At 36.0% G+C, this 72,089-nt stretch overlaps 4 protein-coding genes across 8 annotated transcripts in view; 2 read left to right on the top strand and 2 right to left on the bottom strand.

Moving 5' to 3' along the window:
* The first annotated feature begins 27,723 nt into the window (after window positions 1–27,723).
* LOC104907859 (FT-interacting protein 3) lies at window positions 27,724–33,029 on the top strand. Of its 2 annotated transcripts, XM_048645290.2 has the most exons (3): window positions 27,724–27,958; window positions 29,759–32,321; window positions 32,423–32,583. In XM_048645290.2, exons 2-3 carry the CDS (start codon window positions 29,820–29,822, stop codon window positions 32,432–32,434), a joined length of 2,514 nt encoding a protein of 837 aa, XP_048501247.1. In that variant the 5' UTR covers window positions 27,724–27,958; window positions 29,759–29,819; the 3' UTR covers window positions 32,435–32,583. The 2 variants fall into 2 exon arrangements, with proteins under 2 accessions (XP_048501247.1, XP_010695175.1); XM_010696873.3 differs by having other exon boundaries at window positions 29,759–33,029.
* Window positions 33,030–33,416: 387 nt separating this feature from the next.
* On the top strand, window positions 33,417–37,175 carry LOC104907858 (probable phospholipid hydroperoxide glutathione peroxidase). The gene is made up of 6 exons (XM_010696872.4): window positions 33,417–33,686; window positions 34,751–34,827; window positions 35,876–35,937; window positions 36,017–36,135; window positions 36,383–36,550; window positions 36,641–37,175. Exons 1-6 carry the CDS (start codon window positions 33,432–33,434, stop codon window positions 36,671–36,673), a joined length of 714 nt encoding a protein of 237 aa, XP_010695174.3. The 5' UTR covers window positions 33,417–33,431; the 3' UTR covers window positions 36,674–37,175.
* A 2,726-nt stretch (window positions 37,176–39,901) lies between these two features.
* On the bottom strand, window positions 39,902–52,249 carry LOC104907857 (AT-hook motif nuclear-localized protein 5). Its single transcript, XM_010696871.4, has 5 exons — window positions 50,858–52,249; window positions 49,567–49,634; window positions 44,852–44,983; window positions 43,966–44,127; window positions 39,902–40,479 (listed from the first exon to the last, which is right to left on the bottom strand). The coding sequence occupies exons 1-5, from the start codon at window positions 51,306–51,308 to the stop codon at window positions 40,267–40,269; spliced, it is 1,026 nt and encodes a 341-aa protein (XP_010695173.1). The 5' UTR covers window positions 51,309–52,249; the 3' UTR covers window positions 39,902–40,266.
* A 10,103-nt stretch (window positions 52,250–62,352) lies between these two features.
* LOC104907855 (serine/threonine-protein kinase BSK7) overlaps window positions 62,353–72,089 on the bottom strand; it is a 9,942-nt gene continuing 205 nt past the window's right edge. Inside the window, exons 1-11 of one of the 4 annotated variants that reach the window (XM_010696870.3) lie at window positions 71,924–72,089; window positions 71,179–71,429; window positions 70,853–71,073; window positions 70,179–70,314; window positions 69,605–69,738; window positions 68,796–68,901; window positions 67,995–68,080; window positions 66,669–66,857; window positions 65,154–65,306; window positions 63,911–64,012; window positions 62,353–62,910 (exon numbers count right to left, since the gene is read on the bottom strand). The exon at window positions 71,924–72,089 is cut by the window's right edge and continues 46 nt beyond it. In XM_010696870.3, coding sequence (XP_010695172.1) covers window positions 62,668–62,910; window positions 63,911–64,012; window positions 65,154–65,306; window positions 66,669–66,857; window positions 67,995–68,080; window positions 68,796–68,901; window positions 69,605–69,738; window positions 70,179–70,314; window positions 70,853–71,073; window positions 71,179–71,257 — 1,449 coding nt within the window. In that variant the 5' untranslated portion in view covers window positions 71,258–71,429; window positions 71,924–72,089 and the 3' untranslated portion in view covers window positions 62,353–62,667. Of the gene's footprint in view, window positions 62,911–63,910; window positions 64,025–65,153; window positions 65,307–66,668; window positions 66,858–67,994; window positions 68,081–68,791; window positions 68,902–69,604; window positions 69,739–70,178; window positions 70,315–70,852; window positions 71,074–71,178; window positions 71,430–71,923 lie in introns of all 4 variants that reach the window. The other 3 variants (XM_010696867.3, XM_057394843.1, XM_010696868.4) reach the window with 3 other exon arrangements.

The following is a 72,089-nucleotide window of genomic DNA, read 5'->3' on the forward strand; positions in this document are numbered from 1 at the left end:
ATCAAACATATTTTCAAAAATCCTCCGAGTTAGTGAACCGGGGTACACGCCTGAGTGTTATTTCAGAGATTTCATAAAATCAACTAAGAATGGCTCTTCTGGTAACCGAGTAGACTTAGGGTTCCTGTGTATTGATTTCTAGACGGTCGAAGTTCCTTCTGATGCCATTTTTCTAAAGATTTCAGCAATTCTTTAAAATCTCTATGTTCGATGACCCCCGGTACACGCCTGGAGGCATTTTTCGTTATTACTTAAAACTATCCTAAAAAGGCATCACGAAACCTTTGGAAGACTTTGGCTTTCACTATTTGGGGCCCTTTTGGTCAAATGTGCTTTACAGTGCCATTTTATGAGAAATCAAACATATTTTCAAAAATCCTCCGAGTTAGTGAACCGGGGTACACGCCTGAGTGTTATTTCAGAGATTTCATAAAATCAAACTAAGAATGGTCTTCTGGTAACCGAGTAGACTTAGGGTTCCTGTGTATTGATTTCTAGACGGTCGAAGTTCCTTCTGATGCCATTTTTCTAAAGATTTCAGCAATTCTTTAAAATCTCTATGTTCGATGACCCCCGGTACACGCATGTGAGGCATTTTTCGTTATTACTTAAAACTATCCTAAAAAGGGATCACGAAACCTTTGGCTTTCACTATTTGGGGCCCTTTTGGTCAAATGTGCTTTACAGTGCCATTTTATGAGAAATAAATATTTTCAAAAATCCTTCGAGTTAGTGAACCGGGGTACACGCCTGAGTGTTATTTCAGAGATTTCATAAAATCAAACTAAGAATGGCTCTTCTGGTAACCGAGTAGACTTAGGGTTCCTGTGTATTGATTTCTAGACGGTCGAAGTTCCTTCTGATGCCATTTTTCTAAAGATTTCACAATTCTTTAAAATCTCTATGTTCGATGACCCCGGTACACGCCTGTGAGGCATTTTTCGTTATTACTTAAAACTATCCTAAAAAGGCATCACGAAACCTTTGGAAGACTTTGGCTTTCACTATTTGGGGCCCTTTTGGTCAAATGTGCTTTACAGTGCCATTTTATGAGAAATCAAACATATTTTCAAAAATCCTCCGAGTTAGTGAACCGGGGTACACGCATGAGTGTTATTTCAGAGATTTCATAAAATCAAACTAAGAATGGCTCTCTGTAACCGAGTAGACTTAGGGTTCCTGTGTATTGATTTCTAGACGGTCGAAGTTCCTTCTGATGCCATTTTTCTAAAGATTTCACAATTCTTTAAAATCTCTATGTTCGATGACCCCGGTACACGCCTGTGAGGCATTTTTCGTTATTACTTAAAACTATCCTAAAAAGGCATCACGAAACCTTTGGAAGACTTTGGCTTTCACTATTTGGGGCCTTTTGGTCAAATGTGCTTTACAGTGCCATTTTATGAGAAATCAAACATATTTTAAAAATCCTCCGAGTTAGTGAATCGGGGTACACGCCTGAGTGTTATTTCAGAGATTTCATAAAATCAAACTAAGAATGGCTGTTCTGGTAAACGAGTAGACTTAGGGTTCCTGTGTATTGATTTCTAGACGGTCGAAGTTCCTTCTGATGCCATTTTTCTAAAGATTTCAGCAATTCTTTAAAATCTCTATGTTCGATGACCCCCGGTACACGCCTGTGAGGCATTTTTCGTTATTACTTAAAACTATCCTAAAAAGGCACGAAACCTTTGGCTTTCACTATTTGGGGCCCTTTTGGTCAAATGTGCTTTACAGTGCCATTTTATGAGAATCAAAACTATTTTCAAAACTTCGAGTTAGTGAACCGGGGTACACGCCTGAGTGTTATTTCAGAGATTTCATAAAATCAATCTAAGAATGGCTCTTCTGGTAACCGAGTAGACTTAGGGTTCCTGTGATTGATTTCTAGACGTCGAAGTTCCTTCTGATGCCATTTTCTAAAGATTTCACAATTCTTTAAAATCTCTATGTTCGATGACCCCGGTACACGCCTTTGAGGCATTTTTCGTTATTACTTAAAACTATCCTAAAAAGGCATCACGAAACCTTTGGAAGACTTTGGCTTTCACTATTTGGGGCCCTTTTGGTCAAATGTGCTTTACAGTGCCATTTTATGAGAAATCAAACATATTTTCAAAAATCCTCCGAGTTAGTGAACCGGGGTACACGCCTGAGTGTTATTTCAGAGGTTTCATAAAATCAAACTAAGATCTCTTCTTGTCATCGAGTAGACTTAAGGTTCCTGTGTATTGATTTCTAGACGGTCGAAGTTCCTTCTGCTGCCATTTTTCTAAAGATTTCAACAATTCTTTTTAATTTCTATGTTTGGTGACTCCCGGTACGTGCCTGTGAGGCATTTTTCGTGATAACTTAAAACTATTGTCAAAAGGCAACACGAAACCTTTGGAAGACTTTGGCTTTCACTATTTAGGGCTCTTTTGGTCAAATGTGCTTTACAGTGCCATTTTATGAGAAATCAAACATATTTTCAAAAATCCTCCGAGTTAGTGAACCGGGGTACACGCCTGAGTGTTATTTCAGAGATTTCATAAAATCAAACTAAGGATTCCTCTTCTGGTCACTCAGTAGACTTAGGGTTCCTGTGTATTGATTTCTAGACGGTCGAAGTTCCTTCTGATGCCATTTTTTCTAAAGATTTCACTAATTCTTTAAAATCTCTATGTTCGATGACCCCCGGTACACGCATGTGAGGCATTTTTCGTTATTACTTAAACTATCCTAAAAAGGGATCACGAAACCTTTGACTTTCACTATTTGGGGCCCTTTTGGTCAAATGTGCTTTACAGTGCCATTTTCTGAGAAATCAAACATATTTTAAAAATCCTCCGAGTTAGTGAACCGGGGTACACGCCTGAGTGTTATTTCAGAGATTTCATAAAATCAAACTAAAAATGGCTCTTCTGGTAACCGAGTAGACTTAGGGTTCCTGTGTATTGATTTCTAGACGGTCGAAGTTCCTTCTGATGCCATTTTTCTAAAGATTTCAGCAATTCTTTAAAATCTCTATGTTCGATGACCCCCGGTACACGCCTGTGAGGCATTTTTCGTTATTACTTAAAACTATCCTAAAAAGGCATCACGAAACCTTTGGAAGACTTTGGCTTTCACTATTTGGGGCCCTTTTGGTCAAATGTGCTTTAAGTGCCATTTTATGAGAAATCAAACATATTTTCAAAAATCCTCCGAGTTAGTGAACCGGGGTACACGCCTGAGTGTTATTTCAGAGATTTCATAAAATCAAACTAAGAATGGCTCTTCTGGTAACCGAGTAGACTTAGGGTTCCTGTGTATTTATTTCTAGACGGTCGAAGTTCCTTCTGATGCCATTTTTCTAAAGATTTCAGCAATTCTTTAAAATCTCTATGTTCGATGACCCCGTGTCACGCCTGTGAGGCATTTTTCGTTATTACTTAAAACTATCCTAAAAAGGCATCACGAAACCTTTGGAAGACTTTGGCTTTCACTATTTGGGGCCCTTTTGGTCAAATGTGCTTATAGTGCCATTTTATGAGAAATCAAACATATTTTCAAAATCCTCCGAGTTAGTGAACCGGGGTAACGCCTGAGTGTTATTTCAGAGATTTCATAAAATCAAACTAAGAATGGGTCTTCTGGTAACCGAGTAGACTTAGGGTTCCTGTGTATTGATTTCTAGACGGTCGAAGTTCCTTCTGATGCCATTTTTCTAAAGATTTCAGCAATTCTTTAAAATCTATATGTTCGATGACCCCCGGTACACGCATGTGAGGCATTTTTCGTTATTACTTAAAACTATCCTAAAAAGGGATCACGAAACCTTTGGCTTTCACTATTTTCGGTCAAATTTTCTCTACAGTGCCATTTTCTCATAAATCAAACATATTTCCAAAAATCCTCCGAGTTAGTATATGCTTGAGTGGTACTTCGAAGATTTTCTTAAAACCTAACCAAGGACGCCTCTTCTAGTCCCCTTGTAGACTTGGGGTTCCTGTGCATTGATTTCTAGACGGCAGATATTCATTCTAACGCCATTTTTCTAAAGATTTCAACAATTCTTTAAAATCTATATGTTCAGTGACCCTGGTACACGCCTGTGAGACATTTTTAGTGATTAATTAAAACCATTCTAAAAAGGAACAAAAAAAAGAAACTTTAGAAGGCTTTCGCATCCACTCTTAGGGCCCTTGCGGTCAAATGTTCTTTACAGTGCTATTTTGTAAGTAAATTAAAAAATCCACCGAGTTAGTGAACCGGGGTACACGTCCGATTGTTCTTTCGGAGATTTCATAAAATCAAACTAAGGATGCCTCTTTTGGTCCCTAAGTAGACTTTGGGTTCCTCTGCATTGATTTCTAGACGGTCAAAGTTCATTCCAACGCCATTTTTCTAAAGATTTCAACAATTTTTAAAATTTCTATGTTCGGTGACCCCCTGTACACACACTTGTGAGGCATTTTTCGTGATTACTTAAAACCATCCTGAAAAGGCAACACGAAACCTTTGGAAGAATTTGGCTTTCACTAATTTGGGGCCATTTTGGTCAAATTTTCTTTACAGTGCCATTTTCCGAAAAATTAAATATATTTTCAAATATATCCTTAAAGTTAGTGAATCAGGGTATATGCCTGAGTAGTATTTAGAAGATTTCTTAAAATATAACTAAGGACACCTCCTCGAGTAGACTTAGGATTTCTCTGCATTGATTTCTAGACGATAGAAGTTCATTCTAACGTCATTTTTCTAAAGATTTCAACAATTCTTTAATTTCTATTTGTTTAGTGACCCCCGGTACACGCGTGTGAGACATTTTTAGTGATTATTTGAAACCATTCTAAAAAGGAAAAAACATAAATTTTAGAAGGCTTTCGCATCCACTATTGGGGGCACTAGTGAAAAAAATTGCTTTTGCTACTTATCAAATGCTTTGGTTGATTAATCAACCCGAGTATTTGTGAAAATTTTAATAAAAAAAATTCACAAATGCTCGTGTTAATTAGTCAACCGGAGCATTTGATGTCAAATGCTCCGATTGACTAACCAACACAAGCATTTGTGAATAAGTGCTTCTTGCCTCTAGTCAATCAATCCAAGCATATTGTTCTCCTTTTTTTATTAGTATTAATTCCCCCACCTCCCTCCCTCTTCAAATGAAATTACTGCTCCCCCTATATCTGTCTTTCTCTTCTCTCCCTCCCTTAACTGGTTTCTCTTTCTCTCTACTCATCCCCATCTCCTTCCATACTCAACCAACGAAACCCTAACTTCTCCATTTCTACCCTCCTCAGGCATTTGATAATTAGCAGCCCAGAAACTCTGAATTCGACATTGGATTTAGATAATCCCTAGATTGCTTTCTCTGTATTACTTAATTCTGTAACCTCCATCAATTTCTTCTCCAACTCAACTAAATCTCTGTAATTTTTCCCTCAAGCTGCTTCCCAAACAAAGCAATGGTATATTTTTCTTTCTCTCTTAATTTCAGTTTGATCTGGGTTGTTTCTTGGTTTTTTTTCCCTCACTAGATTTCATCGAATTGCAAGTTCGTTTTACTTCTTCGCGTCTTTTTATAGATCTATTTATCAATTTTGCTCTAATATTGATTTATGTATTTCTATATAATATCATAATTGAACTGGATTTTTGTTGGGGCATTTTATTGTCAAGGTTTGGCTAATATTCCTGCTTCGTTCTAATCTTCTTTTAGGATTATGTTTGACCCAATCTTTAGTGTAGTTAGGACTTAGGAACAAAAAAATTAGATATATTTGTTGCAACCCAGTTTAACCTTTTCTTTTCAAGTACTTTGTAGTAAAGATCAATTGACATTTTGAAAGCCATTAAGTGTCATATAAAGAGTTTCATATTGCTAATTTCTTATGGGAACTACCATCATGAAGTATATTTTAAATGTCCTTAATTCACTTTGTTTTTCTCACAAAATAGCATTGTAAAACACATTTAACCGTAAGGGCTCTTGATTGTAAAATAACACTCAAGCCTTTTTATGAGAAATCAAACATATTTTCAAAAATCCTCCGAGTTAGTGAATCGGGGTACACGCCTGAGTGTTATTTCGGAGATTTAATAAAATCAAACTAAGGATGCCTTTTCTGGTCCCTAAGTAGACTTAGAGTTCCTGTGCATTAATTCCTATACGGTAACCTTTGCTAGAGTTGTGCCTTTGGGTGTAAAGCAGTGTTGGAGAACCATCGTCCGAGGAAAATTTCTCCTTATGTGCTGATGGACTTTTTGTCCCTTGATTAATGCACATCTCTTTCCTATCAAAAAAATATAAGCGAAGGGGGAGAAAGATGGTGCCCCCTTACAAAAAGTTTGATGTAACCTTAATAAATTTAAATGAAACAAGTTAACAATGGAATTGAATTTGAAATTTGAAATAAATATTAAGGTAAGGAGAATTTTTTTTGAAATTAAAATTAATTCATTAATTTAATGCCATTCAACAATTCTATAAAATCTCTATGTTCGGTGACCCCTGTTACACGCATGTGAGGCATTTTTCGTGATTACTTAAAACTATCCTTAAAAAGCAACACGAAATCTTTGGAAGACTTTGGCTTTCACTAATTGCGGCCCCTTCGGTAAAATTTACTTTACAGTGCCTTTTTATGAGAAATCAAACATATTTTCAAAAATCCTCCGAGTTACTGAACGGCACGCCTGAGTGTTATTTCGGAGATTTAATCAAATCACACTAAGGATGCATCTGCTGGTGCCCGAGTAGACTTACGAATCCTGTGCATTGATTTCTAGACAGTTAAAGTTCCTTCCGATGTAATTTTTCTAAGGATTTCAACAATTGTTTAAAATCTCTATGTTCGGTGACCCCCGGTACACGTTTGTGAGGCATCTTTCGTGATTGCTTAAAAGTATCCTAAAAAGGCAACATGAAACCTTTGGAAGACTTTGGCTTTCACTATTTGGGGCCCTTTCGGTGAAATGTACCTTACAGTGCCTTTTGATGAGAAATCAAACATATTTTCAAAAATCATCCGAGTTAGTGAACCCCCTGAGTGTACCTTACACGCCTGAGTGTTATTACGGAGATTTAATAAAATCAAACTAAGGATGCCTCTTTTGCTCCCCGAGTAGACTTGGGGGTTCCTGTGCATTGATTCTAGATGGTCGAAGTTCCTTCCGATGCCATTTTTCTAAAGATTTAAATAATTCTTTAAAATCTCAATGTTCAGTGACCCCCGGTACACCACTGTGAGGCATTTTTCGTGATTACGTAAAACAATCTTAAAAAGGTACCACAAAATCTTTGGAAGACTTTAGCTTTCACTATTTTGGGTCCTTTCGGTCAAATATACTTTACAGTTCCTTTTTATGTGAAATCAATCATACATATTTTCAAAAATCCTCCGAGTTAGTACATGCGTGAGTGTTATTTCGGAGATTTTATAAAATCAAACTAAGGATGCCTCTTCTAGTACCCACGTAGACTTAGGGTTCCTGTGCATTGAATTCTAGACGGTCGAAGTTCGTTCCGATGCCATTTTTCTAAAGATTTAAACAATTCTTTAAAATCTCTATGTTCGGTGACCCCCAGTACATTACTGTGAGGCATTTTTCATGATTACTTAACACTATCCTAAAAAGGTACCACGAAATCTTTTGAAGACTTTGGCTTTCACTATTTGGGGTCCTTTGGGTCAAATGTACTTTACAATGCCTTAATATGCGAAATCAAACATATTTTCAAGAATCCTCCGAGTTAGTGAACCGGGGTACACGCCTGAGTGTTATTTCGAAGATTTCATAAAATCAAACTAAGGATGCATCTTCTAGTCCTTTAGTAGACTTATGGTTCCTGTGCATTGATTTTTAGATAATCGAAGTTCCTTCCGATGCCACTTTTCTAAAGTTTTCAACAATTCTTTGAAATCTCTCTTTTCGGTGACCCCCGGTACATGCCTGTGAGACATTTTCGTGACTGCTTAAAACTATCCTAAAAAGGCAACACAAAACCTTTGAAAGACTTTGGTTTTCACTATTTGGGGCCCTTTCGGTCAAATGTGATTTACAGTGCCATTTTATGAGAAATCAAACATATCTTCAAAAATTCTCCGAGTTTGTAAACCGGGGTACACGCCTGAGTGTTATTTCGAAGATTTCATAAAATCAAACTAAGGATGCATCTTCTAGTCCCTTAGTAGACTTAGGGTTCCTGTGCATTGATTTTCAGATAATCGAAGTTCCTTCCGATGCCACTTTTCTAAAGTTTTCAACAATTCTTTGAAATCTCTCTTTTCGGTGACCCCCGGTACATGCCTGTGAGACATTTTCGTGATTGCTTAAAACTATCCTAAAAAGGCAACACAAAACCTTTGAAAGACTTTGGTTTTCACTATTTGGGGCACTTTCGGTCAAATGTGCTTTACAGTGCCATTTTATGAGAAATCAAACATATTTTCAAAAATTCTACGAGTTTGTGAACAAGGGTACACGCCTGAGTGTTATTTCGGAGATTTCATAAAATAAAACTAAGGATGCATTTTTTGCTCCCAAAGTAGACTTAGGGTTCCTATGCATTGATTTTTAGACGATCGATATTTTTTCCGATACCATTTTTCGAGTGATTTAAACAATTCTTTAAAATCTCTATGTTCAGTGACCCCCGGTACACTCCTGTGAGGTATTTTTCATGATTGCTTAAAACTATCCTAAAAAGGCAACATGAAACCTTTGGAAGACTTTGGCTTTTTCTAGTTGGGGCTCTTTCAGTCAAATGTGCTTTACAGTGCCATTTTATGAGAAATCAAACATATTTTCAAAAATTCTCCGAGTTAGTGAACCGGGGTACACGCGTGAGTGTTATTTCGAATATTTCATAAAATCAAATTAAGGATGCATCTTTTGATCCTTGAGTAGACTTAGGGTTCCTGTGCATTGATTTTTAGACGGTCGAAGTTCATTCCGATGCCATTTTTCTAAAGATTTCAATTATTCTTTAGAATCTCTATGTTCGGTGACCCCCGGTACACACCTGTGAGGCATTTTTCGTGATTGCTTAAAACTATCTTTAGAAGGCAACACAAAACCTTTCGAAGACATTTACTTCCACTATTTGTGGCGCTTTGGGTTAAATGTACTTTACAATGCCATATTCTGGGAAGTGAAACACATTTTACAAAATTCTCCGAGTTAGTGAACCGGGGTACACAACTCAGTGTTATTTTGGAGATTTCGTAAAATCAAACTAAGGATGCATCTTATGGTCCATGAATAGACTTAGGGTTCTGTGCATTGATTTTTAGATAGTCGAAGTTCATTCCGATGCCATTTTTCCATAGATTTCAAGAATTCTTTAAAATATCTATGTTCGGTGACCCCCGGTACACGCATGTGAGGCATTTTTCGTGACTGCTTAAAATATCCTAAAAAGGCAACACAAAACCTTTGAAAGACTTTAAGTTTCACCATTTGGGCCCCTTTTGGTCAAATGTGTTTTACTGTACCATTTTATGAGAAATCAAACATATTTTAAAAAATTCTCCGAGTTTGTGAACCGGGGTACACGTTGAGTGTTATTTCGGAGATTTCATAAAATCAAACTAAGGATGCATCTTCTACTCCTTGAGTAGACTTAAGGTTTATGTGCATTGACTTTTAGATAGTCGAAATTCATTCCGAAGCCATTTTTCTAATGATTTAAATAATTCATTAAAATCTCTATGTTCGGTGACCCCCTGGTACACGCCTGTGAGGCATTTTTCGTGATTGCTTAAAACTATCATAAAAAGGTAACAAACAACCCTTGGAAAGCTTTGGCTTTCACTATTTGGGGCCTTTCGGTCAAATGTGCTTTACAGTGCCATTTTATGAGAAATCAAACATATTTTCAAAAATTCTTCAAATTAGTGAACCTCGGTACACACCTTAGTGTTATTTTGGAGATTTCATAAAATCAAACTAAGGATGCCTCTTCTAGTCCCTGAGTAGACTTAAGATTCCTGTGCAATGATTTTTAGACAGTCTAAGTTCATTCCGATGCCATTTTTCTGAAGATTTCAACAATTCTTTAAAATCCCTATGTTCGGTGACCCCCGTACACGCCTGTGAGGCATTTTTCGTGACCGCTTAAAACTATCCTAAAAAGGCAACACAAAACCTTTCGAAGACTTTGGTTTTCACTATTTGGGCCCCTTTCGGTCAAATGTGCTTTACAGTGCCATTTTATGAGAAATCAAACATAATTTCAAAAATACTCCAAGTTAGTGAACCGGGGTACACAACTGAGTGTTATTTTGGAGATTTCATAAAATCAAACTAAGGATGCATCTTCTAGTCCCTGAGTGGACTTAGGGTTCCAGTGCATTTATTTTTAGACGGTCGAAGTTCTTTTCGATGTCATTTTTCTAATGTTTTCAACAATTCTTTAAAATCACTATGTTCGGTGACCCCCGGTACACGCCTGTGAATCATTTTTCGTGACTACTTAAAACTATCTTAAAAAGGCAACACAAAACCTTTGAAAGACCTTGGTTTTCACTATTTGGGGCCCTTTTGGTCAAATGTGGTTTACAGTGCCATTTTTTGAGAAATCAAACATATTTTCAAAAATTCTCCGAGTTTGTGAACCGGGGTACACCGCCTGAGTGTTATTTCGGAGATTTCATAAAATCAAACTAAGGATGTCTCTAGCCCTGAGTAGACTTAGGGTTCCGTGATTGATTTTTAGACGGTCGAAGTTCATTGCGATACCATTTTTCTAAAGATTTCAACAATTCTTTAAAATCTCTATGTTCGGTGACCCCCAGTACACGCCTGAGAGACATTTTTCGTTACTGCTTAAAACTATCTTAAAAAGGCAACACAAAACCTTTGAAAGACTTTAGTTTCACTATTTGGGGCCCTTTGGTCAAATGTGCTTTACAGTGCCATTTTATGAGAAATCAAACATATTTTAAAAAAAATCTCCGAGTTTGTGAACCGGGGTACACGCCTGAGTGTTATTTCGGAGATTTCATAAAATCAAACTAAGGATGCATCTTCTAGTACCTGAGTATACTTAGGGTTCTGTGCATTTATTTTTAAACGGTCGAAGTTCTTTCCAATGCCATTTTTCTAACTTTTCAACAATTCTTTAAAATCACTATGTTCGGTGAGCCCCGGTACACGCCTGTGAGACATTTTTCGTGACTGCTTAAAACTATCCTAAAAAGGCAACACAAAACCTTTGAAAGACCTTGGTTTTCACTATTTGGGGCCTTTTTGGTCAAATGTACTTTACAATGCCTTTTTATGAGAAATCAAACATATTTTCAAAAATCCTCCGAGTTAGTGAACCGGGGTACACGCTTGAGTGATATTTGGGAGATTTAATAAAATCAAACTAAGGATGATTCTTCTGGTCCCTGAGTAGACTTAGGGTTCCTATGCGATGATATTTAGACGGTCGAAGTTCTTTCCGATGCCATTTTTCTAAAGATTTAAACAATTGTTTAAAATCTCTATGTTCGGTGAACCCGATACACGCCTATGAGGCAATTTTCGTGATTACCTAAAACTATCCTAGAAGGAAAACACTAAACCTTTGGAAGACTTTGGCTTTCACTATTTGGGGCCCTTTTGGTCAAATTTACTCTACAATTCCTTTTTATGAGAAATCAAACATAGTTTCGAAAATCCTCCGAGTTAGTGAACCGGGGTACACGCTTGAGTGTTATATTCGGAGATTTAATAAAATCAAACTAAGGATGCCTCTTCTGGTCCCCGAGTAGACATAGAGTTCGTGTGCATTGATTTTTAGACGGCCGAAGTTCCTTCCGATGCCATTTTTCTAAAGATTTAAACAATTGTTTAAAATCTCTAAGTTCGGTGACCCCCGATACACGCCTGTGAGACAATTTTCGTGATTACCTAAAATTATCCTAAAAGGGCAACACGAAACCTTTGGGCCCTTTTGGTCAAATGTAATTTACAATGCCTTATAATGAGAAATCAAACATATTTTTCGAAAATCCTCCGAGTTAGTGAACCGGGGTACACGCGTGAGTGTTATTTCGAAGATTTCATAAAATCAAACTAAGGATGCCTCTTATTGTCCCCGAGTAGACTTAGGGTTCCTGTGCATTGAATTCTAGACGGTCAAAGTTCCTTCCGATGCTATTTTTCTAAAGATTTAAACAATTCTTTAAATTCTCTATGTTCGGTGACCCCCGATACACTACTGTGAGGCATTTTTCGTGATTACTTAAAACTATCCTAAAAAGGTACCACGAAATCTTTGGAAGACTTTGGCTTTCATTATTTGGAGCCCTTTCGGTCAAATGTAATTTAAAATGCCTTATAATGAGAAATCAAACATATTTCAAAATCCTCCGAGTTAGTGAACCGGGGTACATGCTTGAGTGTTATTTCGGAGATTTCATAAAATCAAACTAAGGATGCCTCTTCTGGTCCCCGAGTAGATTTAGGGTTCCTGTGCATTGAATTCTAGACGGTCAAAGTTCCTTCCGATGCCATTATTCTAAAGATTTAAAAAAAATTTAAAATCTATATGTCCGGTGACACCCGGTACACGACTGTTAGGCATTTTGCGTGATTACTTAAAACAATCCTAAAAAGGTACCACGAAATCTTTGGAAGACTTTGGCTTTCACTATTTGAGTCCCTTTCGGTCAAATGTACTTTACAATGCCTTTTTATGAGAAAGCAAACATATTTTCAAAAATCCTCTGAGTTAGTGAACCGGGGTACACGACTAGGTGTTATTTCGGAGATTTAATAAAATCAAACTAAGGATGCCACTACTAGTCTCCGAGTAGACTTAGGGTTCCTGTGCATTGATTTCTAGATGGTTGGAATTCCTTTCGATGCTATTTTTCTAAAGATTTCAACAATTGTTTAAAATCTCTATGTTCAGTGACCCCCGGTACACGCCTGTGAGGCATTTTTCATTATTACTTCAAACTATCCTAAAAAGGCAACACGAAACCTTTGGAAAACTTTGGCTTTCACTATTTGGGGCCGTTTCGGTCAACTATACTTTACAGTGCCTTTTTACGAGAAATCAAACATATTTTCAAAAATCCTCCGAATTAGTGAACCGGGATACACGCCTGAGTGTTATTTCGTAGATTTAGTAAAATCAAACTAAGGATGCCTCTTCTGGTCCCCGAGTAGACTTAGGTTCCTGTGCATTGAATTCTAGACGGTTGATGTTCCTTCCGATGCTAGTTTTCAAAACATTTCAACAATTCATTAAAATCTCTATGTTCGGTGACCCCCGCTACACGCCTGTGAGGCAATTTTCGTGATTACTTAAAACTATCCTAAAAAAGCAACACAAAACCTTTGGAAGACTTTGGCTTTCACTATTTGGGTCCCGTTCGGTCAAATATACTTTATAGTGCCTTTTTATGAGAAATCAAATATATTTTTCGAAAATCCTCCGAGTTAGTGAATCGGGGTACACGCCTGAGTGTTATTTCGCAGATTTCATAAAATCAAACTAAGGACACCTCTTCTGGTCCCCGAGTATATTTAGGGTTCCCGTGCATTGAATTCTAGACAATCAAAGTTCCTTCCGTTGCCATTTTTATAAAGATTTAAACAATCTTTAAAATCTCTATCTTCGGTGACCCCCGGTACACGACTGTGAGGCAATTTTCGTGATTACCTAAAACTATCCTAAAAAGGGAACACGAAACCTTTGGAAGACTTTGGCTTTCACTATTTGGGGCCCTTTCGGTCAAATATAATTTACTGTGCCTTTTTATGAGAAATCATACATAATTTCAAAAATCCTCCGAGTTAGTGAACCGGCGTACACGCGTGAGTGTTATTTCGGAGATTTCATAAAATCAAACTAAGGATGCCTCTTCTTGTTCTCGAGTAGACTAAGGGTTCCTGTGCATTGAATTTTAGACGGTCGAAGTTCCTTCCGATGCCATTTTTCTAAAGTTTAAACAATTCGTTAAGATATCAATGTTCGGTCACCCCGGTACACTACTGTGAGGCATTTTTTGTGATTACGTAAAACAATCCTAAAAAGGTACCACAAAATCTTTGGAAAACTTTTGCTTTCATTATTTGGGGTCCCTTCGGTCAAATGTAATTTACAATGCCTTATAATGAGAAATCAAACATATTTCAAAATCCTCCGAGTTAGTGAAGCAGGGTACACGCGTGAGTGTTATTTCGGATATTTAATAAAATCAAACTAAGGATGCATTTTCTGGTCCCCGAGTAGACTTTGGGTTCCTGTGCATTGAATTTTATACGGTCGAAGTTTTTTCCGATGCCTTTTTTCTAAAGATTTCAACAATTCATTAAAATCTCTATGTTCGGTGACCTCCGGTACACGCTTGTGAGGCAATTTTCATGATTGCTTAAAACTATCCTAAAAAAACAACACAAAACCTTTGGAAGACTTTAGCTTTCACTAGTTGGGCCTTTCAGTCAAATGTGCTTTACAGTGCCATTTTATGAGAAATCAAACATATTTTCAAAAAATCTCCGAGTTAGTGAACCAGGGTACACGCTTGAGTGTTGTTTCGGAGATTTCGTAAAATCAAACTTAGATTGCATCTTTTGGTCCTTGAGTAGACTTAGGGTTCCTGTGTATTGATTTTTAGACGGTTGAAATTTCTTCCGATGCCATTTTTCTAAAGATTTCATTCTCTAAAATCTCTATGTTCGGTGACCCCCGGTACACACCTGTGAGGTGTTTTTCTTGATTACTTAAAACTATCCTAAAAAGACAACATGAAACCTTTGGAAGACGTTGGCTTTCAGTATTGAAGGCCCTTTCAGTCAAATGTGCTTGACAGTGACATTTTGTGAGAAATCAAACTTATTTTTAAAAATTCTTCGTGTTTGTGAACCGGGTTACACGCCTGAGTGTTATTTCGGAGATTTCATAAAATAAAACTAAGGATGCATCTTTTGGTCCCTAAGTAGACTTAATTAGGGTTCCTATGCATTGATTTTTAGACGGTCGAAGTTTATTCCGATACCATTTTTCTAGATATTTAAATAATTCTTTAAAATCTCTATATTCGGTGACCCCCGGTAAACGCCTGAGAGACATTTTTAGTGATTGCTTAAAACTATCCTAAAAAGGCAACACAAAACCTTTGGAAGACTTTGGCTTTCACTATTTGGGGTCCTTTCAGTCAAATGTGCTTTACAGTGCCATTTTATGAGAAATCAAACATATTTTCAAAAATTCTCCGAGTTTGTGAACCGGGGTACACGCCTAAGTGTTATTTCGGAGATTTCATAAAATCAAACTAAGGATGCATCTTTTGGTCCCTAAGTAGACTTAGGGTTCCTATGCATTGATTTTTAGACGGTCGAAGTTCATTCCGATACTTTTTCTAGAGATTTAAACAATTCTTTAAAATCTTTATGTTCGGTGACCTCCGGTACACGCCTGTGAGGCATTTTTCATGATTGCTTAAAACTATCCAAAAAAGGCAACACGAAACCTTTGGAAGAGTTTGGCTTTCACTAGTTGGGGCCCTTTTGGTAAAATGTGTTTAACAGTGCCATTTTATGAGGAATCAAACATATTTTCAAAAATTCTCCGAGTTAGTGAACCGGGGTACACGCGTGAGTGTTATTTCGGAGATTTCATAAAATCAATCTAAGGATGCAACCTCTGGTCCCTGAGTAGACTTAGGGTTCCGATGCGTTGATTTTTAGACGATCGAAGTTCATTGCGATACCATTTTTCTAAAGATTTCAACAATTCTTCAAAATCTCTATGTTCGGTGACCCCCGGTACACGCATGTGCGGCATTTTTCGTGATTGCTTAAAACTATCTATAGAACGCAACACAAAACCTTTCAAAGACATTTACTTCCTCTATTTGTGGTGCTTTGGGTTAAATGTACTTTACAATGCCATATTTTGAGAAATGAAACAAATTTTACAAAATTCTCCGAGTTTGTGAATCGGGGTACACACCTGAGTGTTATTTTGGAGATTTCATAAAATCAAACTAAGGATGCATCTTATGATCCCTGAGTAGACTTAGGGATCCTGTGCATTAATTTTTAGACGGTAGAAGTTCATTCCGATGACATTTTTCTAAAGTTTTCAACAATTCTTTAAAATCACTATGTTCGGTGACCCCCGGTACACGCCTCTGAGACATTTTTCGTGATCGCTTAAAACTATCCTAAAAAGACAACACGAAACCTTTGAAAGACCTTGGTTTTCACTATTTGGGGCCCTTTCAGTCAAATGTACTTTACATTGCCTTTTTATGAGAAATCAAACATATTTTCAAAAATCTTCCGCGTTAGTGTACCGCGTACACGAGTGAGTGTTATTTCGGAGATTTCATAAAACTATCCTAGAAGGGCAACACGAAACCTTTGGAAGACTTTGCCTTTCACTATTTAGGGCCCTTTTGGTCAAATATACTTTACAGTGCCTTTTTATGAGAAATCAAACATAGTTTCGAAAATCCTCCGAGTTAGTGAACCGGGGTACACGCTTGAGTGTTATTTTGGAGATTTCATAAAATCAAACTAAGGATGCATCTTCTGGTCTCGGAGTAGAATTGGGGTTCCTATGCATTGATTTTTAGACGGTCGAAGTTCATTCCGATACCATTTTTCTAGAGATTTAAACAATGCTTTAAAATCTCTATGTTCGGTGACCCCCGGTACACGCTTGTGAAGCATTTTTCATGATTGCTTAAAACTATCCTAAAAAGGCAACACAAAACCTCTGGAAGACTTTGGCTTTCACTAGTTGGGGCCATTTCAGTCAAATGTGCTTTACAGTACCATTTTATGAGAAATCAAACATATTTTCAAAAATTCTCCGAGTTAGTGAACCGCGTACACGAGTGAGTGTTATTTCGGAGATTTCATAAAATCAAACTAAGGATGAATCTTTTGGTCCCTGAGTAGACTTAGGGTTCCTATGCATTGATTTTTAGATTGTCGAAGTTCATTCCGATACCATTTTTGTAAAGATTTAAACAATTCTTTAAAATCTCTATGTTCGGTGACCCCCGGTACACGCCTGTGAGGCATTTTTCATGATTGCTTAAAACTATCCTGAAAAGGCAACACGAAACCTTTGGAAGACTTTGGATTTCCCTATTTGGGGCCCTTTCAGTCAAATGTGCTTTACAGTGCCATTTTATGAGAAATCCAACATATTATCAAAAATTCTCCAAGTTAGTGAACCGGGGTACACGCATGAGTGTTGTTTCGGAGATTTCATAAAATCAAACTAAGGATGCATCTTTTTGTCCCTCAGTAAACTTAGGATTCCTATGCATTGATTTTTAGACGGTCTAAGTTTATTGCGATACCATTTTTCTAAAGATGTCAACAATTCTTCAAAATCTCTATGTACGGTGACCCCCGGTACACGCCTGTGAGGCATTTTCGTGATTGCTTAAAGTATCTTTAGAAGGCAACACAAAACCTTTCGAAGACTTTTACTTCCACTATTTGTGGCGCTTTAGGTTAAATTTACTTTACAATGCCATATTCTGAGAAATGAAACAAATTTTACAAAATTCTCCGAGTTAGTGAACCGGGGTACACACTTGAGTGTTATTTTGGAGATTTCGTAAAATCAAACTAAGGATCCATCTTATGGTCCCTGAGTAGACATAGGGCTCCTGCGCATTGAGTTTTAGACGGTCGAAGTTTTTTCTGATGCCATTTTTCTAAAGCTTTCAACAATTCTTTAAAATCTCTATGTTCGGTGACCACCGGTACACGCCTGTGAGGCATTTTTCATGACTGCTTAAAACTATCCTATAAAGGCAACACAAAACCTTTGGAAGACATTGGCTTTCACTATTTGGGGCCCTTTCGATCAAATGTGCTTTTTAGTGCCATTTTATGAGAAATCAAACATATTTTAAAAAAATTCTCCAAGTTAGTGAACCGGGGTACACACCAGAGTGTTATTTTGGAGATTTCATAAGATCAAACTAAGGATGCATCTTTTGGTCCTTGAGTGGACTTAGGGTTCCTGTGCATTGAGATTTAGACGGTCGAAGTTCATTCCGATGCCATTTTTCTAAAGATTTCAATAATTCTTTAAAATCTCTATGTTCGGTGACCCCAGGTACACGCCTGTGAGGCATTTTTCGTGATTACTTAAAACTATCCTAAAAAGGCAACACAAAACCTTTGGAAGACTTTCGCTTTCACTATTTGGGGCCCTTTCGGTCAAATGTGCTTTACAGTCCCATTTTAGAATAAATCAAACATATTTTTAAAAATTCTCTGAGTTTGTGAACCGGGGTACACGCCTTACTGTTATTTTGGAGATTTCATAAAATCAAACTAAGGATGCATCTTTGGTCCCTGAGTAGACTTAGGGTTCCTGTGCATTGATTTTTAGACGGTCGAAGTTCCTTCCGATGCAAATTTTGTAAAGATTTCAACAATTCTTTAAAATCTCTCTGTTCGGTGACCCCCCGTACAAGCCTATGAGTCGTTTTTCGTGATTACTTAAAACTATCCTAAAAAGGCAACACGAAACCTTTAGAAGATGTTGTAGTATTTAAGGCCATTTCAGTCAAATTTGCTTTACAGTGCCATTTTGTGCGAAATCAAACATATTTTCAAAAAAATTTCGAGTTAGTGAACTAGGGTACACGCCTGAGTGTTATATCCGAGATTTCATAAAATCAAACTAAGGATGTATCTTTTGGTCCCTGAGTAGGCTTAGGGTTCCTATGCATTGATTTTTAGACGGTCGGAGTTCATTCCGATACCATTTTTCTAGAGATTTAAACAATTATTTAAAATCTCTATGTTCGGTGACCCCCAGTACACGCTTGTGAGGCATTTTTCATGATTGCTTAAAACTATCCAAAAAAGGCAACACGAAACCTTTGGAAGACTTTGGCTTTCACTAGTTGGAGCCCTTTCAGTAAAATCTGCTTTACAGTGCCATTTTTTGAGAAAATCAAACATATTTTCAAAAATTCTCCGAGTTAGTGAACCGGGGTACACGCGTGAGTGTTATTTCGGAGATTTCATAAAATCAAACTAAGGATGCCACCTCTGGTCCCTGAGTAGACTTAGGGTTTCTGTGCGTTGATTTTTAGACGGTCGAAGTTCATTGCGATACCATTTTTTTAAAGATTTCAACAATTTTTCAAAATCTCTATGTTCGGTGGCCCGCGGTACACGCCTGTGAGGCATTTTTCGTGATCGCTTTAAACTATCTATAGAAGGCAACACAAAACCTTTCAAAGACTTTTAGTTCCTCTATTTGTGGTGCTATGGGTTAAATGTACTTTACAATGCCATATTTTGAGAAATGAAACAAATTTTACAAAATTCTCCGAGTTAGTGAATCGGGGTATACACCTGAGTGTTATTTTGGAGATTTCGTAAAATCAAACTAAGGATGAATCTTATGGTCCCTTAGTAGACTTAGGGCTCCTATGCATTGATTTTTAGACGGTGGAAGTTCATTCCGATGCCATTTTTCTAAAGATTTTAATAATTCTATAAAATCGCTATGTTCGGTGACCCCCGGTACACGCCTGTGAGTCATTTTTCCTGGTTGCTTAACACTATCCTAAAAAGGCAACACAAAACCTTTGGAAGACTTTGGCTTTCACTATTTGGGGCCCTTTCGATCAAATGTGCTTTATAGTGCCATTTTATGAGAAATCCAACATATTTTTAAAAATTCTCCGAGTTTGTGAACCGGGGTACACGCCTGAGTGTTATTTCGAAGATTTAATAAAATCAAACTAAGGATGTATGTTCTGGTCCCTAACTAGACTTACGGTTCCTCTGCATTGATTTTTAGACGGTCGAAGTTCCTTCCGATGCTATCTTTCTAAAGATTGCAACAATTCTTTAAAATCTCTATGTTCGGTGACCCCAGATACACGCCTGTGAGGCGTTTTTCGTGATTACTTAAACTATCCTAAAAAGGCAACACGAAACCTTTGGAAGACGTTGGCTTTCACTATTGACGGCCCTTTCAATCAAATGTGCTTGACAGTGCCATTTTATGAGAAATAGAACTTATTTTTGAAAATTCTCCGAGTTTGTGAACCGGGGTACACGCCTGAGTGTTATTTCGAAGATTTAATAAAATCAAACTAAGGATGCATCTTCTGGTCTCTGACTAGACTTGGGGTTCCTATGCATTGATTTTTAGACGGTCGAAGTTCATTCCGATACCATTTTTCTAGAGATTTAAACAATTCTTTAAAATCTCTATGTTCGGTGACCCCCGGTACACGCCTGTGAGGCATTTTTCATGATTGCTTAAAACTATCCTGAAAAGACAACACGAAACCTTTGGAAGACTTTGGCTTTCCCTATTGGGGGCCCTTTCAGTCAAATGTGTTTTACAGTGCCGTTTTATGAGCAATCAAACATATTATCAAAAATTTTCCAAGTTAGTGAACCGGGGTACACGTGTGAGTGTTTTTCCAGAGATTTCATAAAATCAAACTAAGGATGCATCTTCTGGTCCCTGAGTAAACTTAGGGTTCCTATGCATTGATTTTTAGACGATCGAAATTCATTCCGATACCATTTTTCTACAGATTTAAACAATTCTTTAAAATCTCTATGTTCGGTGACCCCCGGTACACGCCTGTGAGGCATTTTTCATGATTGCTTAAAACTATCCTGAAAAGGCATCACGAAACCTTTGGAAGACTTTGGCTTTCCCTATTGGGGGCCCTTTCAGTCAAATGTGTTTTAGAGTGCCGTTTTATGAGCAATCAAACATATTATCAAAAATTCTCCAAGTTAGTGAACCGGGGTACACGCGTGAGTTTTTTTCCAGAGATTTCATAAAATCAAACTACGGATGCATCTTCTGGTCCCTGAGTAAACTTAGGGTTCCTATGCATTGATTTTTAGACGGTCGATGTTCATTGCGATACCAATTTTCTAGAGATTTAAACAATTGTTTAAAATCTCTATGTTCGGTGACCCCCGGTACACGCCTGTGAGGCATTTTTCATGATTGCTTAAAACTATCCAAAAAAGGCAACACGAAACCTTTGGAAGACTTTGGCTTTCACTAGTTGGGGCCCTTTCAGTAAAATGTGCTTTACATTGCCATTTTATGAGAAATCAAACATATTTTCAAAAATTCTCCGAGTTAGTGAACCGGGGTACACGCGTGAGTGTTATTTAGGAGATTTCATAAAACCAAACAAAGGATACAACCTCTTGTCTCTGAGTAGACTTAGGGTTCCTATGCATTGATTTTTAAACGGTCGAAGTTCATTCCGATACCATTTTTTCTAAAGATTTCAATAATTTTTTAAAATCTCTATGTTCGGTGACCCCCGGTACACGCCTGTGAATCATTTTTCATGATTGCTTAAAACTATCCTAAAAAGGCAACATGAAACCTTTGGAAGACTTTGGCTTTCACTATTTGGGGCCCTTTCAGTACAATGTGCTGTATAGTGCCATTTTCTGAGAAATCAAACATACTTTCAAAAATTCTCGGAGTTAGTGAACCGGGGTACACGCGTGAGTGTTATTTCGGAGATTTCAAAAAATCAAACTAAGGATGCAACCTCTGGACCCTGAGTAGACTTAGCGTTCCTATGCATTGATTTTTAGATGGTCGAAGTTCATTCCGGTACCATTTTTCTAAAGATTTCAACAATTCTTTAAAATCTCTATGTTCGGTGACCCCCGGTACATGCATGTGAATCATTTTTCATGATTGCTTAAAACTATCCTAAAAAGGCAACATGAAACCTTTGGAAGACTATGGATTTCACTATTTGGGACCCTTTCAGTAAAATGTGCTTTACAATGCCATATTCTGAAAAATAAAACAAATTTTACAAAATTCTGCAAGTTAGTGAACCGGGGTACACACCTGAGTGTTATTTTGGAGATTTCATAAAATCAAACTAAGGATGCATCTTATGGTCCCTGAATAGACTTAGAGCTCCGGTGCATTCATTTTTAGACGGTCGAAGCTCATTCTGATGCCATTTTTCTAAAGATTTCAACAATTCTTTAAAATATCTATGTTCGGTGACCCCTGGTGCACGCCTGTGAGGCATTTTCCGTGATTACTTAAAACTATCCTAAAAAGGCAACACGAAAACTTTGGAAGACTTTGGCTTTCACTATTTGGGGTCGTTTCGGTCAAATGTGCTTTAGAGTGCCATTTTATGAGAAATCAAACAAATTTTCAAAAATTCTCCGAGTTTGTAAGCCGGGGTACACGCATGAGTGTTCTTTCGGAGATTTCATAAAATCAAACTAAGGATGCATTTTCTGGTCTTCGAGTAGACTTTGGGTTCCTGTGCATTGAATTTTATACGGTCGAAGTTTTTTCCGATGCCTTTTTTCTAAAGATTTCAACAATTCATTAAAATCTCTATGTTCGGTGACCCCCGGTACACGCCTGTGACGCATTTTTCATGATTTCTTAAAACTATCCTATAAAGGCAACACGAAACCTTTGGAAGACTTTGACTTTCACTATTTGGGACCCTTTCAGTTAAATGTGCTTTACCGTGCCATTTTATGAGAAATCAAACGTATAGGACTTGCATGAGGCATTAAAACTTGAAATAGGCGTAGAGGTTGGATTATAGGAACATTAAACCCAAAAAAGGGCTCGAAATGGCTTACTTTCACTCATTTTCATTGGTTAAGTGTCTTAAACTTGCTAAATCCATTCTTGCAGGAAAGTTATGACAAAACTCTTGCTAAATTTTAAGAAAGAGGCGAAGACAAGACCCCGAACCAGATTTTCTTAGAGACTGTCGGCGGCAGAAAGAAAGGGCGGGTTCATGGTTTGGGGACGAGTGCAGACCTCTAATTTGAGAGGTCTTCGAGAGGGGGAGGTAGTTCGTCCTCCAGTTGCACTCCTTCCATGTTTTCTTAGTTGTCCGCGAGGTTCGAGGAAGAGAGACTCGAGTTACAAAGAGAACGTAAACAGATACAGAAGGAGAGAGAAGAGGAACGACTTGCCACACAAAGGGAATGAGAGGAGGAGCGCCTTGCAAGGCAAAAGGAGAGAGAAGAGGAACACCTCGCCAGGCAAATGGAGAGAGAGGAGGAGCGCAAAGTGCATAAGGAGTACCTGGCGCAAATGAGGAAGACTATGGAGAGCTACAGCCAGATGATGAGCCAATGTGGTGGTTCCTTCCCCTTTACAGGGCCTCGAGACCCCCCCACCGGCGGTGGTGATGCGTTTGCGACTTAGGCTCCTACTATTGTTTACAATATCTATCTTGTATATTTTTCGGGACGTGAGAACATATAATTTAGTTAAGACTGTTAGCTTATGTTTGTGTATGTATGAATTTATGTTACTTATGTTAGTGTATGTATGAATTTCTAATTAATGCAAAGAGGTCATTAGTGCAGAATTCGGTGCATTAGCGGACGACTTGAGTATATTTTGTTGGAAAATGAAACAGGTTAAAAAATATTCAAATACTACAACTCGGGTTTATTTTCCAAAAAAAAAACATATTAGCGTCTGCCGTAGTGCAATTAGCGTCCGCTCTAAGCAAAAAAGGAAGAAAATTACTTACAAAAATATGATCAATTAGCGTCTGGTAAACTCACCTTAGCGTCCGTTTTGCCGGATGCTAATTAGCGTCTGCTACAAGTGGTGTAATATCCTGAAAACTTAAGCATATTAAAGTGAATAATTAATTTTAATAAGTAGTTAAAATATATTTTATTCTATCGTTTCACTAACTAAGCAACGTATAATAAAACGAATATTAAAATTACCAACTTAAAAATGTTAACAACTAAGTGACAATATTTTATATTTCATGATCTCATGAGCTAAACAAAAAGGTTAACTTTGGTTGTTAATCCACTAAGGTACAAAGATGTCCATTATTTCACTAAAATTCTACAAAGCCACGTGAAGATTGGTGTAGAGTAAAGTAATTTCTGATTTTTGGTTTACAAAATAAAAAGGAAAAAGAGAAAAATTCCATGGTCAATACTCCATTAATGTTGCCTTCTTCTTCACCGGTGAAGAAGAAGGCAACATTAATCTGTCACCATGTCATCACCCTCCATCCTTCTTCCTCTACCAAAAATCTGTCACCAATCCCTCTCCTTAGCTTCTACAAGCTAAAAATTCAGAACATTTACTTCAATTATCTCCCTCCCATCCACTGATTTTGTGTTCCCATTTTCACTATAAATAGCCATGGAAATCCATCACCAAGAACACCATCAACAAAAATTTCATCCTCTTTTCTCTTACTTCACCACCACCTACGAACCACCTTTTAAACACCACAAAATTCAGTCACAAACTCGCCGGAAAATGTAACCCAAAGGAGCCCTAAAATAAAACCCCAATTTTCTCTCTCTTTCTCTCCTCTATTTTTGGTTTTAAACACCACCACCACAGGTTGCCACCGGTCACGCGACGCTAATCTCTTTAGCCAATAGAGATTTTGGACATTTATTCTACTAGTGTTGCATCAGCCATTTAGCGTCCGCCGGCGGACGCTAATCTCTTTAGCGTCTGATCCTGCGTTTTTAGCGTCTGATGTTGGCGGACGGAAAGGAGTGACATTCTTGTTGTGTCAAATAACAATTAACATGCATAAACAAATCATAAAAGAATTAAGAAACTTAGAGAATATTCATTTTTTCATTTTTTCATTTTTTGGAGCTTACAATCAACACAATATGTTGCTAACTTTTTTTGGCTGAAGATTCTAATTGATTTCGTGAATTGATTGTGTCAATCTAGTTTGTCAAGTTATTAATGGTATTGCATATTCCATTTTTGACCTACTCATATGGTAAATTTCGTTGATTCTCCTTTAATTTTTCATTTTTTTATAAAAAAAATATTATTTTAAATTATTAAAAGGTATTTTAGTCACTTCAAAAGAGGACACCACACCTCCTCCTTGGCTTATATAATAGAGATTTGGACGAAAATGATGGATGTTAGTAAGGATCAAACTCTATTTGCCATTTGTTAAAAAAAATGTCTTAGGTTATGCATACATGACAAAAAAACCAATTTTAATTTATATGTGAACAAAAGGTCACCTACATAATACCTAATCAAAATTTTCTAGCTTTATCTTTATACTATGAGAAAAGGGAGGTGCAATGGTGTCCACTTTTAAAATTACAATTCACGATCAATGCAAATCGACGTAAATTTGACAAAAGAGTTTAAAGAAGGAAGTTCCCGAATATCCTAAACAATTCAAAGTCAACACAATTATATCAATGTAAATTTGTCAAAATATTTTTAAAGAAAGTGTACTATAAATTTAAAACGACATATTGAAAAACACATTGAATAAAACAAAATTAGAAGTGTGTTATCAAAATATATTAAAGGTAATATTGTATGTAAAAGTATGAGGAATGATTTATAATGTATTTAAAAATATATATTCTTTATCAATAAAATAAGACTCTTTAATCTTATCAAACATCGAATCATCAAATAGTTTTGATTTCAACTATATTGTTAGAAACTACAAAAGGTTAATTAGTAATATATTTATATAAAAAGTCTTCCTACATTATGTATGCTTGGTTGATTACTTGATTCAAGTTATTTACGGAGTACCTTTAAGATAGCACAATAAAAACAATGGAAGTTTCTAGGATGTTATAAACAATATAATTACTTGGAGAAAAATAATTAAAGAGTTTACTACAAAAGAATAACAAAAAATAATCTAATGCAATAAGTAAATAATTATTTTATCAAAAACAGTTCTAGCTTTATTCTAAAAAAAACAAACTAAAACACGGATAGTGTATATAGATTGCATTTGCAATCCCTGTTTGGCAAATAGAGTTTAGAGTTTGCCGTTAGAGTTTTAACTTTTTGCTCTGCATATTTGATTGTTGATTTGATAAATTTTTTTATACATGTTTTTGGTAACAATTAACTAATTGCTAAAAGTTTATTGCCATTTGTTTGTGTGAAATGACATTTATAGACATTTTAATATTTATGTATAATATCGTTATTAGATGCAAAAAAAATATTGAACATATTTTTACCTAATCTTCTAAAAAAAAACTCATATTAAGAGTCTTTTTTTTTTTCTTTTTGAGAGTCTTTATTCCAAAACTCTTTCTAAAACTCTATTTTATCAAACACCCCTTTTATAATTTTTGACTAGCCAACACTTTAAAAGTTGTCTGAAACTCTCTTTTTACTCTAAGGCTATGTTCGATTCACCTTATTTTTACTTATTTTAGATCTAATAAGATCAAATCAGATAAGTTTATATCAGATCAGATAAGTTCATATCATATCAAGCTTATATTTAAAAACTTATTATTGCTATTAATACTATTATTTACTAGTACATTTGTTCAAAAGGATTATTATTGTTGTTGTTGTACTTATTAATTATTAATATTGACAATTATTATTAATCTCGTTGTTATTATTATAAATGTCATTGTTATTATTATTTTAAGTTATTTTTTTGTTATTTAATAATAGAAAATTAAAAGCCACGTGTTAAGAACATAAGATTGGCACCAAAATAAGAAATATATAAAATATGGTAGCTCAAATTCATGACAACGAAACTACTAAGTTCAAAATTACATTTCAAAATAAGCTAAGTGCGAGATACTAATTATAAATTTAGATCTAGTATGCCTCTTCCTACCGAATTCCAAATCTCTCTAGCTATTTGAAGTTGCACACTATCCATTTCTTTCTTGCGCAAGTTATAGTTGTTTGTATATCTTATTTTATTTTATATGAAACAAAAGAGTTGAGTCTGCCGACTTCTCAAGTGTGAAACATTTTTCTTTAAGGAAAAGTGTGAAATATTTTATAAGTTCTCTTATAAAATAATGGCTTGGGTTATATAATTATTTTTAGTAATAATTATTATTATGATTATAATTATTATTAATAAAAGTTGTGTAGAAGTTGTGATAGAAATAAAATGATAATAATAATACTATAAATAAAATCTTATAATGTATTGTATAATGATGAATTACAAAGTAATAATATAATGTTAATAATATATTTTATAAAAGATAAGATCTTGTAAATCAAATCAAATTAGATCAGATTAGTTTAGAACTTCAGATCATATCAGTTTAGATCAAATCAGATAAAAAAAATAGGTTCAAATCAGATAAGATAAATTCAGATCCAAAAATTTCAGGTCAACTAAACATACCTAAGACTCTAATTGTCAAATACTAATATGATAGATTAGAGATGATGAGGACACATGTACTAATTCCCCCTCATCGCCTCACGTGATTTCGTAGAATAAACTAGTTATTAGGCCCGGGCTATGCCACAGGTAAGAAAAAATTTCATTTATTAATATTGTACTTTGGTAACACTGAATACAACTTGATCTAGTGGTTAAAATTTTAGTGCATGAACTTGAGGTCACATGATCAAAACCACATGGCACCGTTCCTCGTTTATGCACGTCTTTTAATACTTCCTCCGTTCCATTTTAAATGAAACGTTTGCTTTTTCACGCAACCCGATGCGCTTCTTTAGTCATTAATATCTTTAGTTTTGTATGCGTAAAAAATATAAAAAAGTTATAATTTGATAGTATGCATCGAGACGAATCTAACAAGATCCCACTTGACTATGTTTTTCTTTATATAATAACGATAAATTGGAGTCAAAATTGATCAATGAATAGTGTTATTTTACCCAATGTTTCATTTAAAACAGAACAGATGAAGTATATTAGTATAGATATCATGGCAAGGCCTCCCTCTTAATTGCACATTTTTGATGGCCTACCGTTATAGTAGACGGTCTACACCTCGAAAATAGAGAGTGGATTCGTAGAACCAATCTATACTCCACAAGTCCACACTCCACTACTCCAGCAGTAAAAGCATTCCGTATTTTCTCCATTTTCCTCAACATTATATCTTCTCTCATCACTGCCTACCATTTGCTTCAAGTGTCTCTCTCTCCTAAAAGTCAGCAACTGTGCAAAAATGGCAAATTAGAAATCAACCCAGAAAAGAGGTATTGTTAAATGACTTAAATCATATGCATTTCTATTTGTTTCCTTTTTGCCTCCCCTTTTTTTCTTCTTTCAAATGTGTGATTAATTAGATTTAAAAGTTTGAATTTGTGTTTTGTTTATGCTTATTAACCTGTTAAGTATATTTTTTTGCTTTTCCTGTGGTTTGTTTATTGTTTGTGTTTAGAATTTCTGGGATTTCAACATATTGCATTACTAAGTTACTGCCTGCTCAATGCAAATATTGGCATAAATGGGTTTGTGAGTTGTAATTTAAGCAAACAAGGAAAAGAGTTTTAAGTTGGGTGAACAATTTAAAATTTTGTTTTCGAAAATTGCTGATTGATCAAGATTCACTAGCTTTTGTTCAGATCCACTTCGAATAGACAACCAAGGACGAAAAGAATGGATTTCAATTGAGATACCGACAGAAAAAAGAACTTTTCTTTGCGCATAGAATTATCTTGGATAATGACATCTCTACCCTCGCTATGAAAGGTGGGGCTTGACAATCCACAGAGAGTAGTCAACGGTTTGATTTTTGGCTCAGTGTAATTAGCTCAAGAGTTACATCTTACATGTGTTCTTAGCGAGCTTTTAGGAACCTTAAAACTTAAATCTGCTTTTTACTTTTTCCGGTATATTTTATTACAACTTTGAGATCCTTTAGAAATGAGACAATGCACATGCTTCAGAAAGTGTTGACTTGCTTATATCCTAAATCTCACCTTTTTGGGCTTTTGTTAAAGTTCCCATCATTCCAAGAGTTGTTAAAGTTCATGTAATTAATACCAAGAAAAATAATCATATTATCAGATAACCTGGACTAGTACTCCGACTCTTATTTGTTCCTTATTGTATGACAAGAAATTAAGCCCATGGAAGAAAAGGATCCCATATAACTTTTTGGCTTACCTAAACGTACATATCTTGAATTTGTAGCTTCTGTAGTAAGTACTTTTCCGGTTAAATCTTGTCTTCAAGTTGAAAGTTTGTGAACGTTCTTGAAAAGGAAATACAAGTTTTTTTTTGATATGGCAAAGTCTTCCTCAGTCAGATATAATCAGGTTATTTCTAAGTTCTTTGAAGATTTACAACTGTATCTTCATCTGCTGTTATTTATAAGTTCTTTGAAGATTTTGGGATTCTTTTGTTTATTCTTAAGTGTAGTATGAAAGCAGGCATACTACATTATTCACTTGTCCTGATCTGTGCGTCTTGTAAAAAGTCTTTTGCTGTTTCCTTTCACCTTCAATTAGAACACAGATGCAGTATTCCATTTGTTTTCTTGTGCTTTTTATTTCCTGCTTCATTAGAAAGTAGAACCTTCTTTTGGTATGAAGTTTCTGCGTTTGATTGTCATTTGATATTGTAATAATTGATGAGGACTCTTACTTCTTGTTGTAACTTGTAAGCTGGCTACATAACCCTGGAAGATCATTTAGAAGCAAGTTTCCACTCTTCTAATCTCATAGTTCAGATCTCAACCACCTGCATCCAGCTCTTGAAGACTTTCTTGTGGCTTGATACTTTTGTGTGATTCATATTATGTTTAGACTGACATTCGATTCAATTCCTCCAAAGTAACTTAGTCCAACCCTTACATACTCGCATCCTGAGTCTAAGTAATATGGGCTCCTGCTATTCATGTGTTTTATCTGCCTTTTACTTTATGCTTGTTGTTATGTCAGTGATGAGTTTAAAATCTTCAATTCTTCATCTTTGTGCTTTTGGAAGTCATACAACATTATTGTCATAGGAGTACACACTAATCGTCCTATAACTTTTTTCCTTGTTCACAGGTATCTTTAGCCAATTTGTCTTCCAGAGCTTGCTAGCAGTGTTAACTTTTTGTCTGCCAAAATGACCGTGAACAATCTAAAACTGGGAGTACATGTGGTTGGTGCACATGATCTTATGCCAAAAGATGGGCTAGGATCATCCAGTGCATTTGTGGAGCTGCAATTCGATGGACAAAAATTTCGGACCACAATTAAAGAGAAGGATCTCAATCCAGTCTGGGATGAGAGCTTTTATTTCAATATATCGGATCCATCACTTCTCCCCCATCTTGTTCTTGACGTCTATGTTCACAATCACAACAGAGCCACAAATTCTAAGTCATTTCTTGGAAAGGTCTCCCTGAATGGGACTTCATTTGTTCCACATTGTGATGCAGTTGTCTTGCATTACCCCCTGGAAAAGCGTGGTATCTTCTCTCGCATTAGAGGAGAGCTTGGTCTCAAAGTTTATATCACTGATGATCCTGCCATTAAGTCGTCCAGCTCAATTTCTGCTGCTGAAAATAATGTAAGTGTAAATCACGCGCAGACTCCAAAACCCGAAGTGAGACATACCTTCCGTCATCTACCTAACACCAATCATTCACATTCGCATTCCCAATCTCATACCCATCCTCGTCATGATCATCATCATGGTTCTTCTGCAAAAGTTACTCATGAGGCAACTTATCAACAAGTTGAAGAGATGAAAATGAAAGCTGAAGCACCGCTACCCAAGATTGTTAGGATGCACTCTGCTTCCGCTGCACAACCAGTCGATTTTGCTCTCAAAGAGACTAGTCCATACCTCGGAGGGGGACGAGTTGTTGGGGGACGCATTGTTCATGCAGACAAAACTGCAAGCACATATGATCTTGTTGAACGGATGCAGTTCCTTTATGTCAGAGTTGTGAAAGCCCGTGACCTTCCTAATATGGATCTTACTGGTAGTGTTGACCCTTTTGTGGAGGTGAGAGTTGGAAATTATAAAGGGGTGACCAAGCATCTCGACAAAAATGATCATCCAGAATGGAATGTGGTGTTTGCCTTTTCAAAGGATCGGCTGCAGACCTCGGTTCTTGAAGTTAAAGTCAAGGACAAGGATTTAATTAAAGATGATTTTGTTGGCATTGTAAGGTTTGATTTGCATGAGGTTCCAACCAGGGTTCCCCCAGATAGCCCATTGGCCCCTCAATGGTACCGTCTTGAGGATAAGAAGAGTGAAAAGGTAAAAGGGGAGTTGATGCTAGCTGTTTGGCTCGGCACTCAAGCTGATGAAGCATATTCAGAAGCATGGCATTCTGATACAGCTGGTATTGATATTCAATCCTCTGCTGCTTCTGCACTTTTGCGCTCAAAGGTCTATCACGCTCCAAGGCTATGGTATGTTCGTGTAAACGTTATTGAGGCACAGGATTTGATACCTACTGAAAAGAACAGATTTCCAGAAGTTTTCTGCAAGGCACACATAGGTCATCAGATCATGAAGACTAAATCTGTTCAAGCTCGTACGCTGAACTCCCTTTGGAATGAGGATCTAGTATTCGTCGCTGCAGAGCCGTTTGATGACCATCTGATTATCACTGTTGAGGATCGTGTGGCTCCTGGAAAAGACGAGATCATTGGGAGAGTCATCATTCCCTTGACTCAGATTGATAGGCGAGCAGATGACCGACTCATTCCTTCCCGCTGGTTTCACCTTGAGAAGCCGGTTGCTGTGGATATTGACCAGCTGAAGAAAGAGAAATTTGCTAGTCGGCTTCATATTCGAGTGTGTCTTGATGGAGGTTACCATGTTCTTGATGAGTCCACTCATTACAGCAGTGATCTACGCCCCACAGCGAAACAGCTCTGGAAGCCCACAATAGGTGTCTTAGAACTGGGTATCTTAAACGCCGAAGGACTCCATCCAATGAAAACAAGAGACGGGAGAGGTACATCAGATACATATTGTGTTGCAAAGTACGGCCATAAGTGGGTTCGGACAAGAACTCTCGTTGACAGCCTCTCTCCAAAATACAATGAGCAATACACATGGGAAGTTTTCGACCCAGCAACAGTTCTAACAGTGGGTGTATTTGACAATTGTCAAATTGGAGGGAAGGAATCAAATGCAGGAAACAAGGATGTAAAGATAGGGAAGGTGCGGCTACGTATTTCTACCCTTGAAACAGGTCGTATTTATACACATTCTTATCCTTTGCTCGTTCTTCAACCAAATGGGGTCAAGAAAATGGGGGAGTTGCATTTAGCTATAAGGTTTTCCTGCACTTCATTTGCTAACATGATGTATCAATATTCTCGACCCCTTCTACCAAAAATGCACTATGTTAGACCCTTCCCAGTAATGCAGCAGGATATGCTGCGTTTCCAGGCCATGAATATAGTTGCTATGAGGCTTGGCCGAGCTGAACCTCCCCTTCGGAAGGAGGTGGTTGAATACATGTCTGATGTGGACGCTCATCTCTGGAGTATGCGGAGAAGCAAGGCAAATTTCTTCCGTCTCATGTCAGTTTTCTCAGGATTGTTTGCTGTGGGGAAATGGTCTGGTGATATATGCATGTGGAGGAATCCAATTACCACGGTCCTTGTCCACATTCTCTTTCTTATGCTTGTTTGTTTCCCTGAGCTAATCTTGCCAACTGTCTTCCTCTATATGTTTTTGATCGGGGTTTGGAACTATAGGTACCGTCCTAGGTACCCTCCACATATGAACATTAAGATCTCACAAGCCGATACTTCCCTTCCTGATGAGTTAGATGAGGAGTTTGACACATTTCCCACAAGCAAGAGCTCGGAGCTTGTGAGAATGAGATATGACAGGCTGAGAAGTGTAGCTGGAAGGATTCAAACCGTGGTGGGTGACATTGCAACACAAGGTGAGCGGTTCCAGGCTCTCTTGAGCTGGCGGGATCCACGTGCTACTGCCATCTTTGTGACATTTTGCCTTGTATCTGCTATTGTGTTGTATGTTACGCCATTTCAAGTGATTGCTGCTTTGACTGGGTTCTATGCCATGAGGCATCCTAGGTTTCGTTATCGCTTGCCTTCTGTGCCTATCAACTTTTTCCGTCGTCTTCCTGCTAGGACAGACAGTATGTTGTAAATTAATGGTCAGATATTTCAGGCCTATCATCCTATATCTTTAATTTTTGAACCGTTACGTTGGTCGAAGTTATTGTAGTATTTTACCTATAAAGCGGACAATCATTGTTTTATAATACTGTATTGTTGTCTCTGAGATAACAACAAAAGATCTAAGCAATATAAGGAATTTGTCAATTTGATACTACTATGTAGTTGCAATTTCTTCATGTAGATGTCGTGTACACTAGAGAAAATGATTGGAAATGGTTCGTGCTACTATTGGGCGTTAAAAATATTACATTAGGTCCTGTTCTTTCGGACTTATTTTCAGTTCAGTTAATTTCAGTTCAATTATTATTATTATTATTATTATTATTATTATTATTATTATTATTGTTATTATTATTGTCCCAAATTATTGCCCACCTAATAAATAATCGGACATGAGTGGCAGGCAGGCAGGTAATAACAATTAACATCCTTTCCCAAAGTGTCTTCAAACTTGATTTGATTTCTGTCCATGCGTTCACACGGTAAAGACGTATTATTTTTTAGGGGATATTATATTACTTCGTAGTATAAATATCTGCCTCATAACTTCAAATCCATGCTTCATTCATTATCTTCCGTTTTCTCTCTTTTCAGACACAGATCCATAGCCATTTATCTCCTTCCGTTTGCTTCAAGTAATCACTTATCATCACTTCCAGAGCCAACCCATTTGAGATCTTTCATAAATTTCCATAATTTGTCTTCTGGGTATCTGGGTCAATACCCCCTTTATCAACGATTTACGCTACAACACTCGATGGCAAGTCAATCTTCTGCTCAATCCAAATCAGTGTACGACTTCGTTGTCAAGGTTCGTTATACTTATCTGAGAATCACTTTTTTCCGCCTAATTCACTCTTCTATTTGTAATTGCTTCTAATATCATATGGAGTAGCTTTTACAACTTACAAGCTCCAGTTTTGCAGCAACTACAAGTAATACTTCTTTTAGGTTGGAAATTAATTTTTGTGCGATAAGCTTCTAATTTTCTCAAAGTTAGTCGCAGTTTTTATGATGTTGGCTTTCTGTTTGTAATCGGTTTCCAATCTCATGTTTACTGGGTTGTTAGTGGAATTTTTTCCTTTTTTTAGGTTTTGATAATTTTGTTTCATGAAACTTCAATTGGAGAGTTATTATTGTGTAGTACTGTAGTTGATGGGGTTCTGGGTGTAAAATTGAGGAGATTGGTGATGATTTTTTCTCCCATCTTCCTTTACTATTCTTTCTTATTTGTTGATTTATTAAATACATTATTTTTTTTCATTTAGGTAATGCTAAGAACTTGTTTGGTTCAAGCCATGGAATGAAATTAAAAATTAAAGGAGGGGAATTGTAATAAATAATAATTGTAATTTGTATCGGGTGTTTGGTTCAAGCCATGGATTTGAATAGGAACGGTAACTGTTACCACTAAGAAATGGATTTTATTTTTTGAGAGGAAAGGAAGGTAACAATTAAAGGGGGTCTACTACTACCAAGTTATGGTAATGGATTTAGGAGGGGTTGAACCAAACAAGAGGAAATTTGGAAAGGTAATTGGTTCCGTTTGTTGGAGTCCAAAAATGTTGAACCAATGCTCTCTAATTGTTAGGTTTCATCCTGGCGAATTAGTCTGTCCTTCTTTAATTAGAATGGTGCCATGATAAATTACATGTTGGCATTGTTGATAAAAAGATACCGTTCTTGTTACATTGCATGTTTAGGTTAATAGATACACCGCAAGCTTGTGTTCCTTTAATTTTTTTAAAAAAATTTGTTTTATACTTCACTATATGTCATGAATTTGCCATTATTTTCAAAAGGGAAGAAAGAATGGTTATTTGCAGTAATTTCTTATAAATTTCTGGAGTTGACATGCTCAGTGACAATTTGCAGGATGCGCGTGGAAATGATGTTGATCTTAGCACTTACAAAGGGAAGGTGCTGTTAATCGTCAATGTTGCATCACAATGGTATGATATGGATTATGGCTTGAACTGTCATTTTAGGTATTACTGTATATTGTAATTTCCTACTATAAGTGGCTTAGATAACTAAGGTAATGGTTCACCATTACATATATTTGTATTTTTCTACTATGAATGGTCCAGCTCCAGGACTACTATTTTTCATGTCGCATGGCATTCATAGTCATGTTATTCCAAAAATCCAACCACTTAAATTGACGGCCAAGAATCTCTAGCAATCTTTAGCAAGTCTAAATAGATAATTGATTTGACCAAAACAACCCTCATTCAGTCATTCTTAGTGAAATTGTGGAATTTTATGTCAAGTTATGGGAGAGCAGTTGATGGACACCAAGGATCTTATAGCATTCACCTTTCGTCTTGCAAGTCGAAAGAGTAACAGAAGTACGCCACTTCACTTTAGATACCTATTTTGCAAATCCGTGGTCAAAATTATATCCTGTCCCTGCTTCTAGTTGCACCCAACTGACTTGTCAATTCATGTCGTGCATTTGCATGGGTGCAGACATCTGTGAAACCGAATGTCTGAGATATAGGAATTGCAAATTTGCAATGAGCCTTCAACCATTTATTGGGCAGCCCTTGTCTTCTTCCTCCCCCTTATGTCCTCTTTCTTTTCCAAGGACTACATTTCCAAAAGCTCTGCTTTCTCTCCTCACCTTGTTCCAAAAGCAGATGATCTTTGCTTCTGCAGCTTTTATAACCAAAGTCCAGATCTTGCTTGTGGACTGTAACTTTGGTGTTGCCTTTGAATTTGAATTGGATGTGTTGCAAAGTGTTGCATTGTTGGCAACATTTGTTATTCATATATGTTACCTGGTAACTTCTTTTGAACATTTCAAAACAGCGAGCAACATTTCAAGAGAGTTTCAGCGCACGAGAGCATGGAACTTAACTAGTTGTCACTTGGATTATGCTTCTTATATGATACATGCTGCTTTGTTTGCCATCGTGCTTGCTGCTCTTCATTGATGGAAATCGCCAGAAATATATGTGCTTCATTCAATTGACTCATTTTCTCATTTGAGTGCAGTGGTCTTACCAATTCAAACTACCCGGAGTTGACTGCACTGTATGGAAAGTACAAGGACAAAGGTAGCTTGTTGTACTTGCTTTTTTTTTCTGCTGGTATTGTTATATAGAAGGTTAACCTTATGATTGTGCTAACTTGCAGGTTTTGAGGTCTTGGCATTTCCATGTAACCAGTTTGGCAACCAAGAGCCAGGGAGCAATGAGGAGATCGTGGAATTTGCATGCACTCGTTTCAAGGCTGAATACCCCATTTTTAACAAGGTTTTGTTCTCAATCATGCGTGAAAACCATTATAATCCATCAGTTAATATCTAAGATAAGCTGGGCTGGGTCTTCTTCATGCAATGAGAAGTGTGGTCCAATAACATGTCATAATGTACAATGTTGTTAAAGAGGGTGTTAAATTTTCTTCCGTTTTGCTGGTCTTCTTCATGCAATTTGTGAATTCTCTGATTTTTGTTAAAAATGTATGACCCCTTCTAAATATCTGATCTTTAACCAATCACAGGTCGAAGTGAATGGTAGTAATGCCGCTCCACTCTACAAGTTCTTGAAATCAAGCAAAGGCGGGCTTTTGGGAGATGGAATAAAATGGAATTTTACCAAGTTTCTCGTTGACAAAGAGGGAAATGTTGTTGATCGCTATGCACCAACTACGTCCCCATCGAGCATCGAGGTAAAACTTAAAATCTAGCTTCACTACTTGAATTACAATGTTGTGGTTTGCAGTGCTGGTGATAACCATGTATTATTACTGCTTTTGCAGAAGGACATAAAGAAACTGCTGGGCATCTCATAAAGGGCTGGCTTAGCAGGCATGTTGGCTAAGATATGATTCCATATGAATAAGGGTGGTGATCATGAACATCATCCTCTGTATTTCATCCGCTTCTTTACATGCAGTCAGCGGTATTATAGTTTTTTATGTATACTTGTCTGGTATTGTGCTTTGTTTGTCAGATTTGTGTCATGTTATACTGTAAACTTTGCTTGATGTTTATTACGCTACACAGTTAAAAAAAAAAGGGTTTATGATTACCCCAATAAATCCTCACTCCAGGTAGTGCTGTATAGCACATTAGCTACCCCACCTTCCTTTTCAATACTCATTTTGTCTCTGGTTGTATTTGGCTACTTAACTCCTCTTTATCATGTTGGTGTATAAGTTGTCAATTTTAACAAATGAGTATAAAAATTAGGTTCATGTAACAAATTTTACATATAAACTTAGCTTCGTTTGTTCATTAATCTCTTCTTTCTTGTAGGAGGGATGTATATGGCAAAATGTGGCTTTTTCTCCATTTGTTGGTTGTATCTCGTTATATTATATCTAGGTTTTTTACTCGTGTATGATGCACGTGGGTTTTTTTTTTTTTTTTGCTCAAATAGATTGTTTACAAGATATAAATACGTTAAATCATTAAAAAACTTAAATTTTGAACAGATTGTTTATAGATAAGCAACCGGTAATACGTGGATCGAAATTGATGCTGATTTTTTTTTTGTTGTCATTGTAAAACAAATAACAATGGGGTTAGTGTCATACGTGGTATGAACACCTTATCACCTATGTACATTTTACTTTCAATTATAATGATTGCTTCGATGATTTGCAACCCTAAGTGTTTTTTCGGTAAACATGGCGTTTCCTTCATTACCTAATAGTGTTAAACATATTACAATCCGAAAGTAATTGTTCCGAACAAAACTAGGGGGAAGGGGGAAATCCTAGTTACAATGATATCTCCATCTATGGTCCTACACGTTTTTGCCATGTTATCCGCCACCTGATTGAACTGCCTGCTACAATGTTTAATCTGAATATTCGGCCTCTTGCTAAGCCACAGCCTGCACATGTTGATCAAATTGGAATATAAGTTAGAATGCCCCCTGCAAGGAGCTCAGTTGCGTCCTTACAATTGGAGTATATGATAGCCTTGAGGAGGCTATACTTCACCGCAAGTCCAAGGGCTTCCAAAATTGCTAAAAGTTCCGCTGCAAGAGAATTATTAGTGTAAATATTTTTCCCAAAACCCCATACCCAATGACCATAACCATTCCGAATCAAAACCCCCCCCCCAAATCCCAGCTCCCTGAAATGTATCAACAAAAGACGCATCCACATGGATCATTAAAAACTCGTGAGGATGGACAAATACTGGAGGATCATAAGTTGCGGTACTCGTACCTGTGGCGAGGATAAATTCCCTCACTCTTCCAAGAGCCCTAAGACAAATAACCTGAAAGGTGGAGGGCTTCAGGTTTTTGAAGACGCATTCATTTCTATCCTTCCAAATCTCATGGCAGAGGTATGGGAACACACAGTCCCAAGGTAACTCCCGAAACGTATCTGTGGAGTGCATATTCTCCCTAAACCAAAGTCTAAAGTATGCGTGTGAACCTAGAGTCATCCCCATATATTCCCAAACTTCTCTACTTTTGGTACAATCCCGAGTAATATGAGCACTATGTTTGAGGTGGCCTTGACCTAGGACAAGAAGCATCGAGGGTCATACCCCTAATTGCTAGTAAGTGCCTATGAGGAATTCTATCATGTCAAACTAACCACATAAAGAATTTGATTTTAGGTTCACATTTTCCCTTCCAGATCCACGAAAGATCTTCCTCAGCAAGGGCTCCGGGGATTTGGGCCATGTAGGCTCTTTGCAATACGAACCCTTTATGGTTGACAAAGCTTGGAATAAGGAGGTCCGCAAGCGAGTTATGAGTAGGGGTAATGGTACTAAAGATACGATTTTCGAGGCAGCTGGAGAGAGAAAGAGTTAAGGAAGAGAGGTCCCATCGTCCTTGACGAACCAGGCTGTGAACTTATCTAGCACTTTCCTCCAGACTAAGGGGACCCTGGATCCACCTGCACAGAGGACCTATTGCAAGCCAATCATCATGCCAGAAGTCAATGCTTCTCCCATCCCCAAGGTTCCAGGAGCTATTCTCCTGTAAAAGGTCCCAGCCTTGTCCAGTGTTTTTCCAAATTACCGATCCATTCCGGAACTCAGTTACCCGATTTTTATACATGTATTTAAAGCGGATACATTGTTGGGCTAGATTAGGTTGAGCTTGCGCTAACTTCCATCCAAGTTTGGCCATATATGCTCTATTCATGAGTATTTGGCTTCTAATACCCAAACCCCCCCTGGTGCTTACGCAACCCTAAGTGTTTGATTACCAACCTTGTGTCATTTGCATAATTCCCAAGTTTGGTCAATATACCTCAAGAGCATAACTGACGCTCCAACCTTTAGTCTTATATTACAATTTGGTAAGCCTGAGTACTTTATTGATTCTATTTCTCACTCGTACCAAAGATTAGAACTAAAAAAGAGCACTTCACAGTGATTATGAAAACCTAGATCTTCATTCCTAACTCAACGAATAATCAACGAAATTAATCTTCCATGCAAACTACATTTACCAAATTGAAAAAAAGAAAAGTCATACTCCAAACTCCCACTAAGGAAATAACGAACCTAAAAATTTGGAAGAAAATTCCCATAAAGAGAGAAAAAGAAGAATTATTAAAAACTAAACAATTAAAATCTAAGGAACTAAAAAAATCTAGAGCTTACCACCATCAAAGAGACAATAATGGCAGACCCTTGCAGCTGGAAAAAAAGGTAGGGTTTTCTGGGTATTTTTAGAGAGAATAAGGTTTTACAACTGTCAACAATAACCTGAATTGAAAAACAAGGTTTGAAATCAATCCAAACTTGTTAAACCAGACCAATTATTTAAGGTGAAAATACTGCGTCCTCATCAAACATATGAATCAACATAAACAAGTGCATCAAGCCATCAACCTACTACACTGACATTTATGTTGAATCCACATCCAGAAAAATTAAGCAAAAAAAAGTATGTCTACCCATCCTAAGCCCTAAAAAAAAAAGTGAACCTAACAATATAGTAATCTTCTTTTTACTAAATAAAATCACTAAATTCCAAAACCTTCAATAGCAACATGAAATAACCTAAAAGAGATGAACAAGAGACAATCACAAAAGAGAGAGACAACATTAAAATCGTTTTTATCAGAAACTAAGAATGATCAACAAGAGTTACAACAGAATCTGAAGCACTCAAACACTCATCATAAACTCTTCTTAACTATAAAAATATCCCTACCAATGCTACCTAAACTGGGTTATCTCAAATCTGGCTACCCCATATTCAGCCAATATATGATTCCAAAGTCGGGGCTTGAAGATCATGTCACAGCGTCAGGAAACGTCCATTATCTTTTTGCCCCTATCTCAATCGGGCACTGATGATCATGTCTTTCCGAAAACTCATGCATCTAAAAGGCTTTAAATACACAACACAATGTATTTACAAATCGCCCAAACTAGCAACATGATGTGTTTTTATGAGTCATCATCCACTCGCCAAGTCAATGTCAGTGTTAGGATTCTTTTGATCCAGTCCTTTAGAACCCGCCCATGAGCCAGCAACATTTTGGCTAGAAGAAGCATTAATCTGTACTGATGATTTATCACTCAACGGTTGTTCCGAACTCTTCTCGTCTTTTGAATCAGACTCCTTGCTTTTTCCCTTTATATTCCCGTAAACAAAACTGCACACTACCACCTGATAAAAACGATGATAAGCAAAAAAATATCATAGGAAAGACCCACAAAAAAAAAAAGACATTTGTACAACAAAATACTGAAGTATAAGAATAAATAATTGTGTAAAAACAAAAAGTACATTTACAATAGTGCAACAGTAGCAGCAGGTATAACAAATTCTAAAATATGAAGCAGGACAACCAGGGGGTGGCTGCGCACTTGTGCCTGCACTTGTCTAAAAAAAGAACACAAGTTAAAAACATCCAAGTCATGCACATAGAGAAAGCAGAAGCGGGGCTGGGCTATCTATGAAATGAACCCAAGCAATTGATCTGAAGATTGGGCAAATTAAAGAATGAAGGATATACGGTCTATCAAGATATGTATTTACGCACAGAAGTGAGCGAGACATCCCCTACAACTAGAGGGAACATAATTGTGTACCAATCACACAATTCACATTATACTTTAAAAAGCAATAAACCTCGATAGCCTCCAAGGACTAAGGACTGTCAAAAGCTATACCAAGAAAATCAACTCTGACCCTAGAAAAATTCAATGATAGGCCCTAATGGGAAATAGATGAACTGTAGCAAACTCCAAAAGACAATAGGTACTATTACTATTTTGGCAGGTCATTTTACTAATGACAAAACGGTAGTATTAACACAATAAAGGAAGATCATATAATTGTCTTAAGGCATCCAATACCCAAAGTAGAACTTTTTCGAGCTTCCCCGGCATGAACCACTCTTATGGTAGTATTAACACAATAAAGAACTTTTTAGAACTCTGATGGGAATATATATCTAGCCAATATTCCCATCTAGCCAATAACAAATGGTTTTACGGTGCAGTTCCAGAAGCTTAATAACAGGCCAGTTACAAATCATAATGCCAGGTTAGATATCCATATAAGTTATAACCTTCCAGAGTTCCAGTGTGATTTACGAAAGATACCAGGAGCATCCGAAATGGGAGATTCTTAGTCTCTCTCCTCTTCCACCTCATCTCCCTTTAAAATTAAGTCTCACTCACCTACTACGAATAAAAAAAAACGCACTCTTATGAACTATCACTTAATTGGTATTCCTTCATAAATAAGCATGAGTAGTCAACATTTTTCTTCCTCCATCTACAGTGTGTAGTGCTAACGAGTCAGGACGGCTCGCAAATTATTCGGATTCGACTCGGAGGAACTCGATTCGAGTTTGGGATCGGCTCCTCGACCGAGCCTGAGCCCAATGGAATTATGCTCGAAAGCTCGTAAACACGTTCGATTAAACTTATATTACTATTTTATATTTTAATTTGTAATCCAGCTTGACTCTACTCCACTAGGCACTAAAGTCCCGCATTGGTTTGGAAACACGCACCAACCTTATTCTTTATAAATAGCTACTGCTCATTGCCTCAACTTAGAGTTTGATTTTGTACCTCCTTGGTAAGAAAACAAAATTTATACTCTATTTTCTTCACAAAAGGAATGAAGTATACTTTCATATATTTAATTATTTAATAATTAAATAATAATTGATTATTCAAATGCACTTAGTCTTATCGCTATAAAGTTGGAATTTTTTTATAAAGCACGAAGTCTCACATTGAAATTTTAGTGAGTTAAGAGGAAAACCAAGTTATAAAAGCATATGTAGTGTCCCTACACGGTTAGGCCTAATTGTAGCTTTAGTATTGACTTAGGCCTACACGGTTGGACCTAAGCCCAACTTTTTCAAATTAAGTTTTGAGTCAAGCCTCAAGCCGAGCTTGGACTTTGTCCTCTCGAGCTCAAGCCGAGCCCAAACATTTGAGGCTCATCGAGCTAAAAGCTCGAGCCGAGCCCAAAAATTTGAGGCTCGCCGAGCTTGATTTTCACTAGGGGTGTTAATGAGCCAGGGTGGCTCGCAAACTGTTCGAGCTCGGCTCGGTCAAAGCTCGGCTCGGGAGGGCTCGATTCGAGTTCGAGATCGGCTCGTGACCTTAGCGAGCCGAGCCTGAGCCTAGTAGAGTTCGGCTCGAAAGTTCGCAAACATGTTCGTAAAATGTTTTAAGATAGGCTTTATGTAAAAAATATTGTCCCACATCGATAGAAAAAGTAAACACCAACTTTGTTTTCCCTATATAATCTTATTACCCTTTAAGTTCATTATAATTCTTGTTTGATTTGTCTTATTTTATAATGTTGGACAATCAATAAATATGCAAAGCCTAGAAACTTGGATTAGCATAAAATTAATTCTTTTATTATATATATATTCTATCACCTTTCTTCTACCCATATTGGGAATATGAGGAATAATGCACAGTGTTTGTGAATTATTTAGTTAAGTTTTATAAGTCCCACATCGGTGAGACAAAAGCAAAATTTTACATCTCCAAATATAAAATGTGCATGATATGGAAAACAACTACACCCATCTCTTCTTGGTGCCCGTTGTAAAGCCTAAGTGGGTTCCTTTGTTGAGATTTTGAAAGTCCCACATTGGGGAGGAAGCAAGAGTAACAAGGGACCTTTTGTATTATATGGGCATGCATAGATAGGAGTACAATGGATTGTTGTTGGGCTTGTCATATTTAATGAAAATTAGCCTAACATCCATAATTATAAAGAGTTTGACAAAACATAATGTTGAACTTATTTAGCTATGGTTTATAAGTCCCACATCGGTGAGGCAAAACCAAAACTTCATATCTCCAACGTAAAAGGCGCATGATAGAAAAATCTAAAGCACCCATTTTTTCTTTTTCTCGCTGCTCACTATAGAGCCTAAGTGAGTTCCTTTGTTGGGATTTTAAAAGTCCCACATCGGGGAGAAAGCAAGAGTAATAAGGGACCTCTTACCCCTAATTTTCACCATTTCGAGCCGAGTTGAGCCTGAACTTGTTCTTCGGTTCGTTAACACGACTAGTGGTTCAATAGGTTCTTATTAAGAGCACCTAGCTCTTATTTCAGAAAAATTGACACCTATCTCTTATTAAGAGCCGCCCATTACACACCTAAGAGCTAGCTCTTAAAATTAAGAGTCACCTAAGAGCCCCTCATTACTGATGCTCCAAGGCCAAACTAATTGTGTTGTACAGAAGGCATATCTTTAAAACTTAAAAGTACTCCTTCCGTCTCATTTTACTTACTGATCCTCATATGGTAACCATGACCAAGTACCAACATTCCCCTTAGTTTTGTCCTCTTCCTATCTTTAACTCCCATATATTTATCAAATTCCCAAAAAGTTATGGTCCCACCCATCCTTTTTCTCCTTTCCCAAATTTTTATGCAGAAGTAAATGGAGTCGGGGTAACTAGGTAACATCACATATGAAGCTAATCATGGCTTGTTCTTGACTTGGGTAGTTTAGATCAATAAGATAATTGACATCGTATTAAAGGTATACTAATTACTACCTGGTGGGGTTCATTTTCAAATGTGAAGTTGAGTAAAAGGAAGGACCAACATTCGTTACATAGAAATGTAAAGCTGTGTTTCAAATATTAAATATGGTAATACCTGAACTGGCTTTGAAGCAACTAGTCTTCCTCCAACTGCACCACCAATCACATGCCCATCAGGACTAGAAAGAGAAACATTAACACCACCAGTCCGATTGCGCGATCCACCAGTTTCAGCAACCAAGTAGGAACCAGATAAGCATAATATCTCAAAACGGCCCTACAAAAAGTTATCAACTCCATGACTCAGCTGTGAGCGCCTTACAACACATAATCCACAACACGTGTAAAAGCCAATTATAGCAACTAGAAGAAAACAAACCAGACATAAGCTAGGACAAAATAGCGAAATATTCATCACATGATCAGCACTGCAATATGACAATCAGTGTCTCCGTCGTTCAGACAATCAAGAGATTCAGAACACAGAATATACATTATACAATCACATGAAATGCAAGGAAACTTTCTCTAACTCAATTGTTTCAGCACTTCACCATATATGAGTACAACTTTCATTGTGAACACAGAACACGCAAAAGGCATGTGAATTACCCAAACAACTGCCAGCTTTTCCATATTTCCTTATGATTCTGTAACTTTTTCTAGTGTGGAAAGGATAGAACCCACACCATGTACAGGAACTCAGACAAGGTGCAGGAGAACCATACACAAAAATTCATTAGAAGCAAAACCTATTAGGAAAGGGATTAAAATCCCAGTACAGCAATTGCTTCTGATAAGGAACGGAGCAAATGCATAAATATGTTTACAACCAGAATGTAGACAACAAAAAAGTAGTACAGAGAGAATATGTTGATCATATATAAACAGATGACGAAGTGAATAATGAAATTTCCAACTTCTAATTAGTCTGTGATTAATCAAAAGTGAGACGATATGTTTGCAAAACAGATACATATAAAATTCTCAAGAATCTTTACCTCAAATGTGACAGTTCCAGCTGATGATGCAGGTTGACGCAGTGTGACAGCAGAAACACCACCACTGCCTGACATAATGCATAGAGCTCTTGGCCTCTGTTGTGAAAATGAGAGTATTTTGGCAGCAATGTCCTGAATTTACAAAAATCAGGAGATTAGGTTTTAAGCAATGCCCCCTCAAAAAAAAAAAAGGTTTTAAGCAATGAATAATCAATGCCAACTAGAATATCAACACAACAGACCAAGCTTTCACCTAAGGAGACAATATTAAGGGTCCCATTTTCTAGTACTTCACTCTGACTTTCCATATTCAACAGTAAGTTACTTTCAGATCCTGAATGTTCAAACTCTTACTCCATAGCCCATGCGCTTCAAGCGCAATAAGTACTAAAAAAAGAGGGGAGTAACAAGGGTGCATGCATACTGAACACTAACTTAATGATCACAACACCTTCCACGATCCTATCCTTTTCCATGTTATCATATGTTAGAAATGTTCTCATCTGACTGCTTATAGATACGCCCTTCATTCGGAAAGGAAGGAATTTTAGACAGTTCTTGTTTCAAAATTCAAAATGCAACATTAGTTGTCGCTGTATATACAAAATTTACGATTAGGTAACTTGTACTACAATACAACATTATACTCCTTCCCATCCTTTTCAATCTACCACACTTTAACTTTAGCACTATGCACTTACTTTGGTTAACCATAACGAGTGATCTATATGTAGGGAAAATAACAGTCATATGACATATGGAACCTTGTTAGATTCGTCTCTAACATATATTATCAATATATCAACTTTTTACAATTTTCAAATATTGACAAATAAATATTAATGGTCAAACTACTGCATTGAAAAACATGAACGTCGAACCATATAGATTAAAAAGAAAAGGATACCCGATATAGTATGTAACTTAATTTTCGACGTAAAATTGACTATAGTCAACCAAATACTTAAGATGTACTCCCTCTGTTTTTTTTTTCTATCATTCTCACTTTCCGTTTTAGTGTGTTTTTTTTAATCTTCTCACTTTGAATCTATCTATTTTGGGCTATCAAATCTTCCAACAATACCCTCGTATGTTTCTAATATTTACACTAAATGCCTAACCAAAATAATAAAATACTCCCTTGTGGTCCCCAAATGACCCATTTAGATTCCAACTCCCCCCCCCCCCTCTCTCTCCTTTCTTTGATCACCCCAACCACCCATTAATTCTTACATTCAATTCACTGTTCTTCATTACTCTTCTTCGCAACGACTCTCTCTCCCTATCTTATAAATTCCTTCGGAAAACCTAGATATGAAATGAACATCTCTCTCTCGTTTTCTCTATTTGAGAACCCTAAATCTAAAATCAACCACTATCTCTCCTTGAATATCTCTCTATCTCACAAACCTCTGAGATTTTCGCAAGTTAATTTCTGGCTTATAAGTTGTGAAACATAGCCGATTTCTGGGTTACGGTTTTCAATAGCTTTGGAAATTTTCTGGGTAATGAATTTTCGCAAGTCTCTGTTTACTGGGTAACAAATTTTCTGGGTTCTCAAATTTTTTGGATAACAAATTTTCAGGGTTCTTGATATTTTCTGGGTGAAGAATTTTCTGGGTTCTCGATTCATTATCATCATTTACTCTGTTTACTCTCAATCATGGCTGAAACACCAACTTCAGAGATTTTTGAGAAGAATCTCAGTTTGTTCCAGACTATGAGATGTCACTTGTATGGTACCATTCTCTTTTTTTATTTGCTTCTAATATATGAGATTCAACCGATGTGCAAGAATCTTCCCTCTCCTTAGTATTTGTGCAAGATTCTAAGTAGGAAGGATAAAAAAAAGAGGGAGTATAAAAGTAATTAACTTATACATCCTCCTTTTTTTTTTTTTACTTTCAACGCTTCCCACTTTTGGGTGGTTCTATATTACTTGCAACGATTCAATTTTTAGCAATATGTTCTTTCTCTTATCGCATGTAGTCTCTTTTTATCTCTCTATCTTTCCCCTCTCCTTGGTCTTTAGCAAACAAAACCCAAACGAAGTAGAAAAAAAAAGGAGGAAATATATTGGAAGCGGAAAGGGGAGTATTCTTTCAGACACCAAAACTAAGGCCTTATAAAGATTTTTAAACCAAATGACAATTAGCTCATTTCATCCTAGATTATTGTCACTCTACATGCAAAACATTGATAAGTAATTCACGAATGATAATCCAATGACTCGTCATGAAAAACACATTATATTCGCACAAAAAATTCATTACCAAACTTAATACTTTTTACAATGGCTTTGTTTGGCAACTAATAGCTCATAACTAATTGTATTAGCCGTTTGTATACAAGTGTATGGTAACTAGTTGATAATTGATTGCTACTTGATTAAGTAAAATGACCAATGAAGACATGGACATAATTTATTATTGCACTTTTTATTGTTTAAAGTTTTTTGTCAAAAACCTTTTATAGTCACTTTTTAAAATTTCCTCTTTTCCGTTGTTGACCGTTACTTTCTTTAATTTACAATTCTTTATTTCATTTTTCCCTCCCTTTTTAACTCCGATTAGACATAAACCCACATCCTCTCTCTCCCTCACTCTCTCTTTCATCTCTCTCTTCCATAAACATGGTTCATTCTTTAATAGCTTGCCATTACAGCTACGACACACTGCTACTTCTTTGCATTTACTCACTTTTTAAACACCAATTAAGTTAGGGTTTTCATTAGACAATTAAATTGAGTAAAGGTTGAAACTTTAATTGATTACTTGATACTTGACAATGAACTAATTGACTATCCTCCATTTTCCCAAACACATACCAAGTACCAAGCATAATCCAAATTACCAAATCTCACAAACATACTCAACAATGCATTTTCGAGTTGTATGTCAAAACTTGTCATCTTCATCTTCTTAGAGTCACAAATATGTGAATAAACATGTAACCTTCCTCTCCTCCATTGCCAAAGCTTGAGGAAAACAATATAGGCATCATCTTCAACGGGTGCATCGAGGTCTCTCACTCAATTTAGAAGCTTTAAAGAGCTTCAAGTAAGCTTTCATTGATGCATAGTTGGGTTATACGTAAACTAAAGTTTGTTGTGTTACCGGAATTGGGATTGAGGAGAGAGAATTGAGAAAATATTTTAAGAGAAAAATGGTGGTTTTAGAGCGAAGAGAGAGGAAAAAGGGTTTTGGATTTGTGGGTTTTGTTGTTGTTGTTGTTGAGAGTGTTTAAGGAGCCCGGTGTACGAGGAAGTGGGAGGGTTTCAGAGGAGATTGTCATTGTTTTGGAAATTCAGAACATATAGTCTAATGTTTGGATGGTGTTGTAATGTAATGGGTTTTTTTCTTCAATTTCTCCAGCGGTAAAAGGGATTGAGAGACAAACTACGGGTTTATGTTTATGAAAGAGAAGAATGAAGCTGAGACAGAGAATGTGGGTTTATGTTTGATTAGAGTTAAAAAGGAGGAAAAGTAAAATAAAAGAATTGTAATCCAGAGAAAGTGACGGTCAACGCTGGAAAAGAGAAATTCAACGTCGGATAATTGGGTTAGGTTTCACCTCGAAAAAAATTTAGTTGCAAAAAAATTTAACAGATTGTTTGTCGCAAAAAAGTGACTATAAAAGGTTGTTTTGGACAAAAAAAAACTCTACTGTTTATAAACATACTCCTTCCGGAAAATCTGAACACTTGCTGGAGATGCAGTTTAAGGAGATAAGTTACAGTAATTTTTTTTCCTGTTTTCCAAATACTTCGTACAGTATTAAGTAACTTATTAGGCGTTCTTTTAAGGGTTTCAATCCCTGCGAGATTATTAACCGTTCCTTTTCTAGAGAATGTTAATAAATTCCAAAATCCATTTTGTCGTAGGGTTTGGTGGCCGGGAACTAACTTGGCTTCGCCAAAAGGTCGTACGGTTATCAAATTTTTTTTGTTGGAAAAAAAATGTTCAATCATGTTGGAGTATTTTTTATATTTGAAAAGTAGATGTGAGTGGGGTTCGTGGGGAAAAAAAAGTGTTGAAAAAACTAATACTTCCTCTATTTCAAAATAGATGATTCGATTTGACTTTTGCACTATTCGCACACACTCCTTTGACCGTGATTTGTGATATTGGAAACATATAGTCACGTGGGATCTTGTTAGATTAATCTCAAAATATAGATTCTAAATATCAACTTTACAATTTTTACATGTAAGATATTAGAAATATTAATAGTTAAAATTCCCTAATATGAGTACAAATCTCTAATTAGGGCCAATATGCTTTAAGAAATATTTTGGAAAACAAAACTGGCGAATGATTGGAGGAGACAGAGCGTAGAACAAACACTGTGACATTTAGGCACAATAAAATTGTTTCGAAGCTTTGGTGGTCCAAAACATAATACTTTCAATATCAAGTATTAAACAAAGCATCCATGAATAAGTAGTGTTTTCTTGGCTTCTTGTATGCATGATAATCTAAGATGTCTTTAGACAAAAATCCACCCAAAAAACAATAAATTTCAAAATCTCTTGTAGAATGTATTTAATCTCTAACTTGACAACTTCTAACATTAATGTATTCCCTACAAGTTAAAGAAACAAATTTGCACCTACATACTTCAATAAAACACAATAATCTCCTCCCCTCAAAAAAAAAAACACAAATAATCTCCTAAGTAAAGTCAAAAAGTAGCTTCAAAGTTTATTAGCATACCTCTCCAGGTGCAACATGAATGACATGAGGAGTAAATGCAAGACCGGCGGAGTTATTCATCCAATCACCTGAAATTAATGGTATAACAATTTAGCTATTTGTTCATAGTTTTGTTCTTGTAATAAATGATGCTATTCTAGAGCGAGTCATACTATTTTACCAAAAAGTGTATTAAGTGAAAATCCATGACTGGGTACACCGTACATTGTCCTTTATAACGTGGGAAAGGACTTAGAGTAAGAAATTAATCGGTGTGAATACATGATCTACACAATCTAACATGCAAAATTAGAAAACAATAGCTAGCATAAACAGCATATTCACAGCACATTCACTTAGGCCCACAGGGATGTCTTTAACACTTCAAACTTTCCTGAATTATCTAGAACATGTTGCCAAAATTTGCAAGAAATGAAAGAACAGAAACTGGCATGGTTCCAAGGGAAGGGCACTATCATCAGATAGGAGGAGGACATGGACATAAAGTGTCACAGAATTCAACAAAGAACGACAAGCTGAAGTTAAGGTATGAACATCATCAGTCAACAATTTCTACAAACTGATTTAAATTGCTAGCTCAGGATCAATGACCATGTCTGGTAAGGAGAGTAGGGCCAAAAATCAATGACTCAGGAAGGCTAACTCAAATTTCCGACTCGAGATGGTTGAGAGGCTTTAAATCATTCTTCTAAATACCGAAAAAGAAGCTACGGTTAGGAGCTTTTCACTGGAGAACAGGGGTGATAAGTATTCTGGAGCTTTAAAACCAAGCTTGTCCAAAGTTTTGCCATAAATTACTTGCTTATGAGGGCCACTAGAATGGAAACATCTAACAAATCGACATCCGTATATGCCATCTTACACAGCAACAGCTGGCCCCAACCACTTAGATTTCTGAAAATGGATCTCTGTTACCAACAGGAAACTAATATAGTTATCCACCTAGGTTTAAAAAATGCAGCAAGAAAAAAGCAAATTATTTCCTAACAGTAGTGGACTTTGTAACAATCTTCCAACAGTGAAAAAAGGAGCATTAAATTCAATCTCTGGTCCTAAACACAATACTCACATAAGTAGTGACAAGAAAAACAATATATAGGATCCAGCAATAATCAAAGATCACATTGACAAATTACAACAAGCTCACAGTGTCTCATGGTGAGGAATGACCAGGGATAATTCACATGCAACAAAAATGAAAGATCACAGTGATCTAGTTCATTATATTATCATCGTTCTACAACAAAAGGCAAGTAAATAAAATAAAAGCAAGAGAAACTATAGAACTTACCAACAGAGGCCAATCTCTGCTTTCTCCCAGACCCAGGTGGCCTTCCTCTCTTCTTCCTCTCGGCCGGGGTACCCGAATTTGGGGTAGACGGCGAGAGGCCCAACGAGACAGTACCAGAACCTGAAGCAGCTCCCGGTACAGAAGCATCTGGGCCATATTTTCTGGGCCTCCCCCTCTTCTTCTTTGCAGGCTCATTCAGTGAACCCCCAGTTGAGGCCACGGTAATAGTGAATCCTTGAGGCACATTGGGCTGAGATCCTTCAACATTGAATGTAGGACCCACAGAATTACTAGCCCTAACAATTGGCTGAGCAGAAAGATTAGGGTTTGAAGAGGGTCTAAAAACTGGAGGCGTATTCAGTCCAGGTTGTCCTGCGCCAGAGCCAGGAATTGTTCTATGCAGATAATAAGGAGTTGAACCTTGCAATGCCATACCTTCTCTCCCATCCATACATTTACTTTACCCAATTTGAATCACTTCTATTTTGTGCCACTACTAGCAACTATTAACTCCTAATTTCTCAATAAACCTACCCAGATGCTTAAATATCCTATATTAGGGTTTTACTAGGGTTTCATTCACCAAACTTTGAAACCCTACCCAATTAATCAAAGAAAACATTTCCTTTTGTAGGCAAATTAATTAAATAGAGAATTAGAACTTACCCAGAAGTTGAAACACCCAAATATCTCAACAACCAGAGTTGTACAAGGGTTTAATTGGTAATATAGAAAAAACCCAGATCTTAAAGATTAAACCTTGAAACTACCAAAGTCTTGTTAGTTCACTTAACAGCAGCAGATTTCTTCGTATACCCAGAAAGTTAAAAATCTCGAGAGAAACCCAAAATAACAGAATATGATAGAGAAAAAAGAAAACCCTAGATTTAATTTAGGGAAAGAAAAAATTAATATGGCAGTAGTAGTAGTTTTGAGACTTGAGAGGGAGGAGAGTGAAAGTGTTCAAAGAAAGGGGAGAGAGAGTGTGTGTGTGAGAGAGAAAAAAAAAAGAAAAGGGAAAATAAAATAAGAAATATATATAGAGATTTGAGCTTTTTTTGAATTAAAGGTGATCTTTTTAAAAAAAAACCGAAGGTAGGGGTGAGTATTTATGGGTTTATCTATTTATGACTTTATAATGCAAGTAAAATGAAGTACTTAGTAAAATGAAGGAAAAAGAAAAGAGTAAAAATTTGAGATATGATGTAATTTGTTCATTTTCTGAGCTAGTGAGCTGAGGAAGTGCAAGATGATCTACTTTAATTTTCTCTCACTTACTACTTTAGTGATACATTAGAACTGCTTTTTTAATTCAATGCAAAAAGAACACTTCTTTATCTTGGTTGAATTTGAAGAGAGAGAAAGAGGGAAGTTTTGGTGAGAGACTGGTGAATTGGTGAGTGCCTGAGTGGTGAGTGGTCCTTGAAAGAGAGTGGAAACAACAAGATTCAAACGTTGGGTTAGTGTAAAAAATTATTAAATAAAAAGAAAACGGTATGATGTCACCTAAAAAGTGAAGTTCAGACTTTGTCGTGTCATAGCCATATGAAAGGAAAAGAAATAAAGGAACGTCTTATTATTTTCTGTTAATATTTACTAAACACTACCTATATACTTGTATGTATAATGGTATAAGTTTTTCAATATTGTGAAGGTAGGATTTAGGAGGTTGAAACTTGTTGGGCCTCCGAGAGGATAATCTTTTTATCAAGGAGTTTCCAAAAGTTTCATTTTTTTTTTAGAATGAACGGGACCAAAATTTCGGTTTCACGATAATAGAACCGTAAAAAGGATCGATTCCTCTATGGTAAAATCAAAATTTTGGTTTGTTTCCATGTGAACTATAAAAAGAAAAATTGGGAGAGAAGGCAGATGGGGTTAGAGAAAAAAGAACAAATAGATGTTACGGGACTCTCAAGAAATTCTTCGATTTCTTCCGGCAACTGAACAATCATCCGCTTCTCATGTTCTGTGAATAGCTGAGGCATTGAAGAATATCCAGAGTGGCATTTCGGGAATCAGTCTATTCTATCATTGTTCCTTCCGTTTGAAGAAAGGATAATCCGAAGAATAATCTCACATCACTCTATTGGGCCAACACTGGCACAAAGAGACGAAAGTTAGGGGAGCGAATGGGATTAGATACCCCAGTAGTCTTAGTCATAAACGATGGATACTAAGCGTTATGCAAAAAATCAAGACTAATCGTGATTTGAGAAGATAGATAGGCGAACGTACTTTTAAAAAAGTGTTATAAGTGTTAAACGTGAATTCTTGTGTTGTATTATTACCGTTATTTGGAAGTATTTTATGCTACCCGTTGTTAGGGGTGTTAACGAGCCGAACCGAGACCGAACAGGGCTCGGCTCGGCTCGGCTCGAGAATGTGAGGGTCCGAGCTCGGCTCGAGCTCGAAGCTCGTCGAGTTCGAAAATCTGGGCTCAGCTCGAGTTCGAAAAAAAAAAATTCGGCTCGGCTCGAGGCTCGGCTCGAAAAAGTTCGCGAACTGTTCGGCTCGAAAATATTTCTAGTACATTACCGCACACTTGCATCCAATATCGAATTTCTATTTTTTTTCCAACTAACGAAATGCATACTTCAAAGTTCAAACTTTAAAGGAAAAAAAGTTGATAACAAGTTTAACAAAGTTCACATCAAAAACAAAGTTTACAAGTCACAACAACTTTGACAAAGTTTTACACAAACACACAAACAACAAAGTTTTACACAAACAACAACTCCTCTTCCTTTGACATTCATTTCCAAGTCCAAGCCAATCTTCATGTTCTTTTTCCCATAAGACCTACAAAATATGTTTAACACATACATTAGAATAATATTATGAAGATATAATTTTATAAAAACACAATGTAATAAAAAGTATAAGATTAAAGAAGAGTAAAAAAATAACCTCATACAAGGACGCAATTCATGGAATAGGAATCATGATTTCTTTTGGTTCATCTTCATCAACAAACTACAAATATAAAATTATAATTAGCTATAAAAACAATATCCTTAAACATATAAAGTAATAATACAAGCAAACCAATCCATTTTCTGCAAAAGTAGCACGCTGAGTATAAAAATTCAGTATCAACCCAAGGGTATTTGTTCTTTATTGAGGGTGGTCGGTCCTAGTAAAAGTTACTTTGGAATGACCTGTTTCTTTGTTATGAACTGAAATCTGAGATCAGAATGGATGAAGAAGATGACTTCGGTTCATATAATGGAGAACTACAGAAACTAAAAGATCCACATATGACATACCAATCGAACATGTTTAAAATTAATGTATAAAAATTTGTTCAGATTAACCACTGGGTATTTGTTCCTCACATCTTCTTTACCATAAATAAGCGAAATTCATCATACAAAAACTTCAAATTCATCATACAAAAACTTCGAACATATTTAAAATTAATGTATAAAAATTTGTTCAGATTAAACAGAAAAACTTTGAATTCATCATACAATGGCACATAGTAATTTCGAATTCAGATTAAATCGAAAAAAAAAAATGAAAACCATTAACATTAGTACATTACCTGTCATCCTGCTCGACGCCAAAGTGCTGGTCGCCACCGAAGACGCTGGTCGCCGACGTTAAGTGGACTGGGATTGGGGCTTTAGGGTTTTCGAAAACCCTTGAAGGAGTGCAGCAAAACGGCTGAATGAACTGACTTGAAGTGCTTAGTTTTTTTGTTTCTGGTGTTTCTTGTTGGTTTGTTTTAAATTTTAATTGGGCTGAGAAAAAAGCCCTTAGTTTACATCTTTTAATTGGGCTAAAACTTTTAATTTGGTATATATTTTTAAAATGGACTTCAAACTGTAATTCAAGTTGGGTTAGAAATTAATGTATAAAAATTTATACTTTAAAATTTTTCGAATATGTTTGCGAGCTTTCGAGCCGAACTCTACTAGGCTTGGCTCGGCTTGTTAAGGTCGCGAGCCGATCTTGAACTCGAGTCGAGCCCTCTCGAGCCGAGTTTTGACCGAGCCGAGCTCGAACAGTTTGCGAGCCACCCTGGCTCATTAACACCCCTACCCGTTGTAGCCGTGATTTTATTTCGCCAGTGTGGTGTGAGCGCATATTGGCTACCCCATTGTTAAGGAGACTTAAAGAAAGACTTATAAACCTAATTGGATATTGAGAAATCGTAGGACAAATTAGGGACTTAACCAATATAGATTTTCCTGTCATCACTTTATGGTACGGTGGTTATGAACTAAAATGTGAGTTCGGGGATAAGGGTACAAACACGGTTAGTAAGCACATTCGCCCATTGCTTGCCTCTATTAAATATCAATTCATATCAAAGTTTTATGCAGAAGAATAACCAGAGAATATTTTCCAGCACCCTAAAAATATTAGTCTAGTTGGTTGATTAAACACGTCAAAAAGACTAAATTTTTAGTGACACATTATTAAGCAATCAAAATTACATGATTCCTGATAGATTGTCCGAATTATCTGATAAATATTATAACAATTCCTTAGATCTTGATTAGCAATAATAACATGTGGGTGATGAAAACATGAGCATGACAATCATAACAACATATATATGTAAAAATAAATAAGAAAGAATAGATGCTAGAATATACAAAATAACGTTTTTTTACTAGAGATCTACATCATAAAATAAAAAGTTAGTAACTTCAATAAATAAATAAGAGAAATTTATTCAGGAACCATCGGGAATATACCGTTGTGGCTTGGTTCTGAGGGAATAACAACATTCGGGAGGAGCAATTGTGAAGCCTTCAACAAACACTTGTGAAGATCAATCAAAATATGTGTGTATGTGTTTGTAAATATGTCTTTGTGTGTTTAAGAGTATGAGAATCTGCAAGTATTCTAGCGCAAATTAAAGAGTATGTGAAAGTGTCTTTTTAGATTTAGAAGATCATGACCTAAGTATACAAGACATTTTCAAAAATAGAAAAGCCAACTACGCATCGCGCAAATAGTGCACTGGGAGCACGTCTTTGCGTGACGCGCAAATGCACGTATCATGGGCAGATTGGTGCGCCTAAGTCCTAACGCTATACAACCAATGCATTGCGTGCCAAACACACCACTTGCGTCACACACGCTTGCAGTTTTTTTCTCCGACGCGTTTTTGCGCAGTTTTCTTTTATCCCTTCAAATCTGAAATTCAACTTTTACGAGATAAAATTTTATTTCAATTTTAGAATTTCTTCGAAAATATTGATTTACTTTTGAAATTATTTATTAAAATAAGCAATTATCATGAATAATTTATTGAGTTTTTTTAAAGGATTGGACTCAAAATATATCAGAAATAATTAATTGAGCTTTATTATAGGACTTAAATCATTATTGCAAATAAATTAGATATTTTGAAACAGTTTTGGGCCTAACTATTCGGATTGCTCTTTCCTTGAGTCAGACCACGAGTCCGCGACACGTTTTATCATTAGACCCTTAAATAGGGAGACACAATCAAATGTATACACCCGCTTACCCCTACTTGAGAATCTTGGCTCCGCCACTAATCTCTAGTATATAAGTGAAGATGGGAAGCATGGTGTTCCTATATTAAATGACTATATTATCCTTACTTTTTTTAATTACATCAATTTTGTTTAAATTTTTAAAATAATAACGGGTAATCAATCAATCTCGATATTTTATAGTTTTAGAAACTACAACTAGAATAACTTAAAATTTTATGTTAAAAAAGGAAAGACTAAAAAAGTTTTAAAAAAATAAAGATTAACAAATTCATTTAAGAATATCAAAATTTTCCATCAAAAGGAAAAATTATATACTTCCTCCGTTTTTTATTAGATGTTACACTTTTTAAATCACGGACTCCTAGATAATTTTTTGAGAGGAGAGAGATTGAGAGAATGAAAAACAAAAGGGTTCCATGTGAACATGTGATAGGAGAGAGATAGAGAGAAGTTATTACCCAAAATAAAAGTGTAACATCTAATTTAAAACTTCCTAAAATAAAAAGTGTAACATCTAAAAAAAAAACGGAGGAAGTAAATAAAAAATCAGAAATATAATTCCACAACATTATAGTCATGTAAAAGAATTGATCATTTTAATGGGTTTATATAACTTTAATTACATAGCGAATAATAAGGTCAGATGAAGGACTGATTTAAACTTATTTTTGGTGAAGTAACTTCTAATAAGTTGAACAAAACAAATCATTTATTGTAAATATTGTCAACTTAAACTATTATAATGAGTTATCGTTGTGTATATTGCGTTTGCGTGCATGTAAAACTATCTACTCGACATTACGAAATATCACAATAAAAAAAATTATCGTTGCACCCATCACGTGCTTAAAAAGCTAGTCGCCTTTATGCAAGCACATGCCATGAAAGTGCCAACTTCCCAATTGACAATTTTGGCAACAAGTATTTTGCAGAAAACAGCCTCGAGAGAGTTCAACTATTGCTGTATAGATTGTTTATGCAGCGAGTCTTTGAGTAATGACCAACAGATGGAGAAAAGGCAACATATCAACATTCGATCAATAGTTTTCATGCATGGAACAATAGAAGATCTCAATTATGGAATCACTTTTATGAGCATAAAAACACACATTAAGCATGTAATTTATGATTAACCTTCAGCTTTACAAAATTTCAAACAGCGATAATCATAATTCATAATTACTTAATTAATGTTTCCTAGTTTACCCAAACATGAGGCAAGACCCTAATTCACAATACGAGAATGGGTACACAATTAGGATTTGCTACCTAGTTTTATAATCTAGAGTATAAAATTATTTATGGAACCTCAACGAAAAATAGTTTTATATTATATCATTATTAAATTAACCAAATATTATAGCACTTGCATGTACCAATCCATCACCTTTCTCGGATCGCAGTTCACAGGAGTTTAACATATTAGGTATTATTGGGCAAGACACTCACACTAGAGCTCTTGTCATCAAAATATTAACCCGCAAGTTGTTAAAGTTTGTTACCTGACCTAGACTGATGTAAATCAAGAACCCTTTCTTACAACTACCTTTAATGCTTTCCTAGGAATATGTACAATCAACATGGCTCTTAAAGCCTGGGTTTAACTTGTTAGAATTTATTTCGTTTAAATTATTACATTAATCATGGGTCTTTATCTATTCAAAGTTGTCATATTTTAGTGGGCTATTTTAGTTCACTGGCTAAATAGTTCAACCACATAATTCTTGTTAAGAGTTGAATCAGATTACTAACCTGGATTTTAGTGTTTTGCCACTAAAATCAAACTACTTAGAGGTTGTTGTCTTCCTCAAATTTTAGCAATAGGCTATTTTCCTTTATTTACCAATTTGCCACTATTCTACCTAGGTTTCCTCTTATTTACCAAAATGTCAATGTTCTATACAATTTTGTTGTAGGAAGACTCAAGTATATGCATTAGTCGTATTATGAGTTACTTATATAAGACTTAAGAGTGAAGTTAAACAATAAACTATTCAATGCCGAATATATATTTTTTTTACTCATTTTTTTGATATGGAAGGATCATTCAAGAAAAGTCATACGTCATTTATGATAAAGAAAATCAACCATAAAATAATGTAAATCTAAGTATCTACTACATGTTTTCTGATTAAGAAAATTAAATTTGTGCATATTCGAGTGCAAATCAAAATTCATATTTTTTATTTGATCTTTCATGAATAAATTTCAATGACTTTGTCATATGTTATAAGTGCGGAGACCTTCACAGACTGTGGTATAATCTTCTTGACACAAAAGCTTGTAATATATCTAATATAATATCAATTTCCAATCTTTTCGTCCACAATATTCAATGTGAAAACGGTTCAACAAAAGAAAACTCGTACTATAGATGAGAATAAATACTCCTAAAAGAAGAGAACTAAACTCTAACAAATGAAGAGAAATTCATTAATTAAAAATTAAAAGCACTATAATAATAAGGAAACTCCATTATAGGAGGAGCTTACTATATTGTTAATGGCAGGCTCCAGCCAATTAAGAAGAAAATTGAGTGTTTGATAGAACAAATGAGAGAATAGGCTAGGTCATAATTACTACTCCCTCCGTCTAAAATATAGTTCCCATTTCTATTTTGGGATCAAATTTTAAAAATTTTGACCAAATATTCTTACTAATGTATACAAAAAAACATATTCATGAGGGGTCTTGTTAGGTTCGTCTCAATGTATAAATTCGTAATATCAGCTTTTTATATTTTTTACTAATAAGAAATAGAAGATATCGTAAGTCAAAGATACGTCTTGGAGACTGTGTAAAATGAAATGGGAACTATATTTTGAGACGGAGGGAGTAGTTTGAAACTTTTTAAGTTGATTTCACCTATCAATTACTACCAAAGAAAGTGTACGTCTAAAGAGTATTACTGATGAAATTGTGTTGTTGAGACCATGAATAAAAGCAAAGGAAGATATGAAGTAATACCTTTTTTTTCTAAATGTTAAATATGTTTCAGGCTCTCAACTGTTAGCATTGACCCCTACAAGTAGAGCTGATAATTTTTCACGAGTGAGTAAATTATCCACACACACGACTCGAATAAATGGGTGAAAACTACAATGAGGCGGGTGACGAATGGACCGAATGGTTGGTGGAGTGAGTGGTAGGGCGGGTCGGAGGATTAAACTTTTTTATTCATCACATGTCCCATCACCCGCCTCATTCTTCCACCCATGTCATATATATATAACATACTATTATATATATATATATATATATATATATATATATATATATATATATATATATATATATATATATATATATATATAATATATATATATATATATATTATATATATATATATATATATATATATATAATTTTTTTTTTTTTTGATGATAACTACTTTATGTTTTACCTATTTTGAGAATAACAACCTTATACTTTTTTATATTTATATTACCACCTAAACTTTACTTTCTTCTTTAATATCACCAACATTTAATATTTTTATTCTATTTTCCCGTCCAACGTGGCCCACCTATTGATTCTTCTCAATTCCACCATATAACTCCATGATTCTTCTATATATTACTCAGGCCTGTTCTCTTCGGCATAAAACAGTTGAACTGAACTGATTAGAGCTGAACTGAATTGAATTGAATTAAATTAAATTAAATTGAATGTAATAGATATATAAATAATATTTAAACAATAATAATATGAATATTAAATAATAATTATAATGTAAGTAATAATAATGAATAATAATAGTAGTATTATGGATATTTTTAAATGATAGTTATAAATATATAATATTAATAATCATAAATCAATAATAATAATAGTAATAATTAATGATAATTAATAATTATTATTTTATATTATTTGTATTAATATAATAATACTTGATGATGATATATAATAACAATAATATCTAAGAAATAAATTAATATTACTATTTTAATAATTAGATTTAATAATATAATAATATTTAGTAATAAAAATAATGATTGGGTTGGACCACGAAAATTACATCATAAACTGTCTTGATGCGATTTGATTGGTTTATGGGCTAAAAAACGTGGGTTTATTTGTGCTTTGACCTAAACCATGTTCCTCCTAATAATAATAGTAATATAATAATGAGTAAAGCTATAATAAACAAAATAATATATAGAAACAACAACAACAACAACAACAACAACAACAACAATAATAATAAATAATAATAATAATAATAATAATAATAATAATTATAATAATAATAATAATAATAATAATAATAATAATAATAATAATAATAATAATAATAATAATAAGAGTAATTAGTAGAATAAATTATACCAACATAAGAATAATATTTAACAAAATGGTTATAAAAGAATGGAGCTGAACTGAACTGAACTGAATTGAGCTGAACTGAAAATAACTGAACTGATTGGAGCTGAATTGAAAATAAGTTGGGGAGAACAGACCTCCTTCTCCAACCTTGCCCAATCTCTCTCAATTGTCAAAATTCTTCCAACTAAATCTACAATTAGGAGTTAGTAAATTCATATATTGACTTTGTAATTTAATCTATGATGAAATTTCAAAGATTAACTGGAGATATCAAGGATAGATAAAGAGGAAGAAAAGGGGTTGAACAAAATTTTTGGACGAAAAGTGTTGAGTGGTGATAAAATTTAAGAAGCTATAATATAGTAAAATACAAATATATATATATAAGGTGGTTGTTTCAGAAATAAAAATTGAAGAGATCTTAAGAGAAATAAATGATTCAATGTTATGATCACTTTTGTAAAATATTAATATGTTTCAAGAAATAATAAGAGTATCTATCGAGACACTTTAGTGGAAGTGCGTTGACTCAGAAAACTATATTAAATACCTTTAATATTTGGGGAGTTTATTCTTTTTTACCTATGAAAGGTCAAGGTGATACAATAGGCATTGCCTATATAGTAACACAAATTATTAGAATAGATAGTCTAATTTTATCATAATATTATACGAACCCAAAACTGAATTTTTAAAACAAGCTCATTTCATTTCACTCTAACGCAACACTATCCTAGTCATCCCTTCTCTTCTCCTTCCTTTTTTACTTGATTTCGAACTACAACAAATAATTTCAAAAAATAACTTCATAGTTTTACCGAACGGGTTAAACTAATCACTAGATGGATTAAACTAATCACTATATGGATTAAAGAATATTATTACTGAATAGATAAACTGGTCACGAAATAGATTACGTTAGTCCCTAAATAGATTAAACTAGTCACTATATTTAGAAGGTGGCTGTGATCTCCTCTCAATATCGGGCTTGGATCGTGCCTAATTTAAAGTTAAAATTAAAACGTCTCTTACTAGACCAACTTTGAGAATAATGTTATTTGGAAAAATAGAAGAAACATGTATCACACGTGAAAAATCTAATAAAATATCACATTACTCAACCATTTTAAGTAATCAAGAATATAAAATACACGAAATTCAGTAAAAAAATGTTTTTGAGAAGCAATCTATACGGAACTTTTGAGGCGTCACTTTTCATTAGGCACCTCCAGACGGGTAATCGCTCAAAATATCATCTTGCCACATATGTAGAAATAGTTGAAAATACACAACATATAGCTACCTTAACGGAATCATTTGATTTGTGTACTATTTCGAGAAAAAATTGTTAACTTATTCAAGATTGAAGTCATTGTTCAAAACGTGAACCATAGTATTCATTTTCATGGAAATGGAAATAAATAAACAAGAGATACTTTTTCTTGAAATATGGATAAACGACAATTTAATTCCGAAAAAAGCACTTTATGAAGCCTCTCACAACTCAATGGATTTATCTATTCCGTGTCTACACGCCGAAGCAGAATATTAAGTATCTCATGCAACATGCTCACCAGGAGATAAACAATAAAGTCTGGAATAGGTCTTTCTGCCTGCTTACTGTACTGAACGTTGCATCAAATCCCATCAACTTCCAAGCATCAGCTCCAAAAAACAGAGACATGTTAACAAGAGCATTTCCTTTTTTTCCTGTCTAAACAAGGACATAAGACCGAATGACAAACTCAACAGTACGTGATTCAACTGTACAGTAGTCTTCATTGTCTGGCCTTTACTAGAACAACAAAAAATCCCTCAGTAATTATGAAAACCACTCTCATCTTCTCACTTAAGCAAACTGCATCGTGTAGTCTCATTAAAGAATGATGATTACACAAAAAACTGCTTCAAAGATCCTTAAACAACTCCATATACATTGATGCTACTTGCTAGAGTAACAATATGCAAAATGAAGAATGATTACCCACAAACTGCTATCTAAGTACCACTCCGCTTATTTTCAAGGGACGATCCTTCTCTCAGAGCAAGCTGAGCTTCATTCTCTCTTCCAAGAACAAACAAAGCAGCAGATTGTAAATAAGAAGCAATATGCCATACTGGAGATATAACTTGTGCTTGTGACGCATCTTCAAGTGCTTCTTGTGGCATGTCACTCATGAGATAACATAGACTACGTCGTGCGAAAGCTGTTGGTGAAAGCATGGTTCCCACATCAATGAACTGTAGAAAACGGGAAAACGAGAAAAAAAATTGTCAGCTTAAAGCACACCTAGATTTCTCAACCACAACCTCAGAAAATAAATGTTTAACATTTGGTTCAAATTTTGTGACTTTGGAGGTTAAACCTAGCTAACTTTATCCATTAATTGTTCGAAATATGAAATGCAAATTATCTGAATATTAAGTTTGAAAATACTTGCATTGGATTATCATGTATTGGTTCTCTAATTTATCTAGTATTAGAGAATACTGCCTTCGGACCTTAACAAATTCACAATAATCTTTTCGGGATGGCCAAATAACTTCACAACCGATTTCACGTTAACTTCTCCTTTCTCTCTCCATCATATCAATCTTATTGTCTCCAAATCAACATTTCTCTGACCATCTTTTCTATCTATCAGCAATCAATTTCTTCATTCATATTCTATAACTATCCTTAATATGGCCCAATCCCGAATGTCAAAGAATTACAAGATTAATAGAGACTACTAACTTTTAACAGTACAACTAGGCAGCTACTAGTATTGAATCAAAGGAAAACTGCCGTCACTAAACTGATAAAACCAATAACCACTACAGTTTCTAGCTATGCAGTTCTAAATTGTCATTTGCCCCTAAAAGGAAATCTAACAGACTTAAAAACATTCTTTCATACGGTTGGTATGAAGGGCTTTACTGGACCAAAGCCTTGCAAAGGTCAACAGAGTCCAGCTTAACAGGCAAGACCCCTTGAGGGGGGGGGGGAGAGAATAAGGATAATCCCCTACAGTCTAAAAAAACTTGCCATATTGTGCATTATATCAGTAAACTTTCAGCCAAACAAATGCACAGCAATTATTGTTTTTGGTAAGACCAATCAGACAAGAAATATTGAGCATATAAGTAAAAGTTCCTTGAATTCTGTCGCTGGATATGCAAAAGTCAAGTACACAGAAGATGTAGGCAGACCAATCAAACAAAAGTGATGTCTACCAGTCTATCTATAAAAAGAACATACTTGGCTGTAGCATTCTATTGCTGTTTTGAAGTCCTTTTGCCTAAAAGCAACATCACCCTTTTTCTTAGAGGTCAGTGTATCCTGCATTTGACTGGTCCACATCTGAAAAGAAAGCTGCCATATGCAATTACAAAATAAGTTTCATGTAGGCAAATGATAATTGCTATACAAAGTTGTCAATCACAAGCTAAAACCAAGATCCATGATACGAGGAAAAAAAAAAGGTAGTAAGCAATCCGCCAAAAGCAACAAAAATTAGTCTTTGGTAAATCGGTCGAAAACTCTTCCTCAATGCGGGAGAAAGCATTTGAAAGAGGTGAAGGGCAAAGGAAGCTAGCTCAGGATATGGCTTATCCAGGTGAGGCTGAACATTACTTCAGCCTATTATTAACTCAGAGGCCGGGCGAAAAGGTCAAATTTTTAATGATTCCATCATACAGACATACATGATTGAGTTGCGAAAACTTGTGGACAAGTATCCTACATCGGTTTCGAATTTCTTCTTGTTAAATAATCTCTTTTTTGTTGCTTTGGAACAATTAGGAGAATCCCTAGAAGAAATCACTGTTTCTGGTGACAACATGCTAGTGCACGGTAAGTTGGCGGGGAACACAACAGCAACCATTGACAACAGGATTTCACACTTCAAGAAAAGAGCACCTAACACCTTTCTCAGCCAAGATCAAACATAGTACCTGTTCTAGTCCATTTTCAAGAAAGAAGAAGAAAAAAAGTAACAAGGAGTCAAGGCAAGGAGATATTGGCAAGGAAGAGTCAAGAAAAGGGGGAGGAAAGTAAGACATTCAAACTCCTTTGGATGATGACAAGGTTTGATTAAAAAAGCGAAGAAAAGAGGGATAAAAAAGCGAGATTTTGGCAAGGAAGAGTCAAGAGAAGGGGGAGGAAAGTCTAGGCATCAAGTACAATTTCAGAGAATCGTATAGGCATTACAAATGCTCCATGAAAACATCACCCTACAATAACCTACTTCCTTCGCTCGGAAAAGTTGGTCACACTTTCGCATTGAAAATTGTAAAAGGGATATTAATTGTTGCAATGGTTTGTATCTTAAAGTTTGCATTTGCCTTTCGCACAACTATCATTCATGCATAATTTCAAGGCAACTTTTTCATAATTCGAAACAATAAAATATGAATTTCTAATCTACTATTTCAGATGGAGGAAAAAGAGTTAGAACCCCAATAATGCACGATGTCTTCAGTTCAAATAATTAGGAACAAACCTCGGTAGCAGCTCCCTCGTCATCTTTATATCCAATGTTTTCCAATATCTCATGTATGGCAGTCAAATCTTTTCTTGAGCAAGCTTCCCCAAGAGAGGAAAGAGGAATATCTGCTGCACTATGAGGTATGCCCATTAACAAATGAGATGGAACCTGCAGTGAAATAAGATTAGCTCTATGCCTCAATCACGAAGTACAGTACCATAGAGTAGCAAGCTGGTAAGAACTACCACTAAACATAATATTTGGGGCGGAGTCACTGGACACTCTCAACCTGAGAGAAGGAACTCCAGGGTCCACCCGGTTCGGAATTGGGTTTTTAGCATATGTGAGGTGGTCAGATGGCCCAAATATAATTAAGTAAAAATTTAGTAGGCCTTTAGGCCCTTAATTTTTTTAAAAAAAAATTTTATAGCTCAATCGACCCATTTTGTATGTTGTTAAACTGACAACCGGGTACCCAGCGATTCCATGTCTGGGTCCAAAAATTTTAGTACCCGTTTGGACCAGTTCCAATTCCAGTATTTTGGGACCCGTCACTTCCGGTTTCGGGTCTACGAAATTCCGCCGGGTACCCGGTTGTGCTCACCCCTCTTTATAACAGCATGAATTATTAATGTTTCTCTCGCACACTAGTACTTCAATTGCTTATTTAAATGGTGAATGTGCGTTGGCATACAGAGAAGAGCTTACATGTCAAAAGCTTTTGGTTGGTTTCTAAAGTCATCTTTTTGGGATATATCATAGCAAGGCGAAAAGAAAGAGAGAGAGGTATGTGTGTGTGTATATGGAGAGAGACAGAGAGAGAAGAAGAAGAAAACCCTATGTCCTGACCCTTATTCTCAAATCAGCCCCTAAAAGCAAGAGCCTGAGGGACTAAAGACGATCTGTTCCCAAAATTGTAAGCACTGAAGCATAGCCCCTACATATTGAGCGTATATAGCACCACAAATAATACGCAAATCCTTGGCATCATCCGTGGAAGTACCTAAAACTTTGGGAAAAAATTCATCCTACATCACATCTCAAGTCAAAACTGAGATAGAACTCAATTTAACAGTTACATTGAGTGGGAAGTCATCACCCTTGGTACCAAACTTAGACAATAAATATCCTATACCTGAACAGAGTAGCATAGAACAAATTGTAGCTTCAATTAATTTCATTTTGCTGAACTGGCTGAAATAAATGACAGTGTATAGAAGACCATCGCTTTTCCATGTCAATTAAACTGCCATACCTTTAGTACTACTCCTGATTCAGATTACATTAGTAAAGTTTAAACGAAGTATATTTCAAGCAAGAGACATACACATGGTACTTTTCAGCTAGCATATATTACATAAAATGTATAGAAAGTCTCAATAGGCAAATAGATGTGGCTTGGCTCATAGGCTTAGTGAAAATTTGTTGAAGATAATCTAGTCGCTCATTGATCCAGAACATAACCTTAAGAAAAACCAAGGTCAACAGAAAGAAATATAAGATTTGCAGCCATAACGAGTGAGGACAAACCTCTGTTTCTTTCTGAAGAGGAACCAAAGCAGCAACAACTGATTTTGGATTTGGCCGCTCACGTGGTTCATATTGTAAACATCTAGAAGCTAAACGTACTAGCTCAGTCCCATCATCATTTGAAAAGTGGCCTTCCAAGCAAGAATCCATCAGCGTTTGGATATTTCTGTCACGTATCAGGTCAAGAGCCTGCAAATTTTTTGGCTAATGTTCAGACGAGCTACTATACAGTAAAGAACAACACTAGAAAATGCTCATTTCTGCATTAAAATCACAGCCTTCATGATTTAGAGCAGCATTAAATATTTCTACTGCCTCAGACATGTGTCCTCTTATTACACGTAAGCAGAGATTACCCTAAATGAACTTTCTCGAAACCCCCCCCCCCCAAACAAGAAAGGGGGAGGAGGGAGGGGAAGAGTGAGCAGAAGATAAGCCAGCAGAACATCTAAGAAACAGGAGCGAGAGCATCAAGGGGAGTTTATAGCTCTTCAAATGGTTCCTTGCCAAGACAATGAACTTCATTTTAACCCAAGGCAGGTCAAAAAGACACCTCTCAAGGACTGATCAAAAGGACCTTGATACAGGATAACAGGAGAGCCTTCCCAAAAGCTAGCCTAAAGGGAGGAGATCCCATAATCCTATATAAATCCCACATCAGCCCCCCATATGACCGATGTGGGACTCAAGTCCAATACCTTGCAAAGGTACCGTAGCACACCTCTGTGGTGAGGGGGGGGGGGTTGATGAAACTTACAGTTCTGAACTTCACACCAAAACCAAATTTTTGGGTGAGGGATACATATCGGGGCTTGTATACTTGGGCATATACCTAATAACCTAATCATCTTTAGATGAGAAAGGAAATGGGTTAACTGGACAAAGAGGAGGTTTAAGTTGAAACTATATGGTTAATATGTTTGGGGTTGACTGAGCAACACTGCAGATCCGCTTTTTAACTACATCCTGATCTAAGCAGTTGCTTAATATATACAGAATTTCTGTGTCAAGTTTTTGTTAATATACATGTCCTCAGACTGAAGGCGCTAATATGAACAGGCACCTGGCTCATTTGCAAGCATGTTCAATATTGTTCATTGACAAATTCATTTTAGTAAAAAAGAGAGACGTGGATCTTTAATCAAAGAAGCACTTTCTGGATGGAACTCACAAACTCTTGGAAGTAATCTCATAAAAACAATAACAACTTCCAAGATACATCAAGTCTAACATAAATCAGCATCTCACACTCTTCTGCCATATCAAATTAAATAGGACTATGCAACAGCAAGGATATTCAACAATTGCAGAGAAGAAGAGACTTACATGGCTGGGAGGGATATGCTTTCCACTTAACAGATCAAGCAAAAGGGTCCCAAAACTATAAATCACGCTCTCCGGAGTCACTCTACCTAAAAAAAGAAGCAAGGTGCAAATCAATCACACGTAGTCAATCAACCATGAAACCAAATAAAAATACAAAGCAAGTACAGAAACAGAAAACTGAGAATTTTTGTTTATTGGACACAAGTTGAACTTTTCTAATTATCTTTGAAAAGGGAATATCCGCGGAACCAAATATGTATTGTATTGTAGCTGGATGATAATCCTTCGCATACCTTTCCCAAAATATCCAGATAAGATTCTGTTAAATTTTCAGATGATATGAAAATGGGCCTGGGTAACCCAATAAGGAGGGGAGAGTTTAGTCTACTTCTAAGCCTATGGAGGTTCCATCCTAAAACCAATTGGTGATAGGAAGAGTAACTCCTAAGCTTATAAAGGAGTTCAGTCTCTCCTCTTTCTCCAATGTGGGACACTCACATGTGGTGATCAATGAGATTCAACAGATTCAATAGCAAGTGAAAGATCTTTTAGTTCTAAGGAGCACCTACGCAAACTAGTCTGGGTCATACAGAACACAGATTCCTCAAAAGAGGGAAAAACAGAATCTTGCTGTCTGTTGGACCTTATTCCAGGAAATGTCGGCATACTATTCTACTTCAAGTAAATAAATGCTACAAGAATTCTGAACTAAGACACCAACTCAAAGAACGTGACTCAGTCATTTACAATAATAAAAATAAAAATTTGGTCATGGAATTAATTGAAATGTCAAGCACTTGCCAGTCCTCAGATACTCGGGTGGAGTAAAGGCCAAATTTGTACTGTAGCTTTTCCCATCTCTACTATTTTTCATTAAGCCAAAGCAGGAAAGTCTAGGATCACCGTCCTACAAAAGATATACAGAACAAAGCAAAAATTTAACACCAAAATGAGATATGTAAAAGATTGCAACAACAATAAATATGATTCTAACACTCTTATCCTGTAATATAAATCATATTCTAAGGCAAAATATATACTTCAAATTGGTTGCTTTTAAGATAAACAGTAAACTCACTTAAAAAAAAAAAAAAGATAATGGTAAACTAGGCAACCAAAACCGAAATTGAGTAAAATGCATCTAGTCTACAATATCTGTCCATAATTAACCTCACCACCTAAAAAAGTAAAACATCTATATCAATCTACAAAGCCTGTTGTCCAAATTTGTTAAGGGTCCTGGTCGCAAATTTCATATGTCGGAGGAGCTAAAGAGAAATCCTATTCACAAAAGGTTGCAAAAATAACTCTTGCAAAGACAGATCTCCAGAGGTTCACAACTTCACGTTATAACCTTACCCATACTAGAAAACTAGTAGTGAGGTTGTTTCCATTAAACCAGCCACAAAACATTATCCTTTAGACCCAGTTACTAGTATCTTTATCAATAGATGTAAAATAGAAACAACTCAATTTGGGAAGCTCTTTCATTCTGATAGTCATGCTTTTCAAAGGGATCCATGGGTGAATCACCAAACACCTCAACCACTTACTGAGCAGGATGAAACTAGAAGGATACTGGAGAAAGATCGTAGAGACAAAAAAGTTACCTCATCAAACAAAACTCTATAAGCATTGAGATCATGGTAAAGAGCGCGTCCCTTACTGGTACAGTACTCTAAGGCCTGTGCAAGGTACAATGCCACCCTTAACCGCATTGGCCATTTCATAGGCTGTGACTCCCCTGTATCAAGCACAATCTTATAAGAAAATGGGAACTAAATAGTATCAAAGAAAATGAACAGCAAAAACTCAAATTACAGACCACTAGCAATGTCAATCGAGCATGCATCCCACTAAGACTGTACGAAGGTCTATATGTATGCAGGGTTACTTCATATAGTCGAAGAAGAAAATGGCAATATCACGGGAGAACCCATATTGCAGACAAAAAGGACTGATGTCAACGAAAGGAATATAGAACATTTGAGATGAAAGCATTAACATGCCAAGGAAATGATTGTGACTTCAGAATACAACACAGAAGAGTAATGGCTAATTTTTCCCATAGTGAACTCGTTGCTGTTCTTCTAATCATTAATCGAGATCACTCAGCATCAAGTTCAAGTCAAGAAAACAAAAATGAGAACATATTTGGAGGGGGAAAAAGAAAAGAGAGCCCACAGTGGAATAGGTGCTTTGCTAGTGTTTCATTCGGCATGAATTCCGCAACAAGTAGCCTCTCATCACCTTCACAACAACAACCCAACAAATTGACTAATCTGTTGCTTCGCAGCTGACCAACTGCTTTTGCTTCTTCCTATGTTGACAGAAAATATGAGAAAAATTTTAGATCTCAAAAAGGATTAAGGTTAGATACGAATAAGAAAGCCATACAAACAGGTGGAACAACATAACAGAATACAGCGCAATTTTCTCATGAGTATCAACTCTGAAAATTATGGCCCATAGGGTTGACCCCAAAATATGAAAGACTAATTGACATCCAAATACCCCTTTCTACCCCCTTAGAAATTTGAGATCAAATCTTTGCAGAGACAGCCATCCTACTGCTGGAGTGAAGATCAGCTTTCTCTATTCTCAAAGTACAGGATTGCTAGTGCTACATTGCCAACAAAAATTCTAATTCTGATTATTCAACAACATAATTAATTTTTACGATTCCATCCCCTAATATGGCGAATGGGAAACGCCAAATTCAAGCCAAACAAACAAAAAACAGTAAAGCGGTTGTAAAAGTGATGATGGACTGATAATTAACAGATGCAGGACAGCAGGAGCCTTGATAAGGTAAAATGGACCTATGACCTAGGGAATCCAAAAAATGTATTTCATACCAAAAACTGCCTGGCGTCTGGCCAAGCAGACCTGTTAAAACGTTTTACAGCAATCCGCTTTTGGTTATCCAGCTTCCCTTTGAATACAATATTGGGTGCCTTTTCTCCGTGTTCAGAAACTATGTTCTCAACTGCAAAGCTAGATGTCGCTATCCTAAGCTGTTCAATGCTGTACTCGCGAAATACAGGCAGATCATCAGGCTCACCCTTCGGCTCATTCTCTGATAAATTTGAAAGGGGAAATCATGAGATGCTAATATCGGATTAGAATTCAACATCCGACTATAAAAACCACCAACATATAGCTGAAAATTTTAACCAAGTACCTTTCTCAAATTCTGGTTTTTCTCCATCATGCCCTGGATCCCAGCAACAAGCTGAGAGTCTCGAGCAGTGACAGCCCATCACAACCCAACCAGATCAAAATGCAGGCTATAAACTCGCAGTTACAAGTTGAATAATCACAAGCCACTTGGCAAGCTTCAAGATCGGTCAAGAATATGAGTCACCACAATTCTATGATGCAATCACAACTCCAGTGATATTGATGTTCACACCTAGGAAAATACATTAAATCCTGCAAACAGGATGAAACTGAATTAACTTCATACAGAAGCACAAGAAGCAACATAGACATACTGGGTTTTCATGTAAGCTTCACATACACAACCTAGCAACTTATTAAATGACCTGTAGATAAAGTTCCAACAAGTATAATTCTGAAACTAAAAGTTCATTATAAATTCACAAATAAAAAAAAAAAGGGAAAAGCAGAGATCACGAGACATTCCATCTCACGCAGTATAATTACTAAAACTCCAGTCAGGAGACAATCATGAGTCAAAACAAATTTCTCAAAAGCAGAGTCACAAAGAGTAAAAAAGAAATAGTAATAAATTAAACAATCAACTATTCAAGTTCAATATTGTTCTCCAGCTTTTACAAACATAAGAACACATTAACAATGACCTCAAATTTACAACCAAGAAAACCCAAGTTGAATAAAATGAAAAGAGAAACAATTACACTTGAACACAGCAGACTACAAAAGATGCTTGTTTTACAACATACCCAATTCAAACTAATCGAAGCTTGATCAACGGAAGCAAGAAAGAACGAAATTTGACAGCAAATGTAAAGTGGGGTTTTTTGTTCTTTTTCAAAGGACGTGCTTTTAACGGAGTTGTGTATATGATGTGTAGAACCAAAAAATATAATAGGAATTTGAAGCAATTTT

This window comes from Beta vulgaris, chromosome 5 (assembly GCF_026745355.1).
Source record: "Beta vulgaris subsp. vulgaris cultivar EL10 chromosome 5, EL10.2, whole genome shotgun sequence".
NCBI lineage: Eukaryota > Viridiplantae > Streptophyta > Magnoliopsida > Caryophyllales > Amaranthaceae > Beta > Beta vulgaris.

Coding starts and splice junctions, on each gene's coding strand:
- LOC104907857 (XM_010696871.4), bottom strand. CDS start 51,308: ATGGATGGGAGAGAAGGTATGGCATTGCAAGGTTCAACTCCTTATTAT. Junction 49,635..50,857: donor GCAGAGATTGGCCTCTGTTG/GTAAGTTCTATA, acceptor CATTAATTTCAG/GTGATTGGATGAATAACTCC. Junction 40,480..43,965: donor TTGCTTCAAAGCCAGTTCAG/GTATTACCATAT, acceptor CGTTTTTATCAG/GTGGTAGTGTGCAGTTTTGT.
- LOC104907859 (XM_010696873.3), top strand. CDS start 29,820: ATGACCGTGAACAATCTAAAACTGGGAGTACATGTGGTTGGTGCACAT.
- LOC104907858 (XM_010696872.4), top strand. CDS start 33,432: ATGCTTCATTCATTATCTTCCGTTTTCTCTCTTTTCAGACACAGATCC. Junction 36,136..36,382: donor AATACCCCATTTTTAACAAG/GTTTTGTTCTCA, acceptor AACCAATCACAG/GTCGAAGTGAATGGTAGTAA. Junction 36,551..36,640: donor CGTCCCCATCGAGCATCGAG/GTAAAACTTAAA, acceptor CTGCTTTTGCAG/AAGGACATAAAGAAACTGCT.